Consider the following 72,089-nt stretch of genomic DNA (forward strand, 5'->3'; position numbering starts at 1 on the left):
TTTGGTACGTGAGGACGTATGAACATTCAATATTCGCAGGGTGAATGATGACAGCACCAATGCTTGTTGAATCTTATGCTTGAGCTTGAATTATTATTTTCAATTGTGTGTCGTTTTTATTTTCGTGCTTTCTTCGTTTACTCTACATATTATTGGGTTTTTACTTTTTACTTCGGGCGTGTGTGTGTGTGTGTTTCTAGTTATTGTCATTGTTGTAGCAACAATCGCTATGATTGCCGTTCATACAGAACTCAAGTTTGTCACAAACTTAATGGGTTTTTTAAGATGCCAATGACAAGAAAATATTGACTACCATCGCTACCAACTTCAAAATGTGGGATCACTTAAGTATTTTATAACTTTTTCCCTTTCCATCTGCTTAGGTGCGTTTAAGTGTGCACTTAACGGTTATGATATTGAATTTGAAGAATGTTGTATATGAAATGAGACAAGTATGAGAGTATCACTTTTCCTTTTATCACTTGAAAATAGTTGCTAATGGCTGCCATAGCCGGATGGGTCGGTGGGTGAGTACCATTCGGAAGTGGGCACGTCCGAAACCTCGGCCATGAAACACCAAATCGGAAAACATTTTTTTTCTAATAGTGGTCGCTCCTCGGCAGGCAATGGCAAACTTGCGAGTGTGTTTCTACCATGAAAAACCTCTTCATAAAAACCATTTGCCGTTCGGAGTCGGCTTATAACTGTAGGTCCCTTTATTTGCAGAACAACATTGAGACGCGCGGCACAAATAGGACGAGGATGCGTTTGTCCTTTGTAACCAGGCAACGAGTCTAGGTCTCGTAAGGCAAACAGTTGAGATTCGCACATGATTTACATCGCTAGTCAACCGACCTTTCACCCTAAGTTGTCCAAAGTCTCTCAAGCTCAACCAGACAGTATCCCGCTTTCATACCTAAAATATAAAATATTTATGGGATTTCACTCCAAGCGATCGTTATACATAAAGATCAAATTCGAAAGGAAGCGATGAAGGCGGCGTACAGGTTCAAGTCAAACGGAGTCTGGGAAAATGAAGAAAGCACTGGCCACTGTCAGATTCATCACCAGTTGTCGGAGCGGTGTACTTTGTTCTCGATGCCAGTGGACAATTGGGTACTTTTCATTAGCTTCGGTAGGAAGTATGATGTTTTGATCCCAGATAGAGATCAATGGTTAAGTCCAGAGAAGCTATTAACGGGATATTAGTACACTTTCTACATCGACAGATCCAAAACCAGTGATGGTAGGATCAGGATCAGGATGGTACTTAGACGAAGACACTAAGTACTCTTATGCCACAGGGCAGATAACTACGATATTTTAATGGACGTCTATGCCATCTTGAATGTAGTAGATTGGCTAACTGAGAAAAAGTGGCGGGGTAATAGAATTTGGGGGTTGACATTTGTAGTGACAGTCAAGCTGCACTGGGAGCCCTTGCTAACTCACGCTGCACTTCGAAATCGGTCGGTGAATGTAAGACAAAACTGAACAGCGTTGCAAAACACAACAAAGTTAATCTTATTTGGGTGCCTGGACATTGTGGTATTACAGGGAACGAGTTGACTGATAAGCTGACTAAAGGAGGCTCTGCAAGCATCGCCACTAAGCCCTGAACCCTTTCTAGCTGTCAATTCGGCATCGATTCAACTATGGATTGACGACTTCATGAGGTCTACCCATAGAGAACGTTGGTCTGGGTTGAACTCGTGCAGAGTAGCTGAGGGCTTTGTGAACAGGAAAATAGCGACGTTTCTCCGAAAACTCAGCAGAAACGACCTGAGAGTACTGGTGGGTTTAATCACAGCGCACAACGCCTGTTGTCAGCATATGGTTGCCATGGGGATCGTTGACAGCCCGACATGCCTATCCTGTCTTGAGGATGACGACACTGTAGAGTATTTTCTCTGTAGCTGTCCGGCGTTCTCTAGAATCAAACTTAGGTTATTGGGTTGCGATATACTGAATATGGATAAAGCTCATACTCTTCCTCTTCCGGATCTCTTAAGATTCATTAATGAATCCAAGAGATTAGTGGAAGAGTAACCTCAAACTAATTTGTCCGTCTTACCACCCACATTTTATCTTTTCTTTCTCTCCATTCTTTCTACTGAAATCTATCCGGGTGCAGTACAATGGACTCCTACTGAGTGCTGGGATTTGTCTAACTCCCTACAAATCTAATCTAAATCTATAAAGAGCGTATAACTGAAGTGCAATGCTTTCCATGAATACTGGACATTCATTCAGTCTCATACTTTTCTTGGTTGCTAGTTGCTTACTTGTTCTTGGAAAACAATTATGCTCTTCACTGAGAGATCTCTTGAAGGCAGTACAAAGTTCTAGAGTCAAACTATTTTCACTCTAAATATTTTTTCCATTTCATGTTTGAAGGCACTTGAAGCCATATATGCAACTTGATGATGCTATAGCTGCAAAAAAAAAAAAACAGCCAAGTGCGAAAACATTTACGTACGAAAAAGCAAAAGAAACAATAAATCCTGTTAAATTTAAAAGTAATAATGTCATTGGCAATAGCTGACAAAAGCTTTAATGAAAATCAATAGTATATTTGGCAAATGCTATAAAAATGCAGGAAAATGGTAGAAAATGCGGTGACTCGCTGAAGTTGAATGGAATGCGAAATAGGAAAACTTATGCAAATTCTTTCATGTTTTTGGTTCTGTTCATTTACGCTTTTGGGCTACCAAGCCATTGGTCATACTTTCCGACAGCTTGACAAACATGATTTGTCTGCATTTAATGCGAGCATGCGGAAAAAGCGAACAATATTTTCCAAAAACAAAAAAATGCATCAAAAGTCAAAGGGCGCAGCATGAGAAAAAGCACACACAATTGATTGAGTAAATTTCAAGCGTTGCAAAATCAATTGTGCGTAAAAATAGCTGCAATCAGCAGACATCGCTGATGGTAATAAAAAACCAAAGATATTTAATAGGTAAGTACAAAATTTATTCGCTTGGTTTTCTAGGAATAAAAAGCCAATGATCGTTCTATTCTATAACCATTTTAGGTGAAATGAATCGAGCTATGCAATGGATTTTAAGTTGACTGATTATTTTACTTCGGTCCGAGTCGCCCATAGCGGGTTTCTTATTATGGTATTCAACTAAGAAAGGTTGAGTGGCAGAAGACTATGGTGGCATTAATTTCATCATCATAATTGTTAGCTCAACAACCCGGTCTGGGTGGTAATATTTGCAGTTGCTTCTAGTTCGATTTATCACTCGCTTGAATTCTCCAGTAACGTATACCAAATAGCTAAGCGCCCCGATCTACGCTATCCAACCATCGGAGTTTTGATTTTACTTTGCCTGTATTTCTTCTGCACGTAGCCAGTCGGTTTTTCTTCGGTGGGTATGTTTCGGAAATCGCAGAAAATATGGAGCTCCATTTCTTCATATGCGATTTCGAAAACCCTTTGGCCCCAGTACAATATACGGAGGACTCAGAAAGTCCTTTGGACTCCTCGCCATTCAATTTCTAAACTCGTAGCTGTGTTTACCGGTCACTGGACGATCGGTACTCACGGTAAAGCTAGGGTTACCATTTAACCCCCATTGCAGAAGTTCGGGGGACCTTTAAGAGAAGGTGTCTGTTGAGCACTTTCTGTGTAAGATCAGCTGGTGCTCCTTTTTTCGACAGCCTGGGACAGTGCGCCAAACTAAGTCCCATCAATCTTCTCCATTATATCAACAGCTTTGGCTGGCTGTAGATATCTGCCTGTAGAAGGTCTCGTACTGGTATCAAAACGGTGCTTTAGTACTACTTGAGGAGTGCCAGACTGGCAACCACTTCACCTACCTACCTATGCTTCGTCTGCCTTTATAATGTGACCAGCCCGTCTGCGATGTGTAAAGTTTAATTGTCGTAACAATATCCTGTGGTTATACAAGGTGGCATTAACTTGCTTGCCGGAAAACCAGAGTCCGCCTCCATTTGGGAGACTTGCCGAATTTATTTGTTTTTTCATTGTTCACTCCTCTCCACAGTACAGGGTTCTGTGCTGTTGTTTTTGCACCGTCCCATAAGATGTCAGCATCTGCTAGTTAGCGCAACATCGACCTTCTCCAAGTGTTTTTTGGTCGACCGCGACCTCTGCTCCCTTGCGGGTTCCAGTCCAGTGCTACTGCCGTGATGCTATCTGGTGGCCTCCTAAGTGTGTGACCTATCCATCGCCACTTTCTGCGTTTGATTTGCCTAAGGATGGGTTCCTCATTCGTTGCTATCCACAGTGCGTCGTTACTGATGATGTTTGACCAGAATATTCTGCAGATGATGCAGAGGCATTTGTTGATGAAGGATTGTAGCCTCTGTGAGATGGTGTTAGAGTCCAGCCATATTTCGCTTCCGTACAACAATAGAAACTTGTTTTATTATCGAATGAAGAATCTTTCATAGATATCGCCACATAGACGGCATGCACGATTCATACTACTTGCTAAAGCGCACCTTATTCGGAACCACGCCCAATCAGTAATTACCTTACTGTGCTGGACTTGCAAAATAGTACACCTACGCACTAAGCCCTAAACTCTCTCTCCTCCACCACTCTCCCTGGTGGACTCCTTCACCTCAACTGCTATGGCCTTTTGCTTGCCCAATGTATCTTCGCTCACTTTGAGTTCTTGTAACGAATGTAGTTATTTCCTCCCACTTTTCTTCCGACTCAATCATATAGGCAACTATTTATATCAGTTGCACTGGAAACTCTATTTTCTGCCGTAAACCGTGGACCGTGGAAACTGCCAAGTTCCGCGTCTTCTTCAATTTTGATACATACAAGGTAAGTGCTTTCGTCGTGCCCACACCTATACAAGTATTTTCAAAAGCCTCCGTATCCAAAAAGTAACTGTGTCACGCGACAGGTTGCATCACTAAAACTACGATTGAGGCCTGATTGTAAATCAGGAATTACTTTAGAGGCCCATCGCCCTTTACTGGAGGTATTGCATCGGTCTTGTCACCTTTTTTGTGAAAAAAGGCTTTCCTCTTCTGCCGTCGTGTTTTTATTTATTACGGCATCAGCTGCACATCTGTCGTAGACTCGTTTCATCTTGCTTACGATTATATCCGCTGGTATCAGGCTCCAGCTATGACAAACGCCGCATCATCCGATATGTTTGTGTAGCCGCAACAGGGCACTTAGCCGATATACAGACAGTAACTTTAGAGAGTTATCAACCATCTGCCGGACAAATGCAGTCTCTTGCAAGTGGAGATCTTTGCTTTGAGTAAAGCGGTAATCTTACAAAAGATTCCAAAATTTGTACGCAAAATAGGCTTACTTTGACGACAAAGCAGCAGTGAAAGAGGGTACAAAGTGGTGAAACTAGAAATCGTAAGAAAATGTCAATCAACGTTGATGTAATAATATCGCTGAAAGAGCTTAGAAAGTCTCGTTGTTGTTATAATAAGTGGAGATATACCAGAGGTGAGTAGCTTTAGAAATAGGGGTCGACAGTACCTATTTCAGTTGTCCGCAACTCAGGCATCGATGCCCGCTTGATCGTTGTTAAAGGGAAACTTCACAATTTCTTTCTTTAAACAAAGCGCAAGTCAGTTGGAGTTCTATCTAAAAAACACTTTGACCTCAGTACGACAGAAGCAAGATGCTTAAACTGCTCGGGATTCCCTCCCATTCAACTTCCAAACTCATAGCGGTGTTCAACGATCTTTGGGTGACCGGTGCTCATGCGAAGAAGCTTCAAGTTCCGTATAATCCCCATTGCGGAAGCTTTGGAGATTTGGGAGCAAAAGAGATTTTCTTTGCAACTGTCTAGGTCTGGAGGCTAGACGCTTGCGGTTCCTTGGGGTAGCATGAAAGCTATTGGAGTACGCAGTAAAGAAAATAAATACGTTGAACGTTATAAAAACTGAGGCTTTATTTAACACAAGAAAAGTTGTTCATAAAATCAAAAAATAATTATAAACAAACTGCTATCACTGCTAATGTTGAAATGCCTGAGAGAATTTCTTATTCAAAGTAATGATCGTCAGAGCTGTCACTATATGACGTATCATCTCTAGATCGCTTAGCCTTCGTGCGTAAAATAAAATATCAAATATATAAAAAGCCTGCGGTTACCCGAAGAATTGAAATTCGTCCTGACTCTACCGGCGTCTCACATCATAAGTTTACATTAAAAGGAAGATAAGCCTAATAGCCCCTAATGTATTTGAATGAAAACGTGACTGTTACTATACCTAACGATGGATCAGAACGTATCTTATCGATCAGAACGATAGACGTTGCGAACCTTGCAGCTATGAACTAATTTGGGCGGCTATATGCCGACACGTGTCTCCAAAGGGTTAAATCTTAACAATCTAGAAATGATACTGACATATTTATTATAAAGGGTGGTTAAATTTCAAGGGCCGATGTTGAATGTGAATCACACCTAAACGTCAACGACACCGCTGGACTTCTTTCTTTGGGGTTATTTGAAAGAAAAGGTGTACGTCGATAAGCCAGCAACAATTCAAGAGCTAAAGGATGAGATAATTCGGCACATCAACGGCATAGAACCTCAATTACTCCTCAGCGTCATCGAAAATTTGGACCATCGAATGGAGGTGTACCGCCGAGGCCGCGGCGGCAATTTGGCCGATATTTTGTTCCAGACATAATTGAACCAATATTATCATAATAAAGAGAAATGACAATAATTTCCTAAAAAAAAGTATTTTATTCAAAATCAACACCGGCCCTTGAAACTTAACCACCCTTTATCACCCCTTTTGATACCTTAGATTTAGTTTCCCCCTTTTAATGGACTCACCTAACACCGCATTACTTTTAGACCGAACTCGCCGAAGCAGCTTCTTTTCAGGGCCAACCTTTAGGTGACATCAAAGGCGGCAATTGATGAGCTAATTGATAAGTGCGATTTGATAGGCTACTATATTACAATAACAGTAACAACAAAAAATACATATTTATAATATACTAACGATATTGAGTAGGAAATGGCATATGAGCTAGAGGTTATCCATGCCTCAAGAAGAGAAATCGAAGCACCACTCTCTTGGTGCTGCAGTTGAAGCAACTAAAATATTTGAGATAATTCTTCGCGAGCTACGAGCTTGAAAAACTAAGGTGGAAGGCAGAACTATCAAACCTCTTCGAAGAGTGAGTGCCTTACGAAAGTCAGTGGCTTGATTGATATGTTTAGCAGATTAATACCAAGAATAATGGAATACAAAATGGTGCCTTCTCTACATCAGTACAGAAAACAAAAAAAAACATAAATAAGAAGAAGAACAAGCGAAAGAACTTTCATATATGTTCCAGTATAACCCAGTAAAGATATAGTAAATCGTGCATCAAAGCATTCGCACACAAAGGTTTGTTTATTTGTGGTACTGACGTCACTCAATTGTCAAATTCGCCCAAGAGTAAATTTGTGGTTTTCGGAAAGCGCCACCTCCTTCTGTATTCTCTGCATCATATATTAATAAATTCAAATATTTTGCTCTCACTTGCTGATTGGTGGTCAAACTGCGACGTGTATGCTCTTTGACTCTCCAACATCAAATACGTACGAGAGAAAGTGGATTGAGTGAGCCAAATAATGCCTATTACTCGATAATACAAATTGTAAGAATGTGCTATCCCCTCTTATCACACAATGTGCAACCTCCTCTTGTCGAATAAAGAAAACAAAGAACGGCGTTGGAGGGAACATTCACTCATGAATAACATTAAAATGCATACAAATTCTCATTTATTGCATCAGCAAATCAGCTGATTCTGTAGTTACATTCACTGAGTGCAGAATAGTGGTTCGCAAATGTCGCCACCTTTTGTTTGCTCTCCACCGTCTATTCACCATTCACAGTATTGTCTCCAAGTGGCAATCAGGACTTGCCTTTACATCCTGAAAAAAATGTTGTAGATATAAGAATCAGTTAAAATATATCTGCCACTGAAATGCTAAACATTTGAACAACCACGAAAGAAGAATATTTCTTTGCTGGCACAATCGAACTTATTACTATTTTGATCAGCAGTCTATCCATTCTTACGAAGCTCTCTGCCTGCGCGCCACCCATGCCTTCGTTTTAGTTGAGTTGGTGGGTATGTATGAGCAATGAATTTCAGGGCGGAAAAAGGGTCGCAGTATACTTAAGTACGAGTACGTTTGATATAAAAAGTATATGACCTTCGAAAGAAGGAAGATTTATAATATGCAGAATTTGAAAATTGATACCATATTTGGCACACACCAGTCATGTATATACCTATACTCGTAAATACAAATGTATGTGCGGCAAAATATGTGGAACACATAAGCAACGGGTGCGTTTTTAAATAATATAAAAAAAATTTAACAGCTTTAACAAAAAATAAAAAAGATTTTATTATTATTCTCATTATTATTTATTTAAATATAATTAAAATTATAGATTAATCTAATATACTCGTAAAAGCTCAAGCTACCAGGGCTATCGGCTTAGTCAAGTGATAGTTAATGTAAGTAAATAAAAATTATAAGACTAAATAAGTTGAAATATTTTATAGCTTTAAGAAAATTTGACATTTTTATTATAGGTATTTGCTTCAGAAGGGATGGAGAGAATGTTGATTGGATCTGCGTTATCCAGTGTTGTGGTGCGTAAGGCGGAGATAGATGGACAATATAGTAGAATGTGACGTATGGTTAAGCGGTTCGCGTTACAAAAGTTACACATCGGCTGCGGACTCTTTGTTAAATGGTATTGGTGTGTTAAAAGGGTATGGCCTAGCCTTAAACGTACAAAACATCGGTTCATCGAAGTAGTAGTCGATGTTGGCAGTATGGTAGCGGAAACGTGTGGATTTACTTCCTTGTATTCATGCTGGTAGATATACCAATTGGCGCTCAGCTGAGACTTTAAAGCTCTGGAGTATATGGTTTTAATTGATGTTGTACTTAAGGGGGAGCCTGGTTTATAAGGTCAAAAAAATCAATTTTTTTTTAATTTCAAGCGATTCCTAATATATTTCAGAATATTCACTCAAAGTTACAGAGCCTAATTCTCCATATTTCCGTAGATACAAAGCCAAAGGTAGGCGAGCGCTAGGTAGTTACGCTGTGACCGGACAGCTAAATTACAAACTTTTTCTTCTTTTCTCGACTTTTCATTTTTATGATTTCTTTGAATTGGCGTACATGAATGGAAAAAAAACTAATGAACCTTTTGAAATGAATCATAGCTTGTTCCCTTCAGTATTAAATTCTCTTCTATTTGAATTAACAAACTAGATAAAAAAAATTTTCAAGATTTTTTTATATCAAGTTGAAGTGATTTTTTTTTATAGAAAGACATTTTTTTCTTTAAAACCTCCAAAAAGTTGAAATTTTGGAATTTCTCTCAGTTTTCTTAGATCATCTAGATTAAAAAATCATGATAATTAGAAATCCATTTGAATTTTTTGCTTTAGATAATAATTACGAGCTGTATCTTGTACGCCAGTTGGAAACTCCAGCGTTGCAGCGCTCTACTAATTTCTATGTTAAACATTTTTTTCAACTTATTTTAACCAGTACAAAAATTTTTTATACTTTTTAAATGTTCATTAAAAGATAGAAAAAACTTTGCAGTGCTAAATCAATTTTTAGACCTCATAAACCAGGCTCCCCCTTAATGGGTTATAAAAGTGCAAACACGATTTTAAGGCAAGATTTGCGGTATAGTCAGCATGATGATTGCCGAGTATGCCCGAATGTCCAGGTATCCACATTAGTTTTGTGTTTGGCGCTTTCTTAATTAACAATTGTTGCATGTGAAATATGCATTCGAATGTTTCTTGCAGCATTGAATACTGATTGGCTATCTCTGCATATTAAAACCTTTTGTTTAGTCTTTACATGATTTAATGCTGAAATTATGCCCTGTAATTCAGCTTTAAAGATATTGGCGTCCTGCGATAGTAGTCCGTGAGAAAGGGTTCCCCCACCTTCATTTGTAACAGCAAATGCGATGCCATTGACTTGCTTGGTGCCATCAGTGAAAAGGAGATTCCAACCACTTCTTTTCAGAGGGTGCACTATGCTCCAGAAAATTTGCTGATATGTTGTGTTGTTCATGCACTGTTTACGTAAATAGCATAAGTCTTCGATAAAGCTTTCAGAGTTTAGAGCCCAGGGTGGTAGCTTGGTTTGAGGTACTCTCATTGGATATATCTTCAAGTTTAAATGATCGGCGAGCTCTTTTACCTGGCATAATGTTGATTGATGTGAAAGTGGTATTCTTCTTTTATTGAGTAATCGAATTTCATGGTGAAGAATATGAGTGGAATCGCAGAATAATTTATATATTATGCGACTTCTGAGATATTTCGTGCGACCTAAAAATGATTTTAATTTTAGCGCTTGACTCGATTGCATCTTATGAAGACCACCCCGTAAATTTAACACTTTCCTGGTCGCAACTGCAGCCGTTGGGGTCTGTGCGGCTGGTTCTAGTTTCGATTACCACTTTGGACTTTAAGCTGAATTGCCAAAAAAGGGAAAACAAGTTTTCTAATATTGATCACTTCGCAGCAATCTAAGAGTGTAAAACTGCCATGAAAAACTTTCCATTTGTCTGCTGTGTGGAGGCTTTTGCTAACCTATATGCATAGAACTAGCAGCCGAAGGCTGTGGATAAATATTATTTTTACAATATTCACAATGATGTTTGCATTAAAAATTTGTATTTTTTTATATTTAAACTAGCATTCCCCAGTGGGCTTCGCACCACCATACATAAAATGTTTTTTTATATTGAATCGTCTAGCGTGCTCCCCAATTGGTGTTTTATCGGCTTTTATTATTATTTTGTGGTCATCGGTGGGCATCAGATCGATAGCCACTTTGAACAATTTCACCAATTCATTGTGTTGATGGAACATTGTTTGCAATTCATTCACGATTGATCTTCTCGTATTCGTCGAAATTGTACAGCGCTGATCTAATTCACGATTCTCATCACCAATAAAATATATTTGCAAAAATTGATGGCCACCATCTGGGAATAGTAGCAAAGACCCAGCTCTATGGTATATTTGACCTTGAATCTGTAAAGTTCGAGAAATATATGTAGATAACGGATCTGAATTTTTAAAAACATCGAACACAGGGACGGCACATAAATTAAATATGATATTGTTTATTCCAAACGAAGTAATAAACTTAAACGTCGGCATAAATCCATCTCTTATAATATTTGTAGCTCCAAAAGATCTCATTTGAAAGCATGAATTGTATTTTTTAATGTTTAAGAGGAAATGCTTCGCCGTTGGTGAGTTGCCAAAAACCAATGAATGCAAAGGTTCTGGCGGAAGTTCTAGCACCGGCAATTTGACTTTCCCACCAGCACAGCACATACCAGGCGTTTAGTTTCTGAATTTAATTGCTTTGCAATGTATACATTCTATATTCATTTGGCCAATGTAGGCATGCATGCTGTAATCAATGGTGGCATCGTAATTGAAAGACGCGCGGTCCATTTGACGTATATCATAAACGGACGTACGCCCACGATGGTTTCTTGGTGCTTCACTATTAACCGACTGATTTCTCCGTCTGTGTCGTTGTGTTTCCACTTAATTTCGTCGAACATGATCTTCTTCACTTTGTGATCACATAAAATGTCATAACTCAGGAACGGCTGCACCGATTTCTATCAAACTTCACACAAACCACCTCCTCAAAGATAGAAAAGAACTCTAACTTTTCGGGTCAATCGGTTCGGCGGTTCTTGAGTTATAAGATTACCAAGGAAATGTAACTTCTTTTTATATATATAGATTAGTGCGTTCAAAACATAAACAACATAAATAGAGATACAAATTTTCAAAAAAATTCAAGTGAATTCAACGAATACATTTTTTTTTCAACAAAATTAAAATATGTATTGTATATATATATATATATATATATATACAGTATATCGTTTTTTCATTATTTTTGCATTATTTCAGAAAAAAAAAAAAAAAACTCAAGCAAATTCAATGAATGAATTTTTGTTGTAACAAAATTAAAAGAAATTTACTAGCCGTCTTGTGTTTATTTTTGCAAAATTTCCAAAAAGAAAATGCAAGCAAATGCAACGAATCAAAACTTGTTTTCAACAAAATTAAACAAAAAAAAAATAGTACGTCGTTTTGTGAATATTTTTTCAATAAAAAAACAAAACCTCAAGCAAACACAATGAATTCAATTTTGTTTTAAAAAAGGTCCAACAAATTTGCCCTGTGTTTCTGATAATTTTTGCAACATTAAAAAAAAAAAATAACTCAAGGAAATTCAACGAAACAACATCTTTTTTTTCAACAAAATTAAAAAAAATTTAATTTATGGCGGTTTGTGATTATATTTGCAATATTAAAATAAAACTCAAGAAAATTGAACCAATAAATTTTTTTTGTAACAAAATTCAAAAAAATTTAATAGCCGTTTGTGATTTTTTGGCAATATTTCCAAAAAAAAAAACACATCAACCACATCCCTTTTTTTTAACTAAATTCAAAAAAATTTAATTTAGGCCGTTTTGTGATTATTTTTGCAATATTAAAAAAAAACTCAAGTCAACTCAAGCAAGTTCAACGAATTAATTTTTTTGTAACAAAACTCAAAAAAATTCAGTAGCCGTTTGTGATGTTTTTTGCAATTAAAAAAAAAACCCAAGCAAATTCAACGCCGTAAAAAATTTTTTTTTTGTTTCAACAAAATTCCAAAGAATTTCAAGAAATTCGTCATAGTTTACGTTTTTACTACCTTAGAGGTAAAAATGCAACGAAGGCGGCGGCTAAAATTTGTGAAGTTTATGGGCCTGATACTGTAACGATTCGCACAGCACAGCGTTGGTTCGATCTATTTCGTTCTGGTGTAGTAGATGTCGAAGATGCACCCCGTACTGGTAGGCCAATCGTCGTAGAGACTGATAAAATCGTTGAAATTACCCAAAGAGACGCGCAGGTGAGCAATCGCTTGATTAGTCAGGAACTAGGTGTCGACCACAAAACCGTTTGGAACCATTTGCAGAAGATTGGATTCCAAAAAAAGCTGAATGTTTGGGTGCCATACGTGTTGACGCAAACAAATCTCTTGGACCGAATCAACGCTTGCGATTTTCTGCTAAAACGAAACGAACTTGACCCATTTTTGAAGCAGATGGTGATGAAAAGTGGATCACGTACGACAACGCCAAGCGAAAAAGATCGTGGTCGAGAAGCGGCGAGGCGGCCCAAACCATCGCAAGCCCAGATTGACCGCCTGGAAGGTTTTGCTGTGTTTTTGGTTGGATTGGAAGGGAATTATCCACTATGAGCTGCTCAACTATGGCCAGACCCTTAATTCGGTCCTCTACTGTGAGCATCTTGACCGTTTGAAGCAGGCGATTGACTAGAAGCGGCCAGAATTGGTCAATAGGAATGGTGTTGTGTTCCACCAGGACAACGCTCGTCCTCACACATCTTTGATGACCCGCCAGAAGCTACGGGAGCTCGGATGGGATGTCCTATGGCACCCACCATATAGTCCGGACCTGGTACCAAGTGACTATCATCTCTTCCGGTCCATGCAAAATGCCCTTGGTGATACCAAGTTGGCCTCAAAAGAAGCTTGCGAAAACTGGTTGTCTGAGTTTTTTGCAAATAAGGAGGGGGAAGGGGGGGGAGGGGGTTTATAAAGGGGGGATAATGAAGTTGCCTTCTAAATGGCAACAAGTTTGCGAATAAAACGGGGCATATTTGACTAGAATGGGATAATTCTAAGTACGTTAAATAAAGCGTCAAATTTCGATCACAAATACGACATTTCTTTTTCCCCAACCCAATATTTATCTATACCTATAAGCGGCAGGCGGTAGTGAGGCAGAATAAGCTGAACAAAAATGTCAAAAACATGAATCCAATTGGATAGCTGGTCGGACAAATGCCTCTCTAAACTTTAATAGTAACATATAATCTTAACAGGTACCCGTTATAATATATCCTTTCACTTTAATAGCAACATATACGTCTGAACAGGCACCCGTTACTATGTGCCTGCGATGCCATGGAAATGAGTACGCTTATGCAGGAATATACCCTACATTTACTCGTGCCTGAATTGTTTTTTGAAGTATGAATCCACACACACACACATACGTGCAAACATCTCATATCTGTGTATGTAAGACTGTCTTTTTGCTGTCAACAGAACTCTCACTATCTTCGCCATCACTGACATTAACGTCAGCGGCGGAAGCGCACTGTCGGTGCATCCCAAGGCAGCAGTAGCGAAACATTTAAAATGCCGAACGGAAGCGGAAGTGGCTTACATATGCAAGCAATCTTCTGTGCTTATTTTTTGCACATTTCTTTTGTGCTTTTACAGCGCTTTTTTGTTTTTTGTTTTTTATTTTTTGCTTTTTTTGTGATGTTTTTTGTTATTGCTTTTTTCGTTCTATTTAAGTGCATATCAGATTCAATTGCTTGCGGGGCGGGGCGCCCACATGCATGTCAGCATATTGAAATGCAATATTCGCGCATATTTATGTGCCGTTTATACTTAACTTTGATGTATGTAATATAGTAAGAGAATCGTATTTTATTAATGCTTTCGCTGTCATATTTAAACCACACATACACGCACAAGTTCAAATGTCGTATATGTATGAACACACACATATCTGTAGTTGCACAAAATACAATGCGAGTGGGCGAGTTGGTTATTGGAAAATATTCATATGTGCACCACAGCTCCGTTCATGTCAGGGTTGTCAAGTTGAATAATTAACAGTATGTTTCCAGCAATTCAATTTCAAGGTCATATGTGTTGGGCTGTGTAAGTGTTGAGTATCGGAAAGTAAGTGAAAACGTGGGTTTTGGGTTCTCGAATATTTTTGAAGAATCGCGAGATAAGCAAATGTGTGTAGAGAAGAACTTGCTCCGGACGCGTTAGAAAGACTACAAATGTTAGTTTTGGCCCACTATTGGATTTGTAAATTAAACTTCGGTAAACACACCTATTTTTTGACGCAAACGATATGCTGGGGTATTATTATTATTATTATTAATTGGCGGTCTGTGCACTGCGACCTGAAGAGATCTATTGTGCGCCATGTAGCCCATTCCAACAGTTTTAGGCTGTTAATAAATCCTAAAACTGCTGTAGGTTTAATTTCTACAAGACGTTTGGATCTATGGCCCCATTTCCCAGGTAAAGTAGTCTGCGCCGTGCCACTGCTGGGCAGTCAATGAAATTTCTTTAGTGGCGATTCTACTGATACCAAGTCGCCAAAACAGAAGATTACGCGACCAGGAGACGCTTCCTTCACAATATCCATTATGGCCCGTGTTGTGTGTTTGGATGCATCATCTGGTTAAAATCGTGTCCTTGCCATGCCTCGCTTATCCAATCCTGGCAGTAAGAAGTCGTTTATCATCGCCTTGTAAAGGGTTTTCCAATAATAGGTGTTATTTAAATAGATATATAAAAGGCTATCGAGAGATGATTAACGATTGTTTATGGCCGGAATTGGATGGTATTGCTTTGCACAACGTTTATTTTCAACAAGACGGCACTACGTGCCACACAAGCAACGAAATCATTGATCTTTAACGGGAAAAGTTTCCGGCAATTGCCCACCGAGATCTTGTGATTTAACATCTGGTGACTTTTTTCTCTGGGGCCACGTGAAAGAGAAGGTCTACGCCAACAGCCCAGGGATGATTCAAGACCTCAGAGATGGAATTCGTGAGGCTATCGAGGACATAGTGCCACCTTTTTGCAATTCGGTGATGGAACATTTCACGAAAAGGATATTGTCCTGTAAGCGTGGTCGTGGTGGTCATTTGCCTGATGTTATTTTCCACTATTAACGGCATACCGTCCTCTTTATAATGAAATAAACATCCGATCATTTATATTAAAAAATATACAATAATTTTTCTTTGACTATCAAAATAACACCTCTTATTGGAAAGTCCTTTAGAGTGCGCCAGCAACAGTGAACGTATTGCCGATGAGGACGTCAAAAAAAAAAACAAAAACATACGGGCCAAGAGCCAAGGGTGAATGCCGTATTACACAGTGGCTTTGAGTGGATATAAAGGCTCTTGGTGCGTCACACGCAGATTTTCAGTGCACCCAAAAACGAAGATTTTGCTTACTGACCTAACCAAAACATCGGCAAAAGTATTCCATGTTTTGGCGAGTATCGCGCTCCAGTGCTCGACCGTTTGTATACTGCAGCCGTTTAGTTCCCAAATGTCAAATATGATTGACGTATGATACTATTCGCAAAAATAAAAACGTCTTTTGCGCCACCTTCTGTAAAAAAATTCGAGAAATCAAAAAGCAGAGTCTAATAATAGACTTTGTAACACCGAAAAAAGCAACAGAAGCTGTTAATACTTTGCCGTTAATACTAATTAAAACCGACATATAATTTGGATATATGAATATCTGACATATCTACAGATTACAGCATTTTTGGTCTGGTTCGTAATAAAAGTGCAAACTTCTTATCAACCAGCTATAAATAGTTGCAAATTTGTTTTTTTCCCCCAATTTCCATTAGAATTTTTGCTGTTTCATGAACACATAAAAAAAGTTGAACTTTCGCCTTTTAAAACTTTAAAACTAAACGCAATGGGTAGTTCTGCTTATGTTACCTCCGCTGAAACTGCAAAGTACTTCAAAATATTAAATTGATGAAAAAATGAAGAACTGAGTATGCAGCGATAACAAAAAAAAAATCTGTAATTTCATATGGATTAGAATTTTCCCTGGATAACAAAAAAAGATTATTTATTCAATTATTTCTTCCTTGGAATAATTCATAGTATTCGTATTATATGCAATACATTCAATAATTAATTGCAATGCGTAGTGAAAAATTGGTGTAGCAACGATGCGAATGCTAGCGGTTTTTTGGAACATCTACTTTGCCACTGCCCTGCTTATTGTAGGACTCAACAAATGTGCCTAAGCTCAACATATTTTTCATCTTTGAAGGATATTGCTGACGAAAGGCTGAATGGTTTGTTAAAACTGGCAAAAACGTGCATTAAGAAATACCAAAAATAATATGTTCGACTCCAATACATAACACAATTGACCTTAGAGATCTTTTTACAGATCAACCAGTACTACTTAACTTAACCTTAGTCAAAACATAGGGCGAAGACTCGTCTCTGTCAATGTCTTCTGCCATATGCATAACTCTTTATTTGACTCCAGGAACCAAAACTCTAGCTTTGAGTACGTACTGTTCGCACCCACGTCATCTTTGGTCGACCACGCGCTCTTTTCCCTTGAGGATTCCCATCGAACGCTCTGCCTTCATTTGAAATGATATTTGGACAGAAAACTCGGTAGATTTTGCGTAGGCATTTGCTCATAAAAACGAGCTATTTATTGTAGATCGTGTCAGTGACTTTTCATATCTCTAAGCAGTACAGAGGGACTGATTTGATTGAGTGTTGAAAATCCTCAGTTTGATGTTTCGGGATATAATCTTGGATTTCGAGATGTTTTTCAGCTTGAAGAAGGTAGTGAGAGCTGTGTTGACACATTAGTCTACGTCAGCATCTGTACCGCCATCCTTCGCTGTCGCACTGACCAGATAAATAAGCCGTTCAACGTCATCAAATACTATACAAGGTGAAGGACGACAGGAGCTTTGTTCTGATAACTTCGAATTTATTTATTCAGGTCATTCACCGGAATGTCCTTTAGGATGTCGGTACAAGTCTTTTAGATGGCCTCTATGGACGCAAAACATGTTCCTTTCATGGCCAAATGCAATTTTCTGAATAGGTAGAAGTCACATGGAGCCATATCAGGTGACTACGGTGAGTGATTGATGGTTAAAAAGCGATTTCTGGTCCAAAAATCAGTCACAAAAGGGGATCGATGGGATGGGGCATTATCATGCAATAAGCGCCAGCTTCCTCCTTCGCGATATTCAGGGCGAATGCGAAGCAGCAAACGCTTCAAAACGCCAAGATAGAAAATTGCATTGACGGTTTGGCCCGTTGGCGCGAACTCATTGTGGACAATTCCCTTGGAATCGTAAAAATAAATGAGCATCGACTTGAGTTTTGACTTCTCCAAACGCAATTTTTTGGGTGGTGGCTCGTCTGGGGCCTTCCATTCGGCACTTTGACGGTTAGTTTCAGGTTCATGTTGAAAATACCACGTTTCATCACCCGCTACAATGCTGTAAAGAAAGTTCTCGTCTTTTCTCGCCTGTTTAACGAAGTCTTTTGAATGTTGAATTCTGAGTAATTTTTGGTTCTCAGTTGCCTTGCGCGGAATGAAACGTGCTCAGACATTTCGTTAGCCCAAATGATCTGTTAAAATGCAATAAATCGATGTTTTGGATATATTCAACTCGGATTCCATGAATATCGATGATGATTTCGATTCATTTGTGATAAATTTACGAACAATTCTGATTTTGGGCGGTCCGTATGTTCATTGTCATTTATGTCCTCACATCTGAAACGTGTAAACCATTCATGAACTCTGACACGAGATAGACTCTGCCACATCATCATACACTTTTTTCATCAATTCAAATTTTTCGGTAAACGTTTTACTGATTTTAAAACAAAATTTGATCTTAGCTCTTTGTTCGAAACTCATTTTTGTACCGATAACACAAACATACTGACACTTTAGACGCAATAACTTCGCTTGCCCTAAACCTGACGCCAGTCTTGTTTAGACTGTTCACTAGACAGGGCTAGATTACTGAGGCAGCAGCCCTTGATACCCGAGTCATTCCGGTAACGTAGAATCAGCTGCCATGGGAATGTTTATGCTCACACAGCCGCAATTGCCACTAAAGTCCAAAATCACAATAAGGTCCTCGAATCGCCTGAGGCAAAGACAAAGAATTGTTGTTATCGTCATTTAAGCAATTGGCAGGCCGATTCTAAACTATGCTGCGCCTGTAACCAGTGACACGCAGTGGATAAAGCTCTGCACATGCCAAAACACTACCATTTGGACAGCGACGGGTTGCATCCTGATGTCCCCAATACAACACCTTCACAACGACGCCAATATGTTACCTGTTAAGGAGCATAACAAACTGCTCAGCAAGCGGTTCCTGTTAGGGTGCTACCGTAGGTTTCACCCTTGCTGACACCTGCTCGAGCCACAGCCGCCTCCCAGGCACGTCAGGATACACCTTTTAAACTATGCCGACGAGATCCTGGACAAAACTGACAGAAATCTACTGGACCAGACAGTGATTATACCGACTTTAAACGACGTTCACCGGGAGACTGTTACCACCTTCATAAGCTCCCGTCCGGAGAATGCCGTAAATGGAGTCCAACCATCACCTACAGCAGATGAAGAGCTCCAGCTTCCCCGTGAGGCCCTTGTAACACTGGCACAATTACGTTCTTAATTACAATTACTTAATCTTCTACTTATCCAGAATTGACCCCGACATACCGAACATATGTCCTGCATGTGAAGGCACCCCGCACGACACTAACCACCTTTTCACATGCCCTTTAAAACCCACTCATCTAACACCCCTCTCCCTCTGGGCCCAACCTGTCGAAACAGCATGTTTCCTGGGCCTACCTTTAGATGAGCCAGACGAAGATGACCGGTGATATACTCTACACTGACGGGGCTTCTATTACTGCTTGAACAACAACAACAACCAGTCTTGTTTATTTGGACGTCACCTTGCAGTGTCGGCACACAAACAGATGGTTAGAGGTTCTGCCGCCGTTGCCTTCATGCGCATGAATTTGGTCTTGGACATGCTTACTTTCAGCCCCACCAGTCTTGCGTTTTCAACGAGCCTTACCAATTTTTTCTTTGCTCAGTTCGGTGAATGTGAGGAAAACATATGGCATCTGCGAAGTCCAGGATACTCAGCTTTTGAAAGAGATTCTACTGAATTTCATCCGGAGCTTCGCGGTCAGTTTGTCTCAAGACCCCATCCAGCATTAGGATAAACAGCAGAGGGGATAAAATGTAGCCTTGGCGCACTCCATTTACTATTTCAAACTCCTTTATTTATAATTCTATTAAAAAACTGAAGACACCGGCATTAGGATAAACAGCAGAGGGGATAAAATGTAGCCTTGGCGCACTCCGTTTACTATTTCAAACTCCTTTATTTATAATTCTATTAAAAAACTGAAGACACCGGTTGCTAATGCTATTGGCCTGAATACATTCGAATCAAGTTTATGAACCAAAAAAAAAAAAAGAACTAAACAATTAAATGATTTTTGTCGCACGGTGTAACAAGTGTATTCTCTATATTATTTCATGTACAAAGCCATTTCGACCTACATACATACGTACGCACATTAAGTTATTTGCGTTCAAATGCAATTTACCATTTCGCTCATTTACAGGTGCACCACACATGTCAAGGTTTTATGCCCCACAAAACACAGCCAACAAAACAAAAAGAGTATAATAATACAATATAATGCCAGAGAGAAAAGGAAAGTAATGTGAGAAATTGCATGCAAAGAGCAAAATATCAGCGAGGGACAAAATTATGACAGATGGGAACATAGAAAAAATAAATTACACTGCAAACGGGTATAAAATTTCAATAATAATTGCCATGGTGAATAGAGAGGCGGGGAAGAAGATATGCACCCATGTAAGTAAGTAAGCATGTATGTGTGTGTGTGAGTATGTTTGTAAGTGTGTGCATTTAAATATAGGAAAAAGCAAATCACATACATTTGACTGCATATGCAAATATACAAGGTGGCGCAAATGCTGTTTTTGAATAACTTTTTTACAAAATAAAGAAAAAAAATTATTTTGGGTAATGGAAATCTTTATTTTACTTTTTACGCGCCGCATTGCTTGCCTGTTTGTATACTGCAGCTGTCTAAAGGGTTTTCCAATAAGAGGTGTTATTTTGATATTCAAAGAGAAATGCTACTTCTTAATATAAATCATCGGATGATTATTTCATTATAAAGAGGAAGATATGCCGTTAATAGTGGAAGATAACATCAGGCAAACGACCACCACGACCACGCTTGCAGAACAGTATCCTTTTCATAAAATTTTCCATAACCGCATTGCAAAGTGGCTGTCCTATGTCCTCGATCGGCTCACGAATTCCATCTTTGACTTCTTGAATCGTCCCTGGGCTGTTGGCGCAGACCTTCTCTTTCTCGTGGCCACAAAGAAAAAAGTCACAAGGTGTTAAATCACAAGATCTCGGTGGCCAATTGTGACCACCCCTTCGAGAGATAACACGGTCCGGAAACTTTTCCCATAAAAGATTAATGATTTCGTTGCTTGTGTGGCACGTAGCGCCGTCTTGTTGAAAATAAGCGTTGTCCAGATCAATACCATCCAATTTCGGCCATAAAAAATCGTTAATCATCTCTCGATAGTGCAATTCATTCACCTGTAACACCTGTTATTGGAAAACCCTTTAGTTCACAAGTGTCAAATATGCAAAAATTATATCTTCCGCGGGGGTGATTAATTTTGTGCCACCTTGTATCTACCATCACACTTACATGCTTTAGTATTTATGTTTTTTTTTACTAAAACACGCATGTTTAATGGGTGGACTGGCTCATTCACGTATTCAAACACGTATGAAAATATTCACTTTGAGTAAAAATTTTCACTGCTCGAATGTATCCCATAAATGTGCGAACGAATAGACGTGTCTGTATATGTAAATAAAGGGTGTCTTTTTACTGCATGAGAACTAACAATATCGATAATTATGATTACGCAGCTGAGAGTGGCAAACTGTGTTGAGATATCTGTTTAGTTAGGCTTAGCAAGTCATCGGGAAACGTTTAGCGCCATAACAACGTTTGAGAATTGTGGAAATTTATTACTTTGAAAAAAAAAACCAAAAAAAAGAATAGAATAGAATAGAATAGAATGGAATAGAATAGAATAGAATAGAATAGAATAGAATAGAATAGAATAGAATAGAATAGAATAGAATAGAATAGAATAGAATAGAATAGAATAGAATAGAATAGAATAGAATAGAATAGAATAGAATAGAATAGAATAGAATAGAATAGAATAGAATAGAATAGAATAGAATAGAATAGAATAGAATAGAATAGAATAGAATAGAATAGAATAGAATAGAATAGAATAGAATAGAATAGAATAGAATAGAATAGAATAGAATAGAATAGAATAGAATAGAATAGAATAGAATAGAATAGAATAGAATAGAATAGAATAGAATAGAATAGAATAGAATAGAATAGAATAGAATAGAATAGAATAGAATAGAATAGAATAGAATAGAATAGAATAGAAATAAACTAAACAGACTCAAAAAACGAGTAAAACGGGAAAGAAAAAAGATTTTTTATTTTTGAGCTCAGTATTTTATTTCCTCATCCATTATTAAAAAAAAAATTTTGTTTTGCCATACGAGGTTCGTTCAAAAAGTTGCCAGCTTTGAAAAAGTGGTCTTCCAAAAAAAGGTGTGTCTCACGGATTAAAGTCAAAAAGACAAAAACGTGACAGTAAGAATGTCGTTATCGCGAGAACTACGATCTACGATGAAAAACCTTCTTTTGACCCTTTTTAACTTTAAAGGTCCGAAAAAAATACTAAAATTGTTTTTTTTTTAATGTTCGTAGTTCACACGATAACGACATCAATTCTACGTAATTTAAATTTTATTTCATCAAAATCGGTTCAGTACTTGTAGAACTGGCTATATCTGTGTCCATTGTCCATGTGAAGACCATGTTTTGAAGGCTCACAACTTTTTGAACGAACCTGGTATAACCAAAAAAAAATTTGAAACAGAAGTCAAATACTAAAAATAAAAAAAAAATAGTTTTTCGTTGCCGTTTTACCCGCTTTTAAAGAAACACCCAAAAAAAACCATTTCAATTGAGGCGAGGGCCTTATTACTATGTCATCTGCATATAACAGCTCTCAAATATTCATATTATCGATATATAGACCACCTCCTAACTCTCCAATGTCGAATATGGAGTGAAGATAATCCTCAATGACTGTTTGGCTCGACTTACACGCTGGCGGCATCACCGGTCTTTATTTATTTTGAAATGAGGAAGAAGCTCAAGTTACGGTGAATGGCGTGCACTACCGAGCCATGCTCAATGAATTTTTATTTCCAAAAACTAATCAGCTAAACATCGACGACATTCGGTTTCAAAAAGACGGCGCACAATCGATTTATTGCTAAATCAATTTGTTAACAACTTTCTTTCAAGGAGTGGTCCTGTTCATTGGTCCCCTCGTTTGTGCGATTGAAGGCCTCTGGACTACTTTTTATGGGGTTATGTTAAGTCACTGGCTTATACCGACAAATCAGCAACTCTTCAAGCATTGGAAGCCAATATTAAAGCCACCAGATTTATAATATATTATTTCTGTACTGTATTATCATTTCAAGTTCTCAAGTTCTTACAAAAACACCCGATATGTATAGTACATACAGCTGTACATGTGAATACAAACTAACAATTAGGAATGTGAAATTCGCGTGCAAGCCAACGCGACGTTTAAATTTATGCTAAAACTATTGTGTGTGCAAGTATACAACTGGCCGACTGCCGACAAGAAATGAGCCATGACAAACTTTAAATGCGTCAGTCGTCTGCATTCGACATGGTCAGTGAGTCAGTCGCATTGGCGCTGCGCTATTTGTGTCCCCTTCACAAAACTAATGCCCTGTGTTAGTGGATTTACATACAGATATGCATTAAAATGTGCGAGTGTGCGTTAGTAGTCCCAGGACAGGATATTTAATAGCCTTCGAGCGAAAGTGAAAGTTAAATTACAAAAAATAATAAAATCGAGCGGCGCAGAATTCCCATGGAATGGTATTTCAGCAGTGCCGCAGACAAGATTTTCAATATTATACGCGTTTGTGTAAAAAAGATTGTAATAGATTTTTCTTTTTGGTAAAGTTTGGATTTTTTGTTTTGAAACAGGGAAGGAGTTTGGTAGATTTAACATTGACGGCTTTAAGAAGAACTGTCGTGCAGGATGTGGTCTTTATTCGAAGCTTCGAAGCCGCTCAAATTATCCAAATCAATTCGAGTTTTTGACTATGTCAGCGTGTTTCGGGCAGAGCTATTAGCAATCAAAAAGGCAAGTCAACAATCAAGCAGCTTTTAAGGCATAAGATTCCAATTCCATTTCCTCCAAACTAGTCTTACAGTGTAGAGCGGAGCTAGAATTGCTTAGTCATTGGCTTGAAATTACTCTGATATGGGTGCCCGGTCATAGGAATATAGAGGGTAATGAGATGGCAAAAAAAGGTTCATCACTAGACTAACAGAGGCGGTAGTTGCTACCCATTTCAACATAATAAAGACATCCATTGCTTCTGGGCTTCTTGGGCACACCAAGCGCAGCCAAGCTCTTCTCCACCTAATCGGTCCAACAGAGGAGGCCCTTCTCTTTTTCGACAGCATCGAATACTTCCAGAGCCGGAGCGTTTGTATCCATCGGATGATATGACCCAGCCAACGCAACCCCTTTGTTTTTTTTTTTTGTTTTGTTTGCAGAGGAGGTGAAAATCGTAAATCTCAGAAACATCATCAAAGCTGCCGTCACACTAGTGGTATGCGGGGCATGCTCCCACTAATCCCATTACATTCCTCCCTCTCGGCTGATTCCACCCTTGGACTGCTAAAAGCAATTTCATCAAGTTGGAGCCGTGTTTATGCGTTTTAAACACACCAAGCACCTGCATCCAGGTTCCTCTCTTGATTGCGTATTGGGGTTATACGCTATCGATAGCATCCATTGGTTTGTCACCAATGAGGCATCGGAAAATTGCAATATCGTTACTCGATATCGACTTGTCGTCTGCTTGGGTGCGTCTTGAGGCTTTATCTCACGCGTTCGTGCTTGTCTGTTCGTGAATACAGTCATCCCCACAGGAGATTTGTTTCAAAATGGCTTCTTTGGGCGACGCATCTAGGCATCTCTTGCGTATTCTCGGTGGCATTCGCTTTGCTTCCGCTTTGTGCTCCCATTCAAAGTTTCGCAGTTTTATTATTATCCTTGCTGCAAACTGTTTTACAGCTTCCCATTTCTCTTTCGAGTTTAGCATTTGCGTTACAAGGTTTTCTGGTGTGGGAACCGCGCCCAGGACTTTGGCGAGCTCGAAGTCTCTTCATAAAATATGGCCTAGTGAAAAGTCACATGTTCTGCGCTATTATCTTCGCTGCGGTACTCTGGGTAAGGTCTGCTAGATTAAAACGATGGAGGTACGCAAGAAAGAACATAGCCGCTGGATTTTTATTCACTGAGCTTTGTCTATGACGGCGTAAAGCTCATACAGCTCATCGCTCCATCGCCTACGATATTCGCCGTCACTAAATTGCAAAAGTCCATAAATCTTGCGCAGAGTCTTTCTCTTAAACACTCCAAGCGTCGCTCCATCGGATGTTGTCATCGTCCATGCTTCTGCGCCATACGATAGGGGACGGGCAAGATGAGAGCCTTGTAGAGTGTTAGTTTTGTTCTTCGAGAGAGGCCTTTAATGTTCAATTACCTACTTAGTCCAAAGTAGCACTTGTTGGCAAGAGAGATTCTACGTTGGATTTCAAGGCTAGCATTATTATCGTTGTTAATGCTGGTTTCTAAATAAACGAAGCCTTTTACAACCTCGAAATCATAACTATTAACAGTGCGTAGGTGCGGATACGCGAGTGAGTCGACTGTTTGTTTGATGACAGGAGGTACTGCGTGTTGTCCTCGTTCAGCACCAGATCCACTCGCTTTACTTCTTTGTCCAGCTTGAAAAATGCAGAATTAAGAGCGTGATTGTTAAGACACAGATGTCAATATCATCGGCATACGCCAGCAATTGTACGCTCTTATAAAATATTGCGCCTGAGCGATTAAGTTCTGCGGCTCGCACAATCTTTTTCAGCATCAAGTTAAAGAAGTCACGCGGTAGAAAGTCACGCTGTCTGAAATTTCGTTTGGTATCAAACGAATCGGAGAAGTCCTTCCCAATTCGGCCAGCGCTGCTGGTATTGAGCAGCTTCATTTTGCATAGCCGTATTAGTTTTGCGGGGATACCAAATACCGACATCGCGACATATAGGGAAATCCTTTTTGTACTGCCGAATGCAGCTTTGAAGGTGATGAAAAGATGATATAAGCCAATTCTTCTTTCATGGGTCCTCCAAGACTTTTTTTCCAGTTCTAAAGCCACACTGATAAGTTCCAAGTCTGAATTAGAAGACAATCTAGTATCTGAATGCATACACAAATATAAGTATAATTGGCTATCACACTCTTTGTTTTGGATGTTTGTCATGCCACTAGTGAACATCGAACGCGGGATAGATGGAATGGTAATCACTCAAAACCCCACTCGGCTACGAAGGCCACCATACCCTTACTTCCATACCTTACAATATTTGTATGTACGACTCGATCTGATATCACTAGCAAGCATGACTGCTTAGGTGGAACCAGAGTGTCGAGCAATCCTATATAGGAATTTAATATATAAATATGGGTTAGATAGTTAGGAAAATTTACATATTTATTTTACAACTACGGATATGACGCAAATTTTTATTAAACACTCAAAGTGGTATCCTGTCGACTCACTTAGCTGCCTCGCTTCATAGGTACTAATGTCATTTCTGTCACGAAAATTTAATATTTGTTTTTATGTCTCAAACTATGTGCTGAGTTTGCAAGTGTGCCATAAAGTAGCATTTTAGGCGCTATGTGTCGTTTGCATGTGGTTTAATACTTTCCGGTAATGCAGCGCTACAAACTCGTATAAGACAGTTAGCTTGCGGTGTAGGATAGCGGAGAAACAGGCGGGTTATATTTTCTAACTAGTAATGCACACACGTACAAGAATATATATAAACATATACATATATTAGGGCGGGTTAATAGTTTTCCATCAATTTTCCTAGCAAATTTATTTTTAATTTTTTTTTATTTATTTATTTGATTTGCTTATCAAACACACAACCAAAAGTTATTTTACAGTGTTTAAACGTATTAATGGGGGTTCCATACGTAGAAGTCCACGCAAGTGGGAAAGCTACCCTTCGCCATTCACTTGGGAGTGGCAAGGGCGATTCTTGTGCATTCGGTCCAAGTAGCTCACAATTTCCAAACTATCCTCTGGGTAGCTTCCGAACACCCGTTCGAGAGCAAGCCAACGGGAGAAGGCGAATCATCCCAGGATAGCTGGTTGTGCGCTAAGTTTGGAACCCGCCACATACAAAAGTGTGTTGCTTCAGACGGGTCATATTTTGAAGGAGATAAAATAAATTTGCCTAAAATTTAACTCTGGTCTGTTTTATTTAAACATCCCCGGTACCTTCTGATCTTAGGATATTAGGAACTATTGGCACTATTGCTTTTGATTATTTTGTTTTTTAGTGGTAGGTGCTTCCAAAGACGGACAGCATGGACAAAGAACGAACGTTCTGTGACTAGGCAACTGTATTTCATACTGAGTAAGTTAGGAGAGGTCCGAGCGGAACTTTTTCCGTTCATATTCCTTCAAGGGAAGAGTAAGCGGGGTATAACATTTGGAGGGCATGGTATACATGTTTATGGATGACTCGCAGTTGGAAGAGTTGGTGGACGGAAGAGTTGGTGGGGGAGTGTTCTGCGAGGAACTCCCCATCAAGCTCAAATTTAGGATTTCGAACCACTGTAGTGTTTTCCAAGCAGAAGTAGACGCAATTAAAGATGCAGAGGATTGGTTGCTCGCTTTGGTAATTACAGTAAAGAAGGTAAACATCTACTCCGACAGCCAAGTGGCAATAAGGGCATTCGTTGTTTATGCGTGCGAAATTAGTCAGGGAATGCCTTACTTCTCTCTGGATTGCATTGAAATACTTCGATATTGGGCTTATTTGGGTTCGCCGTCACAGCGGAAAACACAGTCACACCCGGAAACTGCTGGTCCATTGAGCTGGCTAGATAGGGGACCCTGGAGACGGCTTTATAGCAACATGAGAGGATTGGAGTTCCCTTGAGAACCTGTGCTCTGCTACTGGAAAGATGGGCCTCGCGTCAACTTAGTGAGCGCTGGGGTGCTAGTGCGCAAACGTGCAAAGTCGCGAGATTCTTCGGGCCACGGGTACATCGGGAGCGCTCCATAAAATTCTTTATCTTCTTCTTTCATAGCATTACAACGCGGGGTGTACCAAAGCTTCCTTCAAAATGCTTTCCAAAGCGGTCCATCTTCAGCTGTTGCTTCGTATTTAAGACTAACAAAGCGGCAGCTATCGAATTAGGTAGGTATCCTTAACGGACATCGTCCATTAGGTGCCCATGATATGAGGCTTTGGGTTGCTTCAAGTTCTTTCTGCAGAAGTTGTCTGGAGGACGAGGTGGAATCATCTCAGCGCTTTCTTCTCAGTTGCCCTGCTCTCGTCGAGCAACGGTTTAGACATCTGAGCTCTCACTTTTTTGCTAAAGCTGCGGATATTGCGCGTTTGAGTATCAAACAATTGGTGAAATTCATCAGCAGCCTGCAGCAGCCACTGTTGGTCGTCATCATGGCGGCGCTACTGCTGCTCAAATGTGGCTCCTTTAATTTGCGGTGTGGAATGTGCAGCCTCTTGTTATCAACTGAAATTAACCAGACACAAACTTTTCACTAAAATAAGTTATTCCGCTTTGCACTTACCAATTTTTAACGTAAAAAAAGAAACAAAAAGTGCGTGTAGCGTAGTACACATAACAGAAGTGAAACTTTCGAGGCAGACAAAGGGAGAGACCCGAAAGAGAATGAGAAAGAATATATATCTAAATAAATTCACAACATTTGCAGAGAATACAAATAGGCAAAATTTACAAAAAACGGAGAAGGGTCGACCGGTGTAGGTAAACGACGGATTCAAACCGTGGCAACAACGCGCACTACTCCGAGCGTTTATCACCCGCACAAACGCAGCGATTCCAGGACCGCAGCAACGGCACAAATTACAGCAAGGTAATACCAATAAATCCGACGCCGGAATGGATAAGCACAATGTCATGTATGAGAAAAAGACAGACGTCATTGAGACACCGACCGAACAAGTTGTCCCGCGGATTCCAATATTTTACACATGCACTACATACATATGTATACCAGAATTATACAGTTTCACTTTAATAAATATCATACGTTCAATACATAACACACAAGCACTAGGCAGGAAACGGAAATAAGCGCCAAAAAGTAGTGACAACAAAAAACGCGAAACAAATTCGGACCAAAAAATGCCCCAAACAGTAGGCACCAAGGAAATATAACGCCAAAAAGTAGGCACCAAAAATATATTTCCTACAAGTTTGCACCAACAAACAAGCGCCAAAAAGTAGGCAGTGTTATTTCTCACTAGAAATTAGCAACCACAAGGAAAAACTCAGGAAAAATAGCCTAAAGTGTATCTAAGCCATATATAAGGTATAGCTCTCTCTCTCCTTTTCCTCTACGTTATATCTTTTTTCTCTCTCGCGGAACGAAAATGCCCAAAACGTTCCATGGCCTTGAAATTTGTACTCTATATTCTTGCTCGTCCATCGACACTTAAGAAGATTCACTTCAAAAAATTTTAAGTGAAAAAAAAAAAAATTGCACTGCTTTATATAAAGAAACTGATCAAAAATATATTTTTAGTGATAATTAATATAAAAGGCTAATATGTTAAGGAATATCACTCTAAAATTTTAAGTTGATATCTTGATTAATTTTTTTGTTATATTCGACAGCGCGGAAGAAAGTTTTCGAGAAAAACGCGATTAGAGTTTTCGTTTTCACTCATCATTCGTTCGACGCTCATCACCTGGATGACTTTATAGGGACATTTTAGACTTTCTATGTATTAAGCTTAAAACATTGAAAAGGTATTCTTTAGATTGTAAATGAATTTAAAAGCAAAAAAAAAAATCGAATTTTCAAAGTGCTGGAGAAGATGCCCCCCCCTTAAGATATTTTCATTTAAAATTTCCGCGCTCTAACGAAAAAAAGTGAAAAAAATCGTTCTATACAAATTAACCCACCCTAATGTAAATGAATATATACCAACACGAGCAAATGCAGCTGAAATGTGAAGCATATATGTATGTATGTATGTATGTATATATATATGTATGTATGCATAAGTATGCACTTATAATATACCCGCATGTTGTTAGTGGAGTCATTCTTAACCCAAATGCCATCTTTTTACCCTCTTGACTGCCATCTGAGTTCCTACTGCCTTCGCTCCACTCGCTGTATTTTAATTTCTCATTAGTCCAAAAACCTAAGACATGCCACACGTAGTCCGCACCACAATGCGCATAGTGCCTTTATAGTTTTCCTCTTCATTTCTTCACTTCTTACATTTCACCAGCGTTCCAGCGTAGTTTCCTTACTCTCGCCTACCTTCATTAAATATTCTCTACTGCGCGCAACAAAAGTGTAGATGAGGGAGGCATTATTGGCTTGCTGAGATGGCTTGCAAGCCCGTCGGCTGCTTGGCTGTTTCCGTACTGCCACTCCATGCTGCATGCGAAACAGCTACGAATTATACTCCGCTTAATGTGCCACAATAGCAAGTTTCAGACTTTATAGCCTACTTATACGGCTCTCCCCTGTATGTTGGTGTAGTGGTGTGAGTGCTGCTAAATATTTTATTTTAACTGCGCGCAGAAACGTCAAAATGGCAAACGAAAACAAAGCAACACGTTACAATTCGCCATGCCACTGCAAAATTGTTTCAGGAAACGGAATTCTTATTTTTCCATACTAAAACTCACTTCACCGTGTGGTTATACTGGCGCATGTGTGCGTGGTGTGGCAGTCAGTAGTTATACCAGAGGCTTTGATTATGCTGCAAACACATAAATTATAGTTTACCTCACATTTCAGCACATCTCTTCTTTTTCTGCCACGTCCTCGCCTCCTGGCATGTCCTCGCCGTAGATTCTCATGAAAAAGGTAATGTCGTAATTTTGTTTGAGAAATGAAAATCTCAGTGTGCATTTTCCCTGTCTTTCTTTTGAAACATTCAAGCTTTTTTTCTTCTTTCTTTGAATTTTGTGTAGGTTTTCCTTTTAGTGCTGTCAAATTTTTGTGCCTCCTGGCAAATGCAAGTGAAATTTACGAAATTCTATTTCGTCGGATTCTGCTACCGTAGTTACCCGGCTTCATTTAGGTATAGAAAGTGGGCGTCGTACCCAAATGGGTTTACCTGTAACTGGTGATATGGTATTGGTATTCGATGGTTTTCAAGTTTAAGACGTTACTTCCATCCAGAATTTACAAAATATCCATTTTTTGTTTTTACAGATTTGTATTCTTTATAGTTTTAGGCGTATTTCTGTGGAAGTCGAATGTGTCAATTACCCATAGATACAAAGTTATGGTAGAAAATCTGATTGCCCGACGAGAGTTTGATGCGCACAGGTAGCTGTCCTTCGTTTGAGGCAGCGAAAATTCACTTAAAAGTTTAAACTCGTTTTTCTCGAAACTACTTTATATGACACGGTCTGCATAATAACTCCTACAGTTTTTAATATTTTTTTGATGCGGTTTTTTCTCAAAATATTCGTAAGTGTTTTCTCTATAGATTTGATTTTTCATATTTTTATTAAAAATAATTAGTGATTATTAAAAATAAAAAGTGTGACATTTATGACGTGAATTGCAAAATTTTTTGAAGGATTTTTGTTTATTTTTCCAGGATTTTTTTACTTTTTACAGATCCATCAACATTTCAAGATGAAATGATGCAGACCGTGGAGTATTTTTTTTTTCATTGTACTTGGGGTCACTTCATTTTTTATATCCTAATTTTTGTAAGGAGAAATTCAAATACATTTTTTTAAAAAGTTTAAGCACTAATAAACAATGTATAAGTTTTTTTATATTTATATTTTTTATATTTTTCTATTGTTATCCCTTCTAAGAAAAATTTTTTTTCGTTAGCGCATTGTTTACGCTGCTGGACGTATGTTACGCCTTAAGAAAATTTTCTAAGTTTCATAAACTACTGAATTTTGATATAAAAAAAAAAAAAAAATAAAAATCGCGTTAACTTGAAAAAAAAAAATTTCATTGGCCAATATAAAATTACGTTTTCAAAATCTTCCTAGAAACTCTGACTAGAAAGTTTGAAAGTTTGAAATTTTGAAAATTTGTTGCATTTTTTTTTCTAAATTTGCGCAAAGCCAGAAACTTACAATAGATTTACATGATTTTCATAGTGGAATGATCTGTATTTTCATAACAAAATTGTCAAAAGTTGTCAATAAGCCTCTAAGCTATTGTTATAAAGCAGCTTAACTTATCAAAAAATTATAATTATTCGTGGCATAAAAGATTTTGGTACATTCGTTACATGAAGCAAGTTCGCAGCATCTTTAATGGGGAAAATCATAAAAAATCAACGAAAGTTTTGAGCTACTTCAAACTGGCATTTTATTATATTACAATAGAATTAAATAGGCTTTAAAACTGCGTATTTAATTTTTTTGTTTTTTACTTCTGATTAAAAGTTTGAGATTTCGATAAAAATTCGTCGACTTTTTATAAATCTTGTACAAAGTTAGTTATCGTCTTTGTCATAGAATGAACTATATTAAGAAATTAAAATGTTTGAAATAAAAAAAAACAAAAATAAATTAAGGTGGCTCAAAATTAATCATGCTATCCGAAGATTTATAATTTTTGTAAATGGCGCCATACGTCAATCATATTTAACACTTGTGACCTAGATGGCTACAGTGTACATACAAACAGACTAGCAATGGGGCGCATAAAGCTCAAAATAAAGATTTTCATCATTCAAAATAATTTTTTTTTATTCAGTAATAGAAATAAAAAATTTTCTTCAAAAACAAAATTGGATGATTAATTTTGCGCCACCTTGAAAATACTCGAAACTTGTCAGTGCGTTATTATTATTTCACTAGGTTCAATAAAGAATAAAAAACCGCAACAAATTCCTTCCATTCAAATCTGTTCTGCACCAGTCTCTTAGCTTCATTCCGGTTTAAATTCCTGCCGCGTGTTTCCAAAGCCAAAAATCGTCTCCAAATGTTCGATAGTCTTCCTTGTCTATGGACGCCTTGGGGATTCGACTAAATAGTGGCTCTTGTTAGGCCGTCACAAACCCATCCAACCCCATTTTTCGCTGCAGATCTCAAGGAGTATTGGAGTTTACTGAGTTGTACTCTACAGATCGGCATGCGAGATTATGTTTGACCAAAAGTTTTTCAGGATTTTGCGGAAGATTCTCAGATTTGTGCGTAGTGCACCAAATGTTGCTAGAGCTTTCCTAATGTGGCTTTGGATGCCTTCACTCGAGCCATCGAACACCCAGCTTTTTCGGCTGCTTCTTGCACTGATTGGAGCTTTATTTCAATACCGGAAAAAGTATGTGATTATAGCCAAATATAGTCTGCGAAGTTGCGGCTTACAAGCTGGCAATGCAGGCCCAAAGAAATTTTACTTCCAGATCTTGTGGCGATTTAATAACGATGCCCAAGACGATGTTAAAGAGCACTCTTGAAGGGCTAAGACCTTTATTCTACCACCTAGGAGCTGAACATATATTACTCGACATGCTGTGACTCAACGAATTGGATCAATTCGAGGGACGCCCTTATAAATGTGTCGAACATTTTTTGAAAGTCGGTGAAAACGAGGTAAAATGGGGCCTGGTATTAAACGGATTGTTCGGCAATGACTCGGAGGCTGTTTATGTCATCAATGCAAGATCGGTTAGGACGAAATCCTGCCTGCTCTTGCCTGAGCTCTGGCTGAAGTTCTGCGGGAAGTCGTTTTTTGATAGTCTGCTCAATTGTTTTGTTTAACATGCTTAGCAAAGTAATACCTCTCCAGTTTTTACATTCTATTTCATATATTTTGCTGCGCCTGTTTTAATTAAAGATTTAGGGGATTTCTTTGATTCTAAGCTCAATTTTATGCCGTTTCCAGTTCACTTTTATGTAGTCCATTTAAATGGAGTGGAGCGGGCTCAAAAAATGTTTGTGTGTTTTGCTCTCCATTCACTCTGTCTCTCAGACCCGTTTTCATTGTACGAATCTCGCTGTCGATTGATTAGTATTTTTCCATTAAGTGACAAAGGTACTCCTCAGGCCGTATCATTTATTGATTTTTGATCGCATTAATAGTGAAATTGACAGCCCGGCTCTTCTAGAAGGAGTTACAAAAACTCTCTTCCAACAACTGTGGATAGAAGGCACAGATGGCGACGGTACTGCCAAGCCCAATGCATTTCGTAAATGAGACTCTTTACAGAAAAATCTCTCTGAAATCGAAGACATTAAGAAATCACGATGGAAACAATTCACTCTGGATAAACCAATACATGTACACGGATTTTCGGACGCGTCTGAAAAGGCCTACTGCGCCTGTGTATACTCAATACAGCGAAACCTCAAAAACTTCACATTTACTCGCTGCAAAGGGCAAAGTTGCACCATTACAAACTGTTTCTCTTCCACGGTTAGAACTTTACGGTGGAGTTCTTCTCTCAAACTTAATAAAATATATCCGATCCTAACTCAATCTTCCAACTCATGACTTGATATATTGTGCACCGATTTCTCTATTGTTCTAGCCGGGCTGGAGGACCTAAGCCAAGAGGTTTCGTGGAATGCTCACTGTGGTGGATAACTAACATTCACCCTTGGCGTTGGGTGAAGTAGTTCTAATAAATGCTGAAAAGCGCAAGTACTCTGAGCTGAACATAGGTACCCTTCGCATGATCTTGAAAAAGGCGATCTAATATCTTCGGGTCCGGATCGACACAAGACTTGGTTTCAGGCAGCATTTAATAAGACGGTCAATGCCTGTCCTCCTTTATATAGGAGGAGCCCAGGAAACTTGCGGGCGACCACTGTCATTGGTTGTCGACTCCATATTTCACTATGCAGCACCTATCTGGGCGGGGGCTAAAAAGTCTAATCTACAGGCAAGGCGCTGTGTGAAGTTTGCGCATATAGAACGTTGTCTGATGATACAGTCTGCGTAATAGCTAGAAAGATACCTCTGGACCTTTTGGTAGGCTCTATAACGGGCAAGGAGCACGATCCACACTAGTACAAAAAGCAGCTTAACGATAGCTGATAACAAGCCGGTGGCAGCAGCGGTGGGATCAGTCATAAAGTGGGCGTCGGACCTACAAACTCATACCACGTGTTGATGAGTGGTTAATAAGAAAACATGCAGACATGGCTGTTTTCAAGAATACCGGCACCGTTTTAAGCTGACAGACAGTTATTTCTGTCCAAACTGCCCGAATACTGATGAAAACGCAGAACACGTGATTTTTTATTGCGACCACTTCAGAGAGGGACGAGCTGTACTCGAACAAGCCCTGGGTTATCAACCATCCCCCAGCACCCTCGTACGAGATATGTGCGCAACAAGCGGTAATAAGTGGGAGGCATCCCAAACGTCGCAGGTAAGACCATGATGCGACTTCGCCATATTGATTGGGAGCGCAAAGCGATGCCGCAACAGAGAAGGCGAACAGTTTCTGACGAACAGACGACAAGCACAGACTTTTGACAGACTCAAAACAATATCGAAAGGAAGACAAGGCCGTAGTGGGTTAATAAACAGTACTACAACTTTTTCGATGTCTCCTTTACTTTAGAGCTACCTATGAACACAGTGGGACTATCAATGGTGTATAGCCTTCATAAGTCTACAGGAGAGGAACCTGGACGCAGGTACTTGTTGTGTCTTCGGACATAAGCGCGGCTCTACACAGATGCAATACTTTTGTGGTCCCAGCGTAGAATTACCAAGGTGGGATGATTGTTATAGCATAAGTGGGAGCGTGCCCAACATACCATTAGTGTGACGGCACCTTTGAGATGTTTCTGACAATTTGATTTAAACCTACTTCAAAAAAAAAAAAAAACAAAAAAAAAACCCTTCGCGTTGGCTTTAGTAAGGTTGGGTTAGGTTAGGTTAGGTTAGGTTAGGTTTTTTTTTTTTTTTTTCCTTGGGCTCTACGCGGTTACTGCGTTTCGAGTAATTTATTATTTCAATTAGTTTGTTTTCTAGAGCAAATATTTTCATACATATGTGCAGTATAACATTCAGATAGATTACAAGTATTTTCAATTACATAAATATTTTATAGTTTAACAAAACTAACTGAAATAAAATGCCTGCGATTGGATACAAGCAGTTAGATGGTTATTCTACTATATTACTATTATGATTAAGACATTAGGTAGGAATGTTTGAAGCATTGAAGTTTTTTAAATTATCAATTATTTTTTTGACAAATTCATTAAATGATGTTATCAAACTAGGATATTTTGAAATTTGTTTTATGTTGAATGCTGGAATATCATATTGTGCACAGAATGTTTCGTGTCTCTGTCGTGCACTGTGAAAGCGTGGGCAGTCGTGCAAAAGATGATGCATACTCTGCACAGTGAGTTGGTCACACGGGCACCAGTCTTCGTCAATGATTTTGAATCGCTTTAAGTATGCCTTGTTGAAACCATGGCCAGTAAAGAGCTGTGTCAATTCAAATGATATCCCAAAGAGTTGTCGGTATAGTTGCGCATCTTCAAGAATTGGAAAGAAAATCTTTGTAATGGAGCCAGTGGTATCGTCGGCATACTCCTGCTGCCATGACTCGAATATTTGAGAACGTATTTGCCGTATAGCATAGCTTAAGGGAAATGCAGTATATACTGGATCGACTCCTTGATTTGCTGCTTCTTTTGCCTGTTCATCTGCACGCTCGTTTCCTTCAATCCCAATGTGCGATTTGACCCAGTAAAAGTCAATTCTGTGTCGCTGGCGAAGAAGGTACAGGTGCTGATGAATTGATGCAATTAAAGGATTGGGGTTGCTCCGATTTTGGATAGCTTCCAAACAAGAGCGACTGTCGCTATATATGACTAGCTTTTCAGTTTTCAATTCATTCTGAGCCCATTTAAGTGCAGTGTCAATTGCTAGAGCTTCAGCCTGGAAGACAGTGCATGTGTCATGTAATTTAAATTTACGTGACGTCCAGTCGTCATCTTGTTTATGAACGACAAAAGCTGATCCACAAGCGCCTGTTTCTAACTTGCTTCCATCGGTATAGATGTGGGTCGCATTTGCATCCATAGTATTGTCAGCTTCCTGTTGTGATGCTATACTTTTAAAACGTATAGACTGACGCTCGGAAGGATGTAGTTGATTTTTTGGTGTAGTGCGTTGTTCAAGCATGACGTTTAGTGTTTCATCATATACTCCGGATAATTTGACACTTTCGATTTGCATAGTTTCTTTTATCTTCAGATGCAGCGGTGTGAATCCTGCAAGCGCCAGAGCCGAATTAGCCGAAACTGTGTGAAAGCCTCTGATTGCTCGTATAGCGAAAGTTCTTTGGAACGAGCGAAGAAGACGGCGAATATAATTAAACTGTATAGCTTTGCCCCATATACTTGCAGCGTAAGTTATAGTTGGCTCCACAACATGCTTATAGATTGTGATAACGTTGTCTGCGTGTACACCCCATGTGGGTCTAACATATCGGCATAAGTTTTTATATACTCGCTGAGCTTTATCGACAACGTACTTAGCGTGGTTGGTGAATCTCAGTCGATCATCTATTACTACACCCAGGTACTTAATTTCTTTGACGAAGATTAGTCGATTGCCATTTAAAAATAGTTCAGCTTGTTTAGCATTACTTTTAAATGCCATAGCATATGTCTTGGTGTCGCTAAAAGTTAACTTCACATTCTTTCCCCAATTATATATTAGGCGCAAAGCATCATTAGCGTAAAGTTGCAGTTCTTTTACAGGTTAGGTTAGGTTAGGTTACCCAGAATGCGGGCCCACTTGGATGAAAGAAGTTTGGTTCATCCTTTGTGATACCATTGCAAGGGGAAAAAGAGGTGAAGAAAAGCGATAGGACGCGAATGAGAGGGGGTGGGATTGAGTGTTTGTGGATTATGCTGCTGGTGAAGTTCATCAGATTTTTGATATCAAGACCTTCTATGTCATCAGGCGCAGGCAAGAAGTGAGATTCAAAATGCTTAAATCTTAGTCCCGCGAGAATAGCGCAGTTAAGTGGCAGGTGCTGAGATGATTCCATTTCATACTCCATACAGCTGACGCAAAAAGGACCCACAAAATTTGAGAGCTTAGATTTTATCATCCTCAGAATATCCCTCGAATGGATAATCGAGAATATCTGATCCGAACGTGGCAAGAAGAGTTTCGCGACCTTACACGATCATGCACTTGCCCAGCGCTCGCTCAGTTGGTCCAGGAATAGAGCGCAGGTTATCAAGGAGATCCCGATCTTCTCCTCTCGCGGCTACACTACCTCACAGGTCCCTTGTCAGGCCAGCTCGTTGGCTTCGCAGTTTCCCGCAAAGTCACTAGGACCATAAATAAATCTTTAAATAAATAAATAAACAAATAAGTGTTAGTTTCAGCTTAGGTCAATCTGACGACGAAGCACACACAGCATACTTCCACTAATGCCAAACAAACTTCAATTTCTAGCTCTTTCTTAACACTGCACGATTTTTATTGAAATTTAAAGCGTAGTTTAGTAGAAATGTTTATTCGCACCCAATATATTCAGTATTTGAAAGACATGAGTGCTTAGCAAAACCAAGGTTCAATAAAATCCGCAGAGGTAACTTGATTGTTTTGATTTGCAATTCCATATCGAGAGGCGCCAGCTACTTAATTGGCCTTGATGCCAGAGTTCATTTGCTTACTCACCCCTGCATCACCCGTACATCATTAATTTACAGTCATATGCATACATATTTACACACACACTAGCAGACGTATGTGCCCGTATCGGAGAACATATTTTTATAGCCAACTTTAGTTGTTCGCTGCCTTGGCGCTACATTTCCTTGCATTCGTACATAGCTGCATACGCGCACACATACATACACATACTTGTACAAATCATACTTTCTGTGCACATCAGCAAATAAACACTCCTGATACAAGTGAAGCAAAACAAAAAAAAAGAACAAAAAAAAAACTAAAAAATGCGCACAAAAAAGCTATGAAATGGATTCGAAGTCAACAGCGAATCGCTGCAGCAGCAATGCAGCAATAGAATGGTGGGGTCACGGTGGGGTTGGCATTCATAACTTTATTAAAAATGAAATTCCAATAAAACCCATACATTTAATGTTGCTTCGAAGCAACAGGATTATAGGCCTGAGTAAAAATTATATTATATTTGCGGAGGTTGAGTGGAATGTGATTTCTTCGCTGCAGTGTGAAAATGCCTGTTGGGAAATCAATTTGCACCATTCGCAGGCACAAGTCTGCAAACGAATCGTTTTTCCAGCAGCTGCTATGTGTTTGCCATACAACGTAACTACAACAGCCAGCAACAACTGAAATGACTGCAGCAAAGGCCATTTTAAAGAGAACATCAAATTGAGCTGGCTTTGACTTGGAAATTCATACCTGAAAAGCTGACGCAGCAGTAGGAGTGGAGGCAGCAGCAGCAGCTGGTATTCACGGCATTTAATATTGCAACATGGCGACCAAGAAAGTGGCTGATATGAAGTTGCGGAAGATGCTCGTACAAATGAGAATAAGTTATGTACTGCAACACATACACGTACATACACGCCTAGTTACATATATACAGATATCTGTGCTGTCATGCTCGTATATTCGGTTGTAGGCTGGCAACCTTGAGCTTCTGTTATTAACGAAAGTTATTGCAACGTAAATGGCCGATGAAAAAGGCGGGGAGGACTTTGCATCACATCACTACGAGTGCACGAGTACATGAGGATAAGAGCGCAAAGATATTGCTTCGCAGTTATGGAATTTTAAAAGTGCGCTCCTGTGTTGGTATGAGTTTATAAGAGTTGTGAGGCGGAGAAAGTAATGAATAATAAAGTGTTGTTATTTGCTTGATCTACAAGAAGGTAAGAAATTAGTGCTCACATAAGTCAACTAAACTTTGCACAGTATTTGCAGTATTTTTAAGGCGATATTTGTTTCTTATAATTTTTATAAAAATAAAAAAAAAAAATGTATAAAAATAAAAAAAAAAACTTTTAATGCGATATTTGTTTTTTATAATTTTTATAAAAAACAAAACATATTTATAATAAAAAAGATGTATAAAATTAAAAAAAAGTGTTTTATAAAAATAAAACCTTAAAGAATTTTAAATGTTGTACAAAATTCAAAAAAATTTTAACAAATTTGAGGCGTTAAGGGTAGTCAGAATTTTCAAAAAAATGGATTTGTTCTTGTATTTTCTCTTAAAGTATAATAACTTAAAAGTATTGCGTGAAAATTTCAAGTGAATTCGACAAATATTTTTCGAGTTATCCAACAATTAATAATGGGCGCTCCGGAGCAGATAGCAAAACTTTAAATGCATTTTTTTCAAAACTATGTTTTTGGAACTGGTGATCATTGTAACTTAAAAACCGTTTGGTAGATTTCAATTAAATTTATACAGCTTTTGAAAAACATAAAAAACTCGTGCCGGATCAAAGGATTTTTTTTTTTAATTTCAATTTGTTTTAAACAATTAATTGTCGGTTTTTTTCTCGAAAATCTGAAAAGTATTTCCTGAGGCCCCCATATTGATAATTTTGCAAAACAAAGAAAGCAAAGATTAAAAGAAAAAGGCAAGATTATCTATTAGTAATTGATTTTAAAATAATCTACGAGGCCTTGTGATTATCACCGCAAGGAACTTCTGGAGAAACGGGCTCCACACAAACAGCGATAACTTTAACAATTATTAATTAATTTGTTTTGAAATTTTGCTTAAGTCAAGTCGAAACGTGATGTATTAATGCTATGTTTTTATTTTTGTAAAACAAAGCAATCGACTAGCAAAAAACAAGTATTGAAAATCATAATTTTTTCGGGCATCTGACTACCCCTAACCCCTAAATTAGGCAGCAAAATATTCAACTTTTTATTCCGAAAAGCTTTCTAAGCTTTTGGAAGTTCCGTTTTACAGCTCATTAAATTGAGTAAAACAACATAATCGCGTTGAGTTATGATTTTTTTTGAGATATTGAGAATTATCCTCCATAAAAGCACTTAGCGGCGTTTGCAAATTTACATTGAATGCCCATGTAAAGGATGGGAATTTTCTCTCTTAATTTCCAGCCCGTTTTTTATTAGCTACTTGGCCAGAATTCGGAGTTTTCACTGGATAATAAGCTGCTCATATACAAAGCAATACTGAAACCAATATGGATACCAAATCTGGGACTCAGCTTTAAAATCAAATCTTGATATCATACATAAAAACAAAAATTAAAAAAAAAAAATTGGGATTAAAAAAAATTGTGAAAAACTAAAGAAAAGAATATATTTAAAAAAAGTGCGTGTAGCGTAGTACACATAACAGAAGTGAAACTTTCAAGGCAGACAAAGAAAGAGGGAGAGCCCCGAGCGCTTATCCGCACAAACGCAGCGATTCCAGCCACAGCAACGGCACAAATTACCGCAATGCAATGGATAGCACTTTATAGTACGCACAAGCACTAGCACTAGGAAACGGAAATAAGCGCCAAAAATTAGGTACCACAAACAAAAAGCCAAAAAAATTGGGACCAAAAAACTCCCAAACAGTAGGCACCAAGGAAATATAACGCCAAAAAGTAGGCACCAAAAATCTATTTCCTACAAGGTTGCACCAGCAAACAAGCGCCCAAAAGTAGGCAATAGAAATAAGCAAGGAAAAACTCAGAAAAAATAGCCTAAAGTGTACCTAAGATATATATAAGGTATAGCTCTCTCTCTCTCTCCTTTTCCTCTACGTTATATCTTTTTTCTCTCTCGCGGAACGAAAATACTCAAAACGTTGCATGGCCTTGAAATTTTACCCTCCATTCTCGCTCGTGCATCGACGCCTAAAAAGTTTCACTTCAAAAAAATTGAAATTTGAAAAATTAAAGAAGTGTTCTAATTTTTTTGACCACAGAATAAATTTAGGGAGTAAAAGCTAGAAAAGAGAAACTTTGTTTTTTTGAGCCATCCTAATGTATATACATGAAGGTACACCATATTCCATGTTGCAAAATTATAACAGCACCACAAATGGATGAGTTTTGACTATTTATTTATTTATTTTTTAATTAGAATTATTTTTTAGAAAAATATATGTAGTTTACTTTAAGTAAAGGCCATACTAATCTAAATTTATACAGGACTTTAAAAAATTCGACAAATTTTCGTGTTTTTAATTACAATTAAGAAAAAATTGGGCACGCAGTTTTATGAGCCATTCAATTTTAATACAAGGTGGCGCAAAACTAATCAACTTATAAGAAGACTTATAATTTGGTGCAAATGGTGCCATACGTCAATCATATTTGACTCTTGTGAGCCATAGTATGCAAACGGATAAGCAATGAAAAAAGAAATAAGGATTTCCATCACTGTTTTTGATTTGTAAAAAAGTTATTAACAAAAACAAAAAGTAATAATAATAATTAATTTGGCGCCATCGTGTATAATAAAGGAGAAGTTCGAAGTGACTTAAAATTCGCGTTGACTTTTGGTCATTTTGTCGCTGACGGTATTTCGGAGTTTCTTCATAAGACAAATGCAACAGAAATTTCAATATGGAAGAAAACATCCAACTCCATCAGCAACGAAAATTCTAAACAAAGACTGCAGTAATCGAAAGTGCGTGGCTATCCTCCTGTGCACAGATTCGAAACCCCTCTCACGAAATACCAAAAGATAAAGAAAGTTTTTTCTAATAGCGGTCGCTCCTCCGAGCCTCCGAGTGTATTTCTGTCATGGAAAAGTTGTCTCATAAATATAATACTTTAGAATATTTGTAATGAAGCTAATACATTTTTCAAACGGAAACTGCTAGAAATACATAATTTAAGTCATATCAAATCATTTATTCTAAATTTTTTTCATTTTACAGCTTTTACTATATAAATCATACAGATTTGCAGTGCATGGCTGAAAGGCTATTTTGATTTTTTTTTCCAAAAATAGATTGCGATTGCCAACAACGAGTTTGTATGCTCAAAATTGATACAATAGAGCGGAAATCTTAGAAATGTTGGGAAATGTTGATACGCAGCCCTTTACCAGTGACACGAGCGGTTCAAAAGTGATTGTGCGCCCATCGAGGATGACGAACGTATTGGCAGGCCATCGACATCAAAAACTGATGAAAACCTCAATAAAGTGAAAGAAAAGTTGATCAATAACCGCAAATTAACCCTCAGAGAGCTGGTAGAGGACTTAAACACTGCTTATGGATCCATTCAGAATATTTGTGGTTAATAATTTGAGTTTGCGCCATGTTGCTGCAGAGTTGGTCCCAAAGGATTTGCACTTCATGTAAAAAAGGACGGCTTTGATATCGCCAAAGACATGATTTCTAAAGCTGAATCCGAGCCAATATTTGTCAAACGCACCCTTACTGGAGACGACAAGTGGACTTGTGACTACGACACGCAATCTAGACATCAAGCGAATGAACCAAGACCAAAATTCCACGTAATTTTGAGTTAAGAAAGAAAGCGATGCTCACGGTTTTCATGGACAACAACGGGATTGTACACCCGAAATTGTTCCAGATGGACAAACAGTTAATAAGAACTGCCATTTGGGCGTTATGAGCTGTTTACTTGAAGAAATTTGTCAAAAAATAAAGCATTTTTGGGAAAATAACTCGTGAAACAAAGCGTGCAAATTACTGGACACATTTGTATTTTTTTCTTGAATTTGTTATTTCATTTTCATTTTTTCAAATTTTAACTTAATCATAGATTATTATGTACCTGTGATTTATAACATCATCATCATCATCAAGTAGCGATTATAGCTCAGGGTGAGCTTTAGCTTCATCCACAATCCTCTTCCAATCTGCACGGTTCATAGCAACAGATCTCCAGCTCCTAACTCGTAGCTTTTATATTTATGATTTATAACATGTTCACTAAAAAGCCGCACGACTTAACACCTACTGGTGGCCGGCAAATAAAAATAACTTTGAATACAGTCAAGGGTTCAACTGCACTAAAATACCGGGTTTTGAAATCTTTGCGCATAGTTGAACCAAATAATGTTAGACTTCTTCTTCTCTACACATTTTCAAATATTTTTGATGATATTTTTGGAAATATTTCTGCTATGAACAAGTAAAATATTCTGACCATAAAAAATATACATTCATTTTAGTTTAAAATCCAAAACTCCGTTAGTTGTAGATTGCTGGTTGCTAGCAATTAGCACATTTGGCGTGCCAGTGCGTATACGTAACGAAAAATTTGATATGCAAATCACCTGCAAGTGAGAGGAACGTGGGCACCATTTGAAATCGCCGTGGCGGAAAAATGAAAAAAAAAAAAAAAATTGTATGCTGCGTATTCTTCACAAACGCACATACATACTATAGAAGCGCGGTAGTGCTTTCACACACACCAACAACACTACATATAAGATAACTACACTTGAAAGGGCTTTTGAAGTGAATACCAACAAACTACAACCTTTGAAAGCAGTTTACGATTTACATTTCGCAGCGTACACTTTCGTTAGTTGGTTTGTGTGTTCCTCACTCAACATCCCCTCCCCTCATGAGTATCTCTGTGCTTCACCGCTCACTGCACTCACCCTTGCCGTACGTGTTTTGCAAACATTTGTGTTTCTACTTTTCGACGCAGAATTTCATAATTTATTCTGTTCGATGCTTGGTGCGCTTAACAATTCGAAAGCACGAAAAGTTAACTGAAACGTAAAAATTCATCAAACAACTTTTAGAAAGCTGTTTGAATGCAGCAAAGTAAATTGACCAAAAAGGAAATTTCGGTGTGCCAGTTGTTGGAATTTGTTTTGCAGGTGCGAATGGCTCCACGGTTGGGGTGAGTTAAATATTTTCCAGAGTTATAGATCGCTAACCGATTTGGAACAAATTCTCGATGTAATTGTGGGGATTAGTAAGAATTCAAGTAAAAATATATCGGGTGTTTAAAAGAGTTTGTCAATCATTTGGTTATTATTGTAAATAATACTTAACAAAAATTTTGAAGAAATGAATTTTTTTTTATTGTAATCAGATAAGTACTTTCACGGCACTTATTTTTTGAATAGGATATCTGGCATATGTCCACTGCAGCTACGTGGTCCATTCGATCCGTCGAAGTTTTGCCTACTTTTATGGATGCCTGGTTTTATGGGAAGGGGTTCAAAAGGGTTATAATATCACTAAACTGGTGAGGGTGCAAAGGGTTGCATGTATTGGCATCACCAGATTATGTAGATCTAGCCCCAGTGCTGCCCTTAATGCCGTTTTGCACTTGCTTCCCATCGACTCGATGGAATCGAGGGTCGGAGCAGGACTTTTTTTCTAATTCAGCCAAGTTATATTTATTTCCTGAAACTTCCGAATACTGCTAGTGTTTTTCAGCAGAAGTCTTTGCAATCCTGCAGCCATGCAAAATACTTAGGAAACGTAGAGGTAATATCTCCCATATTAACGTTTTTTCCGATAGTCAAGTCGCGATTGAAGCTCTAGCGACGCTATGGCGCTGATCCAAACTAGTCAATTCCTGTAAAGAGGAGACCAAACCTCTTGGGTGTGCAGGTAATATTTCTCTGATCTGGGTACAAGAGCATAGGGAAGATATAGGGAATGAAATCGCTGATGAGCTTGTCAGAAAGTAGCCAACTGAATTGGGCTCAGAAATCTTTTAGTCAGACATCGACATCCCCTTGCCTGTTGTTAAAGGGGAATTGCCGAGTTTAGTTCTCAGGAAAACGCAGAACAGATGGAGCTTTATATCTTCGTGCGGTATTTCGAAAACCCTTTGGTCCCAGTACAATAGACGGAGGATTCGGATAGTCGTAGGAACTCTACGCCATTCAATTTCCAATTTCTTACCTGTGTTAACTGGCTACTGGACGATCGTCACTAGACACGCAGAAAAGCTATGCTTTATCATTTACCTCCATTGCAGAAGCTTTGGATACCTTTTAGAGAAGGAGACCGTTCAGCAGTTTCACTGTAAAGGTCGGGGTTTGGCAGCTAGTCTATTAAGGTCACTGGGTGCTTCTTTCTTCGACAGCCTGGAGCAGCGCGCCAACCTCAATCCCTTCAATCTTCTCCATAACATCAACACCTCTAGCTGGCTGTAGATGTCTGCCCGTTGGAGGTCTCATAACAGCATCGCCGCTTTAGTGCTACTTGGGCAGTGCCAAAGTGGCACTTGAACCATTTCAACTCCCAACCTACCAATAAATTTGGCCGTATGGCGTCAATAATGGCTTGAATATTGGAATGAGTCGCGCTTTATGGCGCCTTACGCCGTCTTGTTGGAGCCAAATATCGTTGAAATTTAGCTGATTAATTATTGGAAACAGAAATTTAGTTAGCATGGGCCGATAGCGCTCACCATTCACTACAAAAATTGTACAGAATTTTTAGAAATTTTCTGGGTATTCAGTTTTGTAGGTCATCAACTTTTAGTACAACAAAGGGGAGGTTTTAAGTGACTACAAGGTGCCGTTGTGTTTTGAACATTTTTTTCGCTGAGCTGTCACGTCTTTTCTCCCATTCAAAGTATATGCTGGAGTTTTTTTATACGCCAGAAAAAGCCCCATTGCTTTGGCGAAAAACAAAATTTATATATGGAAAAACTCCCATTTTATTTTTAGTTACAAACTAATGCAGAGCCGATTGGGAAGAATTGGTTTATGCTTGACTACCAGCAGCGTGGCAACTATAATAAGACCGGTTCTCACCTACGGTTGTGAAACATGGGGCCTTAAAGTCAATGACGTGAATTTTCTGATGCTATTTGAAAGAAAAATTCTTAGAAAAATATTCGGCATATACGATTAGAAGACGGTACATACCGTATACGTTATAACCACGAGCTCAGTGATTTAATCACGGGAGGAAATGGAACGCGGTTTATAAAGTTCCAAAGATTGCGGTGCTATGGCCCCGTCCTAAGAATGAGCAGCGAAAGAACGACCAAAAAAGTATTTGAAGCAAAACCTGAAGGAGCGAGAAAAAGAGAGGCCGATAACGGAGACGGTGGTTGTAAGACGGCGAAGACGTTATAGGAAAGATGAAAATCTCACAAGATAGAGCGAGAGCGGACTGTCAAGAAGAATGGAAGCGCATTGTAGCGGAGGCAATGGCCCACACAGGACTGAAGCGCCAAGCTGATGATGATCAGCAGCGTGGCAACGAGTTCGATACCCACTGGGAACATGAAACATGAAGAAATGACCTTAAGAATAAAGAAACCTTTCATGAAAACCGTCTGCCGCGCTCAAATATTCTCAAGGTATGATAAAAATTTGCCGCCAGAATGCGTTTAGTTCACAAATTTATTTCATTCCTCCAAACATTGAACAACTTTATAAGATCATAAACACTTAAATCAGTAACAAATTTCTAAAGTGTATTTATATAAAAAAGCACTTCCGCTTCCTTTTTATATATTATGTAACTTTGCTTCAAACACGCACAAGCCAACCCTTACGCAATTTAAGGCTTTCGTTCGATAAGCTTATAATTTAAACGAAGCGGTGTGCACCACGAATTCCCATGGCTTTAATTAATCTCAATATTTCAACACTCTAAAGGCAATGCGAGCTGATTTGAATGTTTCGCAGTTCGATCGCCAACAGGGTAATAATTTATTGATAAGCATACCGTTAGGCGCGAAAGCGTAATGGGCGAACCCGCACAAGGAGAAAGGGCGATGGAGAAACTGATGAGATGAAGATGGCGATGGGGGAAAATGCAGTCATACCTATAGCACAAACAAACAACCATATTTCGAGAGCTCATAACATAAGAGCCCCAAATTCCTATACATATACACATACACATACACTAATGAACATACAAATATTACGGCTACACATAAACTTTTGTACCTCCCAAATGCGCAGCAATTTGACGAAAGTGCCATGAGGCGATTATGTGACACTGGCGACTAAAGGCGGGCTAAAACGGTAATGGCACTCAATTCGCCGCACATAAACACACACGCCCACATTTGTATGTGTATATGGACACCCTCACATGTTTGCCAATGCCATTGGAATTGACTTAGGCTGACTGCGAGCCAAAATAAAACTTTCGCTTTGCTCAATTAAATCTTCTATTGGCTTCCTTAGTGCGCCAGGACTACGATTATGTGCGGTAAATTGATTTCCGACATTTCGGTCATAAAGTTTGTGTAAGTATGGGTATTTGAGTTTGTGGTACCGGTGTTGCTGCGCACGAATTGCTAAATAATTTGAGCGAGTGATGTGATTTTTAGTGCAAAATTTCGATGCCTTTGTTTTAGGATTTGTTTTCCAACAAAAGTTTAACTATGCCTTGTTGTGTTTTTTTGATATTTTTTTTGGGGTTTTTGTGTTAGTTAGTTTTCTTATTCATAACAAAAGTTTACCTGCCAGAAACTTGTGCATATACGAGTACCTACCGAGAACTTTGCCCAAAAACAAAGAAGAACTACAGCAGCTCGAAATTCGTTATGCTAATTTTAACTAAAGAACTGTCAAATGGGCATAGCTCAGAAGCTCTTGAAAGGCCGCACCGACGATTTGGATTTGCTCAAAAGGGGCATAGCTCGTGACAAAGCTTTAGTATATAATTTTAACTTACCAGGAATGCAAGAGATCAGCATAGACGGGGTTGCTATTGATTTGATTGGCGAAGTTAAGTATCTTGGCCTTATTCTGGATGCCAAGCTTAACTAGAAAAAGGCATGTTGACGCAACCTTGTCCAAGACAAAAAAGGCTCTCATGATCTGCAAACGTCTAGCACGAAAATTTTGGGGCTTCAATCCCAAGAATCCTGAGATGGATGTGCATCATGATAACAAAACCGATGGTGGCATTTGGTCGCTTTCGGTCGCTTGGGCATTGAGAGTCACTCTCTCTACAGTAAGGATAGGGCTAACTAAGCTTCAGCGTGTAGCATAAATGTACATCACGGGAGCGATACAGCTGCGATGGAGGTGTTACTCGAGCTGACACCGCTCCATATAGTTATTCAGCAATAAGCCTAGGGTAGGCTGCTAAATATTACCAGGGAAGGCTGCGGTAGAGGAAAAGTGATCTAGTCATCTAGTCATCTAGAACATGGAAGTGCTAAGGCTGCAGCTCCCACTCACCCAGATATCTAGAGATGCTACCACTGAGGTGATTAAATTCGAAAAAAAGTTCAGTATTGAACTGAACAATAAGTTGAACTGGAGTAGACCTGCATTTGAAAAGAAACTCCAGAAGTGTACACTACACTGGTAAACAGAGGACTCGAAGACCCCAGAAGACATGGGCGCTGGAATTTGTGGCCCCAGAACTAAACGGTATGTGCCAATGGGTAGTTTTTCAAGCATCTTCTAAGCGGAGATGTATGCCATGTGTCTATGTGCAGAGATAAAATTAGACAGGAACTTCTAGTATGAGCGAATTTCCATTTTGAAAGACATTCAGGCGACACTGATGGTCCTATAGTCCTGTGAGATCAAATCCTCACTGGTACTTGAGTGTATTGCGAAGCATAATCTAATAGGAATGCACAATTGCATCCAGCTAATTTCGGTCCCAGGACAATTGGGAACGAAATAGCGAATGCATTGCCGTGACAGACTAGGGCCTCGCTATTAATAGGACCCGAGCCCTTCCTTGCAATGTGACAACACACCATCAAGAAGAAGAGCTATGCCTAAGGGAGGTTTGCTGGTACGCCAGGCGAAATCCTTACTGGGAGGGTACAGCCAAAAGAGGTTTAAAAAACTCATAGGCTCAAGACTTCCCAGGGATAATCTGATAGTGCTCACGGGCATCCTCACAGGCCACTGCAGACTGCACGTGATCAGGATTTGGTCGGCGGACTCTTGCCGTTTCTGCGACCAATCTCAGCAGGCTCCACTAACATCGTACCACAAGTGTAATTTTTTTTTGTTATTCAGCAAAAATTTCACATGCAGGCGAAACTATAAATCTTGCATAGAAATGCTGAATACTCAGCTTTTCATTTCCTCATCAATTTAATTTCTTACAGCACTTTAAACTTTCAAAGGGGCTAACGTACATAGAGACATCCATTGCGTATACTTAATTTCATGGAAGTAAAGTTGAACTATTTGTTTTGCGTTTTTATAAAGCAGCAAGAAAAGCGAAGTTAAGGTATGACGCGGAAAGGAGACGCAAAATTAATCACCCTATCGGAAGATTTATTGTGTTTGCAAATGGCGTCGTATGTCAGTAAGTCAGCTGCAGTATACGAACAGAAAAGTAGGCAAGTAATGAAGCACGTAAAAGTTCAACTAATTTTACTGTTAGCATATAATTCCTTATGACATTTTCAGGGATTGAATCTTCAAAGCATATTATTGCACTTTGGTTGTTCCTATTTCGACGCCCTATCCTCCACTAAGAGTAAGAGGAAAACATATATTATATATATCCGGGAGGAAATAAAAATAAAATAAATAAATGTCATAGAGCGATCATAGAGTAAAATTATTAAAAATCAATTTTTGAAAATTTCGTCCTCTGAAACTATAAAATCCGACCTATTTTCAGACCTGACCCAATTAGTGGTCAGACACTTTCTCCGTAACTTTAATTCGAATTTATTTAAAATTTTATGTGAATATTTTAGGTACATATTTGAGGCACTGTATTTAACCTAAGAACCAAGGTGAGGGTGAGGGGATAAATATATATATACATATATAAAGACACACTAATAATATTTATAGTTAAATAATGAAATGAAAATAATCAATGTTTTGAAACTTGCAAACCTTTGTAGCCTATTAAGAAACTCAAATCAGTTTTCAGAGATTAAAATACTTGGCACTCAGAAACTTTCATACGCATTGATATAGCTGATGTAGTACCACATTTGGAATAAATGGTTCAGCGAGCAGTTGAGGCATTGGAGATATCGTTTCTCCATTATAAAAGGTCATGGAAAATTTTTACTTTAAACTTCGCGTATATTTTCATGTGACTTTGACACTTTCCATATATAATTACAAGTTCACTCTTTCATACTTCCCACAAAGTGAAGTCATTCCACTTGAAACTTTACCTTAAATCGGAAATGAAGCCTACGTATGAGTAACCTACAAGTATTGGTAAGCTGAGTTTTGCACGAATTCCTTCTGTATTCCTGAGCTTAAGGTATGCAAGAGTATATCGACTAATAAAAGTGTTTCAAATTACACTTTCTTCTAAACCCACTCATTCACTCTCTTTCACAAAAGTATAAATGCACGAATGCTTAAGTGAATGTACGCTCGCTTTGTAACTTAACTGAATAATTACAGAAGACCCCACCAACAAACAAGCCCACCTAGCAGCAATCACTCACTTAGCACTCGTGCGCTCGCTACGTTCAATGAGCCACATTGGCACACCAATTTCCTGCTTATGCCACACATCCCTTCCCCCTGCTTTAGTTGCAAGTTAATTTAATTCAATTTAATTTGCGGTGCAATTGTGTGCGCCAAACCAAGCGAAACCCAACTGCCACCAAAACAAGCAAAGTTATTTGCACCACTGCCATGCCCTTCAAAATTCCAGCCCACATGTATTATTGACGGCTACGTTGTCGGTTGTCAGTCACTGCAATCGCCATTGCACCGCTAACTTGACTATTTCGCTCTTCGCCTACACACACACACACACTTGTATATATATACACATGTATATATGCGCAAACAATATCGGTGTTTGGGTGCCGGAGTGCGGTTTGTGTGGTCGCTTAAAGCAGTGTTTTGCTGCACTGTGCTTTTTTGTACAATTTACTTTCCTTTGCTTGGCTTCGAATTGATCGACAGCTGGTGGCTTTGTTATTGCTGTGGTGTCATCGAGGTAGCACGGTTGTGTGGTGGTGGCCACAGGGTCAGCCCATCAACGTTAATGCAATAACTCAATTAACCGCTGGAGCGGAAAAATTCCGTTTGCCGTTTGTGCGCTCAAAGTTGAGGCCGCGTCAATATTTGAGCGAATGACAAAGTAAAATGATAATTTCCCTCAAGCAGAGGTAAGAGAGTAAGGGGTGGTAGAGGAGGAAAGTTGTTTTGAAAATAGGAAGTAACACTCAGCGTAGTTTTTAGAAGGCAAAAACATTGTGCAGTTGAACTAAATCGAAATAACAAAAAAAAAAAAAAAAAAAAAAAAAAAAAAAAAAACGTGAAAAAATAAAAAGAAGAATTAAAACAAATAGAAAGAAAGAAAAACAAAGAATGAATAAAATGAAATGAAGTAAAATATAATGAAAAAAGCAATACAAAGTTAATAAACAAAAAATAAAATAGGAAAAAAAAACAAAAAAAGGAATAAAAAAAAATATTTTGAATAAAATGACAAAAAGAAAAATTTTGAAAAGGAGTTATGAAAAATATATATAACATAAAATTGTTGAAAACAAATATAAAATAAGGCAAAAAAAATTTAATGGAGAAAAAGAAAACAGTAAATAAAATATTTTGAATAAAATAAAATAAAACGAAATAAAATTGAAATAAAATAAAAACATAAGTGAACAGCAAAGTGTATACCCCCACCTGTTAATAAGTTATAGCAATTTATTTATTTATTTTGTAATTTAAATTATTTTTCTATAAAAATACAATTCATTTTAAAGAGTTTTCAAATAAGAGGTGTTATTTTGATATTCAAAGAAAAATGCTATTTTTCAATGTAAATGATCGGATGTTTATTTCATTATAAAGGGGAAGGTATGCCGTTAGTGGTGGAAAATAACATCAGGCAAACGACCACCACGACCACAGGACAATATCCTTTTCATGAAATTTTCCATAACTGAATTACAAAGTGGCTGGCCTATGCCCTCGATAGCCTCACGAATTCCATCTTTGAGGTCTTGAATTCGCCATGGGCTGCTGGCGTAGACCTTCTCTTTCACGTGGCCCCAAAGGAAAAAGTCACAAGGTGTTAAATCACAAGATCTCGGTGGCCAATTGTGATCACCTCTTCGAGAGATAACACGGTCCGGAAACTTTTCCCGTAAAAGGTCAATGGTTTTGTTGCTTGTGTGGCACGTAGCGCCGTCTTGTTGAAAATAAACGTTGTCCAGATAAATACCATCCAATTCCGGCAATAAAAAATCGTTAATCATATCTCGATAGCGATTGAAAACACCTTACAAGGACAACCATAAGAAGCAAAGTTTCAATTTCTTTTAATCACATGATGCTTTGTGGCACCAAATATCAACAAAAAAATAATACAATTAATATAAAAAATAATAAAAATATATGTATACATATAAAAGATATATAAATAGAAATATGTATGTGCAAAAATAGAAATATATGTATAAAAATATATATAGTTTAAAAATTTTTATGTACTTTCTTTGAAAAAACCCTTTGCAATAAAATGCAAAATGCTTTGAACGATGTAAGCCGGTGGGCTGTATCGAGTGGTCTTGGGGTAAACAACAAAACAGAACTAATAATGTTCACCAGAAAACACCAGATACCTGTTCTAGGCCCCTCCACCCTTGGAAGAATCACACTGTCAATCGGAGAAGAAGCAAGCTACCTAGAACTAGTATTAGATAGGAAGCTTTCGTGGAAACAAACGATTAATGATAGAGTAAAAAAGCAGCCACAGCACTCTATACATGCAAAAGAATTGTGCGAGCAAAAGTGGGACCAAAAATAGTACACTGGCTATATACAGCATTGGTAAGGCCTCTCATGACATATGGTGTCTTAGTTTGGTGGCCAACACTTGAGAAAAGAACAACAGTAAAACGCTTAGAAAGTATTCAAAGGGGTGCTAGTCTCTGCATAGGCGGGGCGCTAAAGACTACGCCCACGGCAGCCATGAATGTCATGTTGCACTTATTACCGATTGGGGCCTACAGCAAACAGCTGGCAGCGAAATCGGCAGTTAGGTTAAGAGAATCTTCTTACTTAGCCACTAACAGGGGAGGTCACTCACGAATATTAGATGAATACCCCTTCTTACATCAAACGACAGACTTTTGTAACTCAGTAGAGCTACATGCAAACATATCCTTTACCACAACTTTGCCTACGAGAGAAGATGAGGACAATGGGGTAATGGACAATAGAAGTGGAATCAGAATATATACTGATTGTTCCAAGCTAAATGGTCAAGTAGACGGAGGTCTTCACTCTGAGGAAATGAATGCCAACATCTCGTTCTGGTTACCGGATCACTGTAGTGTATTTCAAGCTGAAACTCGGGCTATCAGGGAAGGCCTGTTAGCCCTAATTAAAAGTGTTCTCACCACAAAAGATATGAATATATTTATATTCAGTTAGCTAATCGGCCCTGAAAGCTTTACAATCACCTAATATTAACTCGAAGACAGTAAAAGAATGTATCGACGTTTTGACAGAACTATCACAGTGCTTTGTAATAAACCTGCTCTGGGTGCCGAGTCACAGAGACATATGTAGTAGGCAACCGCAAAGCAGATAAACTAGCGAGATTGGGTATCACATTACCGATCCAAACAGACAAAGCGAACATACCTATACCTTTAGCTACTTGTAAGATGCTCATAGACAAATACAGCTCTGATAGTGTCAACGGGCTATGAACTCAGCCCCTGACCTGTGTAACTAGTAGAATGACTTGGCCAGAATGGAACATGGGCCGCACAAACCTACAGTTGAAACTGAACAGGAAAAACATGAGAAATACTCTTGGGGACCTAAGAGGGCATTGTCTGATTGACAGGCATGCCAGTAGATTGAGAGCTTCCTATAAAGTCTATTGCAGAAGCTGTTACGCCATTGAAAAAGAAGATACTATAGAACCCTTTCTATAAGAGTGCATGGCTCTGAATAGAAGAAAGTTCAATATTTTAGGAAAAAGTTCCTTGAATAACTTGGCAGAAGTAGCCAATGTAAAAATAACAAGCCTTGTTAGATATATTAAGCTGAATGTGTAATTTTTTCATATTTGACAAGTAGAAACGACGCCAATAATAAAAATGGAACGATAGACGCTTAAACAACGCATTGGAATTATTCAAATTCAATATAAAAATGGTGTAAACTTGGCAGAGACAGTTCGAACATTTTTGTGTCATCGTGAAGCACCTTGTCGGACCGCAATACAGAAATTGGTGAAGAAATTCGAGCTGTTGTGACAAGTTAGTGATGTGAAGAATAAAACCCGTGCACGTCGCTCAAGAACAGCCGAACAGCCGAAAATATTGCTGTTGTAGCCGAAAGTGTTGAAGAAAACCCAGGTTTGCCCATTCCTCGTTGGTTTTTGGAATTAGGCATTCCACAAAAGTCATTACACCATATTTTGCATAAAGATTTGGGTCTTAAGGCTTATAAAGTCCAGTTAACACAAGAACTCAATCCGGCCGATCATCAACAACGTCGTATCTTTGCTGATTGGGTCGTTGAAATGCATGAAAATGATCCGGAATTCCATCGAAAAATCATTTTGAGTGATTAGGCCCATTTTCACCTCGGTGGCTTCATCAACAAGCAAAATTGTTGGGTCTAGGGCTCAGAAAATCCAAGAGCTATTGTTGAAAAGCCTCTCTACCCTCAACGTGTGACTGTTTGGTGCGGTTTATGGGCCGGCGGAGTCATTACTTTGACCTTACTTTTTCGAAAATGAAGCTGGAGCAACAGTTACGGTGAATGGACTGCGCTATCCAGATATGACTAACTATGGCCGGAATTGGATGGTATTGAATCTGAACAACTTTTATTTTCAACAAGACGGCGCTACGTCCCACACAAGCAACGAAGCCATTGATCTTTTACGGGAATAACCGCTCTTATTCGAAAACCCTTTAATAAATATCTCGCCTTAGTGCACTCTCTAGCTCTCATTTGCCGTGATGAGCTTGCATCGCGGTTGAATGCCGTGTCGTTTGTTTTATTATTTGTTATTTCAGCTTTTATTATTATTAAATTTTTATTAGTTTACTTTAGAGAAGGTACAAACATAAAGCTTTAAATCTTCGAAATATGAAATATATTAACAACTAAGTAAATCTTCGTTTATTTCTACAAATTTTATTACGCTGAGGGCACCTTAAAATATTGTCGTGAGAAGGTAACTGTTAGTGATTTTTATGCACTACTATAAAGGCAACATTGCACACAAAAAAAAATAAAAAATTGTATATAAAATTTCCATATAAATGCATCGCCGCACCCGAATGTGTGCATACATTTACTGGCAGCTGCGCTTACTTGATGCTCTAAAATTTATGATAAATTCCTCAAGGTCCTCACAAATTACGTACTTGATCGAAGATGAGTTTACAGTGCCATACGAGTATATTCACTTATATATATGTGTGTGTGTGTGCTATCAGCTATGCACAACTGCAAACGATTCATTCGAAGTTGAAGTAATTAAAACTGACGTACATATCTTCATTAGCATAAGTCTCGAGTGTGCAACAAATTCAAAGTAAGCGCCACAGGCAGATGGTTATAAGTACATATATATATTTACAAAGGTATGGATGTGATATAAAAATTCTCACACAAATGCGAATTAGTATCATTCCGCATGAATCCTGCTTATATGAAAATATATTTTGCGAGGTGAATGGTTTTCAGAGAAGTTTATGTTTCGGCAACACTTTCTAGTGACAGATGTGATAGCTGGGTGTACTCAGAATACCAAACCGCGCGCTAATTGGTTTTAGCGATAGACTCTTTAGACTCAATGAATACTGAATGAATAAAATTGCCTGCTTTAGATTGAAAAAAATCTAAAAGCAAAAGCAGAATACCAAACCACGCGCTCATTGGTTTTAGCGATAGACTCTTTAGACTCAATGAATACTGAATGAATAAAATTGCCTGCTTTAGATTGAACAAAATCTAAAAGCAAAAGCATTTGGTGTGTTTTATAGAGCGGAAATCATTTGATCAAAAATAAAAAATTATAAATTAGTTATAATAACAATTCGTTATAACTAAAGTTTCATTTCTCAGTTGAATGGTTCTGGGAAGCTCTAACAAAACTGCCTCAGAGTTCATGAGACAATCAATTTATTACAGGAGGCAATCAACAGGAGGCAATCGACTACACAGTGCATCCAAAAAAGATTTAGAATTTCTCAGTTTTCAAAATTTCATATAAAATGAGAAGAGCAAGGCGGCATAAAATGAAACATTTTTTTAAATAAATATTTGGCAAAATGTGTATCTTCTGTACTACAAGACCCCAGGGGAAAAATTTCTATAATTTATTTTTTATATGACTTAAACGCGTAATTCGATAAAGGATGGTAATGGTAATGGTTGTACGGGTTAGGCTAAGGATCAGATTGATCTATTGTGCGCCCCTAATTGCTTAATTATAATTGTTTAGTATACCAAACTCAGAAAATGAGCCCGGTACTGTTTTCGCATTTTCACTGATGGCTCCAGGACCAAGCATGGTTCCGGCTTTGGGGTCTATGTGGAGTCCAGCAGGACAAAACTGCACTTTGCTCTTGGAATGCATGCATCTGTGTGTTCAAGCGGATGTGTGTGCTGTTCAAGAAGCGATGAACTTTGTTGTGGAAAACAGATGGAGCGGCAGATCTGTATGTGTCTGCAGCGACAGCCAAGCTGCGCTCATGGCCCTAGACAGCCCTGGCTGTAAATCCTGGCTGAACTATGTCGGTAGATATAATAGCCTGATGCTAACATTGGTCCCGATACACGTGGGTACCATAGGATACCTCTGACTCCTTGCCTAGGATGGGCTATGAGGCCAACTTCTTTGGCCCGGAGCCCGTTCTGCCACTCCCTTCTGCAGCCATCACAGCCACGGTTAGCAAACGGGTAACTACAACCCACGAGCGTTCTTGGCAGGCTGAGAGAGGCTGCAGATGGACTAAACTGATATTACCTGTCATGTCCTATGGACTGTCGCAAACCCTTCTGTCACTAAGCAGAGGGGAGTGCAGACGGCTGGTTGGCATGATGACGGGCCACTTTCTGTGAGCGAAGCACATGGAAAGGTTGGGCATCTCAGACAGTGTACTCTGCCCAGTTTGTGAATAGGAGGATGAGACGGCGGACCCCTTCCTGTGCGTCTGCCCCGTCTTCGCTCGAATCAGCATAGAGGTCTTTGACACTGATGTGTTAAGAAGCGACCATCTTGGCTCCTTGGCACCACAAGATCTACTAAGATTTCTTCGGAGATCGGGTAGATTTAAAGAAAATTAAAAGGGAGTCCAAGTGTAGTACAATAGACTTAATTAATGTCTGAGTGCTGCACTTGCTAGTTGTCCCGACAAAAAAAACAAAACCGAGGTCGAACCAACTCCTTAGGAGGGAGCTCTAGTAGATACGAGCCCAGTATTCTGTGTCTCCTATGGCCTAATGCCTCACAGTTGGTGATTAAGTGTTCCACAGATTCCCCTTCATCACAACAGAATCTATATACAAAATCTTGTACTAGATAACCCAATTGTGTTAAAGTGTTTATTACAGGCAAAGTGACCACTAAGTAAGTGTCCAAAGAGGCCCTTTTTATCTAGGGTTAGAGCAGATTTTGCTCTGTTGTCATTGAAGTTCAAAGACTTTTTGGAGTGATTAAGGCCGCTTGTGCTATTCCAGTGTTCCCTGAGTTTAGTTTGGTTCCATTTTTTGGTTTCCTGTTTCATATTATTTTTGTTAAAGCCGAAAAATGAGGTTTGGCCGATAAATAGCCCTTCTGCGCCCTTTTTGGCATAAACGTCTGTCTTCTCGTTTCCTTCATGTCCCTCATGCCCTGGTACCCAAATCAGTGAGACCTGATTATAAGTGGCCAGTTTGTTGAGTACATTGTCACACTCTATTAGGATTTTTGGCTTGAATGCGAAGCTATTCAAGGCTTTGAAAACCGATTGGGTGTTCGAAAGTATTTTAATTTTCACCTTTTCGAATACTCTTTTGGATAGGTTTTCCACTGTTTCCATTATGGCGAAGAGCTCGGCATGGAAAATGGTGGTATCTATACTTAGTGTTAGGCATTTTTGTGCTTTAGGCCCCACTATTCTTGCTCCTACTCTTTGGGTAAGTGTTCTACTCTTCTCTAGATGGGAGATAACTTTATACCTCTTCATAAAATTGAGTACGGGTTTCGTGTGGTCATTCGCCTGGATTGTGCATACTACATGTTGCACCCTGTTTAGGATATTGAGGTGTCCAGTAAGATCTCTCGGTGAAAGTTTTTCTTTCATATAAAAAGAGAGTGCTTGCATAGTAGCTTCCTCTTGTATTGCTAAATGTAGCGGTGGTAAGTTTCAAAGCACTTCCATGCCAGCAGTTGGGGTAGTTCTCATAGCCAGCCTTTGCTATGCTTAGGCACGCCAGCGTTTTTAGTTTACCCAGTTTTGTTACATCAGTAGTTTGATTTGTTTTAACCCACCATACCAAAGCTTGATATAGTACAATAAGACCTATCGTTGACCATTTGCGTGTAGCTCCAGAAGGTCATTTTAAGGTAAAGATCCCAGGATTTATCCAAGAGTTGCTGTGTTGTCCAAAGGTTTTTCGTTGCCTTTTTTATTACTGAGTTGAGGTGGGCCTCCCAAGTGAGTTTTTTTATCCAAGAGAATTCCTAGATATTTAATCTCTTCCTCTAGAGGTACCTCTTTTCCATTTATTCCTAGCATGGGTATATTTAGAACCCTTTTTCTGGTAAATGGGATTATAGTGGTTTCTGAAGGATTGATTGATAATCTCTCTTTTCTATACCACTCGCAGGTAAGACGATAAAGGATAGATTGATAGAAGTTTGTAACGCTGTTGCTCCAAAAATCGTACTCAGATATAATTGAAAATAATAGAAAAAGCTCTGAGGGAACTTATGTCAATTAATATTTAGAACTTTCTGAAGAAATCTGTGGTTTATTTATTTTACCTGGTAATTTAATCTCACTCACATAACAAAAATTGTTGCACTCAGTAGACTTGAATTCACATTTGCGCTAAGTTTAACAAAAACTGCAGTATTACATTCTAGAGGTACAGCCAAATTCTACAAGCTGATGTCAAACAAGTGGAAAGGTACCTGCATAATCTGTTCTCATCCCGCTATTTATGTCAGCGCCTACAAAAGACTGACTACACAAATTTATTTAACCAAACAGACATAAATTTTATTGCACTACTGGTTGCCAGCTAGCAGCTAAGCGCATTCATGTCTACACACACATACATTCACATACATATACATTCACACACATACATATTTACTCGCATGAGATCGGACACTACTCATAAAAGTGTCAAGCGAATAATTCACTCAGCAGGCTACAGCATTCCAGGCTGTTGCATTCCATGAAATGGAATAAAGTAGAATTTTTTTATATTGTTTTTATTTCGCAAATGGCACAATGAGAAGACAACTAGCAACACGTTGGCTGCAATAAACATGAGTTGTTGGCAGCAGCAACAGTTGGAGCTGAAGATGAAATACATCTGTATAAATTGCAACAGAAATAATGGTGACAATGCAATTGCAAATTCATTTAACGCTTCTCGTGAAAGAACTCGAGCAGGCGTGCAATAATTGGAATAAAACAATAAAAAGTGTAAAGAGTAAAGAGTATAGGGCAAGGCGCAAGTAGTGCTTATGGGTAGGGTGCTTATGGGTAGGGTGCTTATGGGTGAATAGGTCACTCTGCTGTGAAACTGATGCAAAGCTAAGTTTCGAAATTTGTGGGAATTTGAAAGGAAATTTTATAAATTTGCAGCGAAACTTTATACTTTCTAATTAGAATTTTTAAAAAAATTTCAGGTGTGCGCTTTCATAGCCCATTGAATTTTTGTACAACAAGGTGCAAATTTCAAATTTCAAAAAACAGTGTGAACTAGAAAAGATCTGCGATACCTACTCATAAGCTCGAACAATCAGAAATTGGTCATTAGTCCCGGGGTCGTTTGAAAAGTCCGTGCAAAAATAAAACCTATTTAATTGATTGGCGTAAGTCATTTTTATTTCGCGACATAGTCTCCTTTTATGCTTTTACACTTCGTTCAACGCTGTTCTATTGGATTGGCAACTAAGTAATTGCGGATTTCCATCATAGATGGATTCTGTTGAAATTTTAGGTTTGCAGACGTAGTACAGGGTGGGCCATATAGCGTTTGCTTTTTGAACCACCTATTTTTTTGAGAATGGTAACACAAATGATATGTCAAATGTGTTCATAATTTACTTAAAAGTTTGGCATGTACGAAATGGGACGCTATACGCTTGAACGAAATTGGGAAATATTGAAAACCTATTTCCAAAGTAGTGAGTTTTCTTCTTCTTTTCTGATTTTCACATCGGTGGCTACGTCAATACGCAAAATTGTCGAATTTGGGGCTCAGAAAATCACACGTTACTGTAGAGAAGCAAATGCATCCACAACGAGTAACTGTTTGGTGCGGTTTTTGGTCTGGCGGAATCATCGGGCCATATTTTTTCGAAAATGAGCGAGGAGCCGCGGTTCCAGTAAATGGCGAGCGTTACCGTGACATGCTCAACGAGTTTTTGTTTCCAAAAATTGAAGAGGATGACATGGACGACATTTGGTTTCAACAGGACGGTGCAACTTGTCACACTGCCAAAGTTACACTCGAACTTTTGGCTACCGTTTTTGAAAACCGAATAATCAGCCGAAATTCCGATATCAATTGGCCGCCTCGGAGCTGTGATTTAAGCCCGTTGGACTATTTTTTGTGGGGAGCCGTTAAGGACAAATGCTATGCGAACGATCCAGAGACGGTTGATGCCTTAAAACACGAAATCGAAGTTGCCATTCATGAAATTCGAGCCCAAACAATCGAAAATGTGCTTAAAAATTGGGTTGATCAAATGGCCTACTGTAAAGCCAGTCGTGGTAGTCATTTGAACGATATTATTTTTTATTCATAAATGACAATGTGCAATCTTCAAAATAAACAAAAAGGTTTGAAAAAATGTGTATTAGTTTTTTTTTTTATAGCGAATTCAAAAATGGCCCACCCTATACAAATGTTAAACACATTTTGTTGTTTGACAGTTGGCAACTCAGCTGTAAATCAGTAAAAAAAGTTTCTTGATCGGTTGCGTTCGTTGACAAATGGAAAATCAAAAAGAACTTTTTGCCAAATTTCGTTCTGGTGACTTTTCACTCAAAGATGAAAAACGCTCTGGTCGTCCAGTTGAAGTTGCTGACGCCCTAATCAAAGCAATAATCGATTCGGATCGTCACAGTACAACACGTGAGATTGCAGAGAAGCTTCATGTATCCCACACACGCATTGAAAATCACTTTAAACAACTAGGCTATGCTCAAAAACTCGATACACGAACTGAAAGAAACGCATTTAACGCAACGCATTCAAATTGAAAATGATCCATTTTTAAAACGACTGATAACTGGCGAAGAAAAATGGGTTGTTTACAACAATATTAAGCGGAAAATAGTTGAACCCATTCAACCCACATCAAAAGCTGATATTCGTTCGAAGGTTTTGTTATCAGTTTGGTGGGAGTGCAAAGGAATTGTCTACTTTGAGCTCTTACCACCCAGCCGAACGATCAATTCTGATGTCTACATTGAACAACTAACGAAATTAAATAATGCAGTTGAAGAAAAGCGGCCCGAATTGACAAATCGAAAAAATATTGTATTCCATCAATGTGTGTGGCATCTTTGGTCACTCGGCAAAAATTATTGCAGCTTGGGTGGGATATTTTGCCACATCCACCATATATCCCTGACCTTGCACCATTTGAATCCTTCTTGTTTCGATCTTTACAAAACTCCTCAAATCGTACCTGATCCAGCTTTTTTGCTAATCAAAACCGGAAGTTTTATGGATGTGGGACTATGAGGCTGCCTGAAAGATGGTAAAAGGTCATTGATCAAAAAGGGCAATACATTACAGAATAAAGTTATTTAGTTCCATGAAAAAGTTGTCTGTGATTTTCTAAAAAAAATCTGGAATTACTTAGTTGCCAACCCAGTAGTTTGTTGATTTCTTCCTAATAATAAGTCTGAAAAATAGCCATTCGTTTCTGCAATCACCTCCTTGTTTGAAAAAAATCTTTTTCCCGCCAGTTATTTCTTCAAATTGGGGAACAGAGAGTAGTCCAAGAGATCCCAGGCAGCTAAGTCTCGAAAATAGAGGGGATGTGAAGCGAGTTGGAACCCTATTTCCATTCATTTTGCGACCACAACTGCTGCGGCGTGAGCTGGCGCATTGTCGTGATGGAAAAGGAAAGCCACTCGACTTCTTCCATTGAAACGAATGCTAAGCACAAAGAAATATACTGATCTGGCGGAAATTTGGCGTGTTCTTCCAAGAGTTGCTACTAACTAAACATAACCTCGATATGCGTCAGGTCCCTAGAAAGAGCTCCTTAACACAATGTACAGAACAGAATGACAATAAGAGACGATTGAGTAATAATATGCTCACAACGGCCTCCGGACGTACCACTTAACGGTGAAGTTCCAGGAGGACATACCGTAGGACATGAGGGGGGTTTAGTTGGGTTAAAGTCCCACATCACGGCTTTGGCCATAGGCTTTGGAAAAAAAAAAAACAAAAAAAAAAAACAATTTAATATTCATCCAGTTACATACTCTCACTCTCACTATGCAATGACTGCCTTCACAATTTCGAAAGTCTTCTCAATGCTGTAAATGTTATAAATTTTCGACGCAATGCTATTCAAGATTATCACACAAATTAGAGCAACTCCCCTGAGAACAGCTCACAATCACTTCGCATTCTCTGCTTAGCAAAAGTTTCTCTTCCCCTTCGCCATGTTGGTTTTTTACCAGCAACGAAAATCTCTACTCTGGTATAAAACTCATCATCACTCTAATTTGCTGATATTCCCTCAAGTGAATTGGCACTGATTAAGTGACAGTAAAGTGGGCAGGCGGTTACCAAACTCACCAATGAATTTAGTGAAGAGCGCTTAAGGTGTGGTGTGCAGCTGGAGAGTGCACGAATGCGACCATGAAAACTTTACGCAATGGCTGGTAGAAGAATAGCGCGGCGCCAACAAAAAAAAAAACAAAATAATAGAAGGTCATTACTTACTACGTTTCATTGCAAATTTGCTTGTGTGGTTTTGCTTTTCTATTCGAATTATAATCAATGCACGCAGACAAAATGGCTGCATAAGTTTTTGCTTCCTCAAACTCCTATTCTACCATTTTGCTTTAATGCAAAGCTTTTGCCAACATCGCCTTTGGTCAATCTAGTTTTCGGGTTTTAATTAACACCACTTTTGTTTTATGCTTTGCCATCAACTTTTCTCTGTCCGCCTGCCCCTCTTTGCCTGCTTGAAATTTGCCCTTTGGCAGTCCACTTTTTACTTACACTTATTTTCACGTTTACTTTTAATGCTTTTCCTTATGGGTTGGTAATTTTGTGTGTGTACGAGTATGTTTTTCGATTTCTCATTATTTTGCACAATTTTCTCCACTTCGACCACACAAATCTGCAATTAAGGGGTAGGTGAGGAAAAGTTTACTTTTACGTGTTGTGGTATTGGTAATCGTGTTGGTTAAGCGGCGTTTGTTGTTGAGATGGTAACAAAATGCGATTTGCTAGTAGCTTCAAAACAAGTAATGGTTTAGTTCTAGTGTAAATTGCAATTAATTGCATTTTCTACTCATTATCACTTTGTATCAATTTCGATTGAAAGGATTTCCTTGTTAGTTGTGCAACTTTTGCGCTGTTATTGTCGAGTGAAAATAAAGAGAGCATCCAAAAATAAATGGTGTATCAGAAGTCTCAGCTTTTAAAGTAGTCTTGTTAACCTAAAGTATATTTTTAACTAATCTGCTACACTAGAGTTCATTTTATGCAGCCGATAAAAATGTTTTTATTCCATCGCAAACCTTTTAGATTCTCCCACCGATATATCTAAACATTATTTTATGTGAGGTGAGGTGAATTACTTAGTAGAGCAGGTTAGGGTATTGTGATATAGGTGCCTAAAGTAACCTACCAGCATATTTTCTAAACTGTGGATGCCTATACAAGGATCTTTCCGTGAGTACAATACTAACAGGCAAAAAGTGTTACTGTAAGGCATTAAATACTCAGTTTGATATCAATGTGCAAAAACTTTTTCAATGGTTGCAAATATTTTAGAGTGTGCTTTGAAGAAGGATTTAGAACTAATTCTCAGACAGATTTTCAACTTAAAATCCTTTATTCGGATTTTCCGTGAATCTATTTAATTATAGTTTAAGTTCGTGTTCGGCTAATGTGATATAGGTGAAGTACAAGTACTTCAATGAGATATGGTATATCACATTAAACACATACTACTGTGGGCAAAAAGTAAGGTGAATTTATTTGTCAAACTTCGCGGGATTAAAATTTCGCTCTAGTTATTTTTTTCGTGAGTTGGCAGCACTGTTAATAACATCTGGGCCTACTTTCATGTGAATGTCATTAACAGTAATATATTTACGCTTGTGTTTACCAAACGACCAAGAGTGCATTTTTCGATTTTTACAATGTCTGATTTGATTGAGCAAAGAAGTGCCATCAAATTTTGTTTGCGGAATGAAATTTCGGCTGCGGAAACGTTTAGCATGTTGACGAAGACATTTGGTGATTCGACCATGTCGCAGAAAAATGTTTAAAGTGGTACAAAGACTTCAAAGAGGGTCGAGAACGTGTTGATGACTTGGAGCGCTCCGGACGACCATCGACGTCAACAGATGACCAACACGTCAATAAAGTGAAGGAGTTAGTGCTCAAAAATCGTCGGTTGACTGTTAAAGACCTTACTGATATAATCGGAATATCAGAAGGACCTGTGAAAGCCATTTTGAAAGACCATTTGGGCCTACGAAAAGTCAAATCTCGTTTGGTACCGAAAACTCTCAATTTCTTGGAAAAAAGTCGTCGCATTGATGTGTGTGAAACAATACATTCAGACTATCAGGACAAGCTCAAATGCATCATTACGGGAGATGAGACTTAGATTTATGCATACGACCCTGTAACAACCGACCAATCAAGCGAATATCGTGCTAAAGACGAGGCCAGACCGAAAAGAGCACGTCAAAGTCGTTCAAAAATAAAGGTCATGATGACAGTTTTTTTCGATTCTCGTGGTGTGGTGCACTATGAATTCCTTCCACCTGGCCAAACTGTTAATAAGGAATATTACTTGAGCGTTATGCGTCGTTTACGTGAAGCAATGCGTCTAAAAAGACCAGAATTATGGGCCAACAACTCTTGGTTTTTGCATCACGATAATGCACCGTCTCACAATGCACTCGTTCTTCGTGACCATTTCGCCAAAATTCCACGCATATCGTTCCGCAACCACCGTATTCGCCTGACTTGGCTCCGTGTGACTTCTGGCTATTCCCAAAACTTAAGAGACCACTCCGGGGAACGCGTTTCGAGTCGATTGAGGAGATAAAAGCTGAATCGAAGAAGGTGTTGATGGCTATACCGGAAATGGACTATTTGGCATGTTTCGGGGATTGGAAAAATCGTTGGCATAAGTGTATTTCATCGAGAGGGGACTATTTTGAAGGGGATGAAATTGATTTACAAGAATAAATAAAGGTTTTTCATTTTACAACCAAATTCACCTTACTTTTTGCCCATGTCACACTTAAAAGGTCCCGGTGGTCAAAAATTTTCAAAAAATCGATTTTATTTTCCAGATTATTATTCCTAAGAGTTTTAGGCGTATTTCTGTGGAAGGCGAATGTAAAAATTCCCCATAGGTACAAAGTTAAGGTAGAAAATCTGACTGCCCGGTGAAAGTTGATGCGCACAGGTAGCTGTCCTTCGTTTGAGGGAGCTGGCCACGAGCGAAATGCACTTGAAAGTTTAAACTCAATATTCTCGAATCTACTTTTTCCGGCACGGTGTGCAAAATATTCGAAAGCGCTTTCTCTATAGTCTGTCGAACCGGATTTTTGATATTTGTATTAACCAATTAATGACAAAGTATGATATATCATACGCAAAAAGAGCTTTTTTCAAAAATTCACCAAAAATCCACTATTACATATAAGCTTTTTATATTTACAGTGCGAGTGAGATAAAAGAGTAATTTGAAAAGCAAAGCTTTTTAGTTGTCATTTAAAGCTCTTTTGTTCACATTTTTCACGCCAATACATGTAGTGTTTTTCGAAAAAGTGAATAATGTCACGCAGGTGAGTTTTATATCTTAAGAAAAACCAAGCAACAGTGTTATATACATAAAAACGTGCATTTACTCAAAGGTGAAACCATGAGGCATCGAATACATATAAAATGCAGTGAAAAATTTTCCCCGAAATGTGTTTTACCTTCTTGTAAATCATTGCGTATGTTTTATCATACGTAAACGCTACCCCAGTTTGGCTTTACGGGCATTCATATACAATACCTTTTTATAGACAAGCAACAACTGAGGAGATAATTGGATGGCTCGAAGATCTGAATGAGGACGATAATGCAAACATTATAGACGATATCAGAAATGCCAATTCAATCGATGTGACTTTACTTCCACCTGAAGAACAAGAGCTATCCGATTGCGAAGATGCAGATGAGGACGATGAAGGTACACTGGGCGACTTGGGCCGTGGGATTCTAAAAAGGCCATGCGAGATAAAAAATGGCCAATTCAGAAGTGGGTAATGTACAGTTTTTAATGATGTGAGCAATTCAAAAACCTCGCGGTCAGTGACTTCCACTCAAAGGAAAAAGAAAAACCCACAATTCGTCGAAAGTGATCCAAAATTTAACTAAAAACAAGATAAGGCACAAACACAGCAATGCGCGTTCACACTCCGGATATTATAGCAGATATATTGAATAACGATTTAAGTCCACTACAACTTTTTAAAGAAATTTTTGATGCAAAAACGTAGACAAGACGTAAAGCAACCAGTAATCATCAAGGAGTATAATTGCGGAATGGTGGAGTCGATTTCTTCGATCAGCAAACGGCAGCTTACCAAACTCGGATTAAATCAAGGAAATCGTATTGGCCCATTTTCAAATTTTGTCTAAATGGAGCTATTGTAAACTTGTAGATGTTATTTCGAAAAGCTTATCCAAAAGTAACTCTTCTCGACGTCTTACAAGAAGCATTCTTTCAAAACCAATAGAGCTTCATCCAGTTTCAGCACTAAAGAGGAAACGAGAAGACGAAACTAGATACGATGGAGTCGAACACTACGTAAATTATTCAAGAACTCAGCGCCGATGCAAATTTTGTGACAAGTGTACAAAATTTATATGCATGAAATAAAATTTCGGATTGCACCCAGATAACTGTTTTTACAAACATCATGTAACTGACTCATCAAATAACTAAGCAATTTAAAAATGTATGGATGTATAATATGTGAATTTATAAATAAAATGTTGCTTTGAATCAAAACCTATGTATGTAGAGTAGAATGGGGTAAGATAGGTATGGGGGCACAATAGGTAGGTGGGGTTTTCGTCGCACTGTTTTTGCAGAGGTCACTCGTCTTATGTGAATTGAATACGTGGTGGGGAACAACGTTTGCGACTGTCATTTCGGCCGTCACCATTCATTAGTTATCCTAGTTCTGGCGTCGTTTAGTTTTTTGTGAGCTTTTCTCCGACATAGCATTTTTTTTATTCTACGGTGCAGTGCATTTAATGTATGTAAATATTTGTCAGGTGAGTTTTATTTTACGTAGAAAATAATGCTGAACACGAATAATGTGTTAGTTTTTTGATATTATTGTTTTAAAAAAAAATATCGACACTAACATAAAACATGTGCTTGGGGGCACTATAGGTCAGCCGTCTGGGGGCATTATAGGTCACTACTTTTAATTGAATAAAATAAATTTTAATTGTTTTTGCAGCAAAATGGTGCGTAATTATGTGCGAAAAACGCCGAAACGAAATGAAGAGGATGTAAAAAACGCAATTGCGGCAGTCCGAGATGGCGCTAGTGTTCGATCAGCCTCTAAACAATTTAAAATTCCTTTCGAAACATTACGTGCTCGCGTGATGAATTAAAGAAAAATTCCTAACTTTTATAACATGTGCAGTGTTCATACTCTATAAATAAAAGTTAAAACGTTAATTTCCAAGCCATGTACATTGTTCTTTTCCTCTCACACATAGTGACCTATCGTGCCCCCCGATTTTGAAAATATCGAAAAAAAGTACCTTTGTCTTATTGAATGCAGCTTCCAAAAAATATTTAGCCAAACATAAGTCAGTATAACCAAAATGTTAGCAGATAAATAACCTTTCAAAATCTTGCTTATTTTTCAAAATCAATGCAAAAACACCGTAGCAAGAGCTCTCCAAAAAAAAATGACCTATCTTACCCCATTCTACTCTATATATTGTAATTTTATTTTCATAGAAGTAGCTCTGCGAATACGCTTATGTATGATATATCATACGCTTTGCCACGCCTACATCTTTTGAGATAATTTTTTGAAAAATGGAAATGAGCCGTTTAACATCAACACAAATATTTGGTGAAAATTTCAGTCACCTTTCTTAACTCGTTTTATGTGTGCGCATTAATGGGTTAAAAAAGTTTAAAAAGATAATTAAAGTGTGAAATTTATGACGTAAAATCCTTTTTTTTTTTTAAATGCCGCAAATTGCAAAATTTTTCGAAATTCAAAAATTCGGCTCTACAACTTTATTTTACGATATTTTTTTTTTACTTTTTACAGATCCATCAACATTTCGAGGAGAAATGATGCAAACCGTGGATTTTTTGTATAAAGTTTAAGTCTAATAAACAGTGGTTAAAAATTTTTTATATTTATTTCTATTTTTATCCCGTCTGAAAATAGTTTTTCGTTTAGCGCATTGTTGGCGTTGCCGGACTTAAGTAACCCCTTAAGGGGTCTCTGTGGCCTAGAATTAAAAAAAAAAATTATTGATTTGGTTTTTGTTTTTGTTTTTTTTTTTGTTTTTGAAAGTATATCTAAGCTTTTAAGAATATACTGTGAAATTTTTGGAAGCTTTCCCAGCATTTTCGATTCCACAGCCGCTTTAGCAGGTAGGATTAGATTCGTTACGCGGCAGACCAATGGAAAATATCCACTCTCAAAACTTTAAACTCAATTATTTCAAAACGGATTTTTTCGACCTGGTGTTGTCAAACAAAAAAAAAAACTATTCAACCGAATCGTCTGGAATTTTTATATATTGTTCACAACATCAATGGCTATCGTCCGTACTAGAATTATATTATCACTTCAATTATTTCGTATTTCTTTTTATTAAAAAACTGAAAAAAAAACCGATTTTTGGTGTGTCAAATTCACATTCGCGCCATTTTGTCAAATTTTTTTTTTATTCTGGTACGGGACATAGCCACAGTCATACTGATTAATATCTTTGTCTTATTTTTGTGTTTAAGAAGTACAGGACCAATTTTTCGGGACCCATTTATAAATTATTAAAATTAAAAAAAAAATAATTGAAAAAAAGCCTAAAAAATTTAAATATCGTGTTAAGTTTTGGATATTGTGAAACAAAATTCCCCTGAAGATACCCTAAATTTTCGAGCTTCAGACCACCGTGACCCCCTAATAAATAACTTCTCAGATAAATAAAAGTGACAACTTAAATTATACCCATGCCGAAGAAAGGCAACATTTGTGAGTGGGATGTAGAAAACAAGAAAAAAGCCATCCAGGCAGTTAGAGGAGAAAAAATTGGAATACTTTTACGTCGAATTCTTTTGGTGTTCCATTTGTAACGTTGCGGCGAGTTTCCCGCAGTGATAAAGCATTTGATGGTATATTAGCCATGCTTTTGGGGCGAAGACCGGTATTAATCCGAGATGTATTTGTATGATTTATTGTAGAGTCACTCGCAGTGATATTCGCTCGCTTACATTTCAAACAGAAAACTCATTTTTCGTAATGAAAGATTGGTTGCTTGCCACATATCTGGATGGATACAAATCCCAATGTTTTCCTTGCGGTTTGATAATTTTTTGTGGAGCACAAATCTGTCAAACGAGAACCCAGTTCTGCTAATTTTAGATAATGACTACAGAAATATTGACGGTATATGTAAGGCTCACGAAAATGGCGTAATTATTTTATCGCGGCCTCCGCATTGTACGCACAAAATGCTACATAAAACATAGCCTTTATGGATCCTCTTAAGACGTACTATAATGAAGTTATAAAACGCTTTATGCGAGAACAAGGCAGAAAAGTGGCACAACTCGATGTCAGAGACCTTTTTGCTAAGGTTTACCTAAAAGTTCAAACGGCTGCGGTACAAAAATAAATAATTGGCGCGCACACCCTTTTTGTGTGTTTGGCCGAGCTCTTCCTCCTGCGGCATGCGTCTTAATGCTGTTCCGCAAATTTAAGTACCTACTGTTTCAAGCCGACTCCGAATGGCAGATGGTTTTTATGAGGAGTTTTTTCGTGATAGAAATACACTCGGAGGTTTGCCAGGGGCAACCGTTTGGTCTTTCACCGAGGTTCGAACCTACGTTCCCTTTGAATTCCGAATGGTAGTCACTCACCAACCCATTTGGCTAAGACGGCCGTATATAACTAAACAAATAAATAAAATGCAGAATTGCATACAAATCATTTCAAATGAGCAATTTTCAGGATTATATCTTTCAAAGGCAAATATATTTTTTGTTTAAAGCTCAACAAGAAGAAAAATTTAATTTGAAATTTAGAGAACGCATTTGAAGTTGTATTTTGTATTGTAAAAGCAGGTATCTTTTATTTTGCATTTAAGTACTTTTTATAAGCATTTTCAAGTAAGTTGTTTTTAGAAGTATTTTTAAAGACCTCTCTTCAAATCTAAAAATCACTTCATATAAAAAAAAACAGAAACGCGCTGACACGCTTATTTTTAATCTTATTGCAAAGCATGTCCAACAAACAAGTCTGCTGCTTTAAAGCCAAATAAACAGCGATGAATGCAAATATTTGCGTACATGGAATATAAGTTGCGTATACGCCATGCCGCATGTAGATAACAACCTTAGTACATACAATTCATTTTGCTGTAGGCCCACTATCAACATTTCAAAATCTTGTCACGTGTTCCACTTTTCAGCGTTGTTAAAATCGCTTTTTTATGCTTTAGTTAATATATATTTTTTTTCTTTTTAATGTATTAAT

This window comes from Anastrepha ludens, chromosome 6, assembly GCF_028408465.1.
Source record: "Anastrepha ludens isolate Willacy chromosome 6, idAnaLude1.1, whole genome shotgun sequence".
In the NCBI taxonomy this organism is placed as follows: domain Eukaryota; kingdom Metazoa; phylum Arthropoda; class Insecta; order Diptera; family Tephritidae; genus Anastrepha; species Anastrepha ludens.